Source organism: Schistocerca serialis, chromosome 5, assembly GCF_023864345.2.
Source record: "Schistocerca serialis cubense isolate TAMUIC-IGC-003099 chromosome 5, iqSchSeri2.2, whole genome shotgun sequence".
In the NCBI taxonomy this organism is placed as follows: Eukaryota; Metazoa; Arthropoda; class Insecta; order Orthoptera; family Acrididae; genus Schistocerca; species Schistocerca serialis.
The window spans coordinates 683,144,417-683,216,505 of record NC_064642.1 but is presented as its reverse complement, the minus strand read 5'-3'; positions in this window follow the sequence as shown (position 1 = coordinate 683,216,505).

Here is a 72,089-nt window from a genome sequence, read left to right as displayed (position 1 = left end):
CTACTCCGCCCAGCCACAGAATCTCTTGCCGAGGGCGCAGAGCGCTTCAGCGTTATTAACACAGTCTGTAGCGCTGCCAACATACAAACAGGCTACTTACAACAGTAATATTGTAGTATTTAGCCACAGCAACGTAGTGCAGGACCAATGTGTCCCGACAGAAGCTGTCGTATAACAAATGTGATGTATACTTTCAGTTTGCATGTCTCGGGTGTCAGAAACGGTTTTGGCTTCTTGTTTAAATCATTTCCTTATGTACTTTTGTTCCTACTGCCTATTGCTCCTTGATGAGTGGGGGATGGGATAAGGGGGGGGGGGCGGCATGGGGAAGAAATTTGGTGGAGAAAGTTGTGCCATGAACTGTGGTACTCATGGAAGATTTCCTGTAAGTCGATCTCCGTAACGCTAAGAGTCCATAATCTGAGCACTTCCTAATTCATTAATTTTGTATAGAACTAAACAATCATCAAAAAACGTTCATGAAATATGTCTGGGAGGTGATTTTTAGTATTTAAAATTATTAGCAACGGATAACTACCTGTATGCCCATTTCAATTAAACAATGAATAAAGCCGATAACATTTTAACCTGAGTAAAGGATAAAGCACGAAGCTAACGTTTAGTTTTGAATACGGATCTGGTTGATCCTTTCAAGAGCCAATATAGGTTTCTTAAAAATTTCCACAAGGATTTACTGACACATATAAAGTGATATTAACGAACGTGTAAGAAATAAATTTAGACAGATAAAATAATAAAAACCTGAAACGTCCCCTTTGAACAATTGTACATGACTGTGCTTAAACTGACACACAATATTTTGTTAGCGCAACGCAATCTGACTTTCAAAATTCCCTACAAAAGAATGGCCCTGACTAACATTAAACTATACCTTTCACAAATCACTTACCTCACAAAAATCTTCGCTGCTCAAGCTACTGCAATACAGCGAGCGCCACTACTGCCAGCTAAATAAAAGATTCAAACTATGGAAGGCACTAACTACTGATAGGGATAGTTAGCAAATGAAAGATATTAATAGAGAACAAACAATGTATTTACCTTGATATCATCATATATAAATATAGCAGTTCATGACAAATTTCAAAACTCCGCCATCTCTCTCCCCACATCCACCACTGCTGGCGGCTCACCTCCAACTGAGCAACGCTACGCGCTGTTCACAGCCAGCTGCCTAACACTACAATGGCGAGTATTACAACAATGCAAAGCAGCCACAGACTGCACACAGCACAGCCAGTGATTTTCATACAGAGGTGGCGTTACCAATAAAAAAAACCTAAACAGCCTACTTACAAACCTATTAAAAAAATAAAGCAGTTTCGTAGATATGTTGCACTTCCTTTATTTGCATGACTGTTCTTAGTACCATATTGTATTAATAGGTTTGGATAGGCACATGGTAACATATGAGCTTGGCATACAAAGAAAAATACTCACTCATTTGTTTATTCAATAGATAATAGGTAGCAAGTCGTATTTGTTACCTAAGTTTTATGTTAATTTGGAAGTTACGGAATTGCATAATAATTGGTAACACATATATGTATGAGATCAGCTTGCAAATTGATTTCTGTTCATCTGTCAGTGGGATATGAACTTAGAGACAACATAAAACACGAGAGTGTAGATATGGCAAAATGTGAAACGTTATGTAAGACTGGGAATTACAGAAATGAGTGAAACTTTTTCACAAAATGCTTAAAAACGTCCACACTTATACGTATTACTTCAGGTTTTAACGTAGAATCCTGTTTATTTATCAGTGATTCATGATTCTACAGACAATCTAAGAAACACATAGACGTATTTGTGCTAATGGGGAACAAAGAAGACTGCCTGTTCCATCAAAAAAGATTTTCAAAAATGGTTCAAATGGCTCTGAGCACTATGGGACTCAACTGCTGTGGTCATAAGTCCCCTAGAACATAGAACTACTTACACCAAACTAACCTAAGGATATCACACACATCCATGCCCGAGGCAGGATTCGAACCTGCGACCGTAGCGGTCGTGCGGTTCCTGACTGTAGCGCCTTTAACCGCTCGGCCACTTCGGCCGGCAAAAAAGATTTTCAATGACATTTACACACATTTACTGGACAACCACAAAAGACGCAAAGAACTACTTCTGATTAAGAATACATGATTTATGGTACCGCTCAAGAGAGTATGAGACTGAACAGAGGCACGAATTTACAAGTTCCAAAAATCTCGAAAAATCACAAAATTCTATCCTAAGTTAATCTCAAATATGATCTATACAGGGTGGTCCATTGATCGTGACCGGGCCAAATATCTCACGAAATAAGCGTCAAACGAAAAAACTACAAAGAACGAAACTTGTCTAGCTTGAAGGGGGAAACCAGATGGCTCTATGGTTGGCCCGCTAGGTGGCGCTGCCATAGGTCAAACGGATATCAACTGCTTTTTAAAAAATAGGAACCCCCATTTTTTATTATATATTCGTGTAGTACGTAATGAAATATGAATGGTTTAGTTGGACCACTTTTTTCGCTTTGTGATAGATGGCGCTGTAGTAGTCACAAACATATGGCTCACAATTTTAGACGAACAGTTGGTAACAGGTTGGTTTTTTGAATTAAAATACAGAACGTAGGTACGTTTGAACATTTTATTTCGATTGTTCCAACGTGATACATGTACCTTTGTGAACTTACCATTTCTGAGAAAGCATGCCGCTACAGCGTGATTACCTGTAAATACCACATTAATGCAATAAATGCTCAAAATGATGTCCGTCAACTCAATGCATTTGGCAATACGTGTAACGACATTCCTCTCAACAGCGAGTAGTTCCTCTTCCGTAATATTCGCACATGCGCTGATGCATGTTGTCAGGCGTTGTCGGTGGATCACGAAAGCAAATATCCTTCAACTTTCCCCACAGAAAAAAATCCGGGGACGTCAGATCCGGTGAACGTGCGGGTCATGGTATGTATGGTGCTTCGACTACCAATCCACCTGTCATGAAATATCGTATTCAATACCGCTTCAACCGTACGCGAGCTATGTGCCGGACATCCATCATGGTTCAAATGGCTCTGAGCACTATGGGACTCAACTGCTGTGGTCATTAGTCCCCTAGAACTTAGAACTAGTTAAACCTAACTAACCTAGCCCGAGGCAGGATTCGAACCTGCGACCGTAGCGGTCTTGCGGTTCCAGACTGCAGCGCCTTTAACCGCACGGCCACTTCGGCCGGCGACATCCATCATGTTGGAAGTACATCGCCATTCTGTCATGTAGTGAAACATCTTGTAGTAATATCGGCAGAACATTACGTAGGAAATCAGCATACGTTGCACCATTTAGATTGCCATCGATAAAATGGGCGCCAATTGTCCTTCCTCCCATAATAGTGCACCATACACTAACCCGCGAAGGTCGCTGATGTTCCACTAGTCGCAGTCATCATGGATTTTCCGTTTCCCAATAGTGCATATTATGCCCGTTTACGTTACCGCTGTCGGTGAATGACGCTTCGTCACTAAATAGAACGCGTGCAAAAAATCTGTCATCGTCCCGTAATTTCTCTCGTGCCCAGTGGCAGAACTGTACACGATGTTCAAAGTCGTCGCCATGCAATTCCTGGTGTATAGAAATATGGTACGGGTACAATCGATGTTGATGTAGCATTCTCAATACCGACGTTTTTGAGATTCCCGATTCTTGCGCGACAGCAGCTAAAACACCTACTTGGGCATCATCATTTGTTGCAGGTCGTGGTTGACGTTTCGCATGTGGCTGAACACTTCTTATTTCCTTAAATAACGCAACTATTCGGCGAACGGTCCGGACACTGGGATGATGTCGTCCAGGATACCGAGCAGCATACGTAGCACACACCCGTTGGACATTTTGATCACACTAGACTTACATCCCCCCGCCCCCCCCCCCCCCCCCCCCCCTTGAACCATGGACCTTGCCGTTGGTGGGGAGGCTTGCGTGCCCCAGCGATACAGATGGCCATACCGTAGGTGCAACCACAACGGAGGGGTATCTGTTGAGAGGCCAGACAAACATATGGTTCCTGAAGAGGGGCAGCAGCCTTTTCAGTAGTTGCAGGGGCAACAGTCTGGGTGATTGACTGATCTGGCCTTGTAACATTAACCAAAACGGCCTTGCTGTGCTGGTACTGCGAACGGCTGAAAGCAAGGGGAAACTACAGCCATAATTTTTCCCGAGGACATGCAGCTTTACTGTATGATTAAATGATGATGGCGTCCTCTTGGGTAAAATATTCCGGAGGTAAAATAATCCCCCATCCGGATCTCCGGGCGGGGACTACTCAAGAGGACATCGTTATCAGGAGAAAGAAAACTGGCATTCTACGGATCGGAGCGTGGAATGTCAGATCCCTTAATCGGGCAGGTAGGTTAGAAAATTTAAAAAGGGAAATGGATAGGTTAAAGTTAGATATAGTGGGAATTAGTGAAGTTCGGTGGCAGGAGGAACGAGACTTTTGGTCAGGTGATTACAGCATTATAAATACAAAATCAAAAAAATGGTTCAAATGACTCTGAGCACTATGGGACTCAACTGCTGAGGTCATTAGTCCCCTAGAACTTAGAACTAGTTAAACCTAACTAACCTAAGGACATCACAAACATCCATGCCCGAGGCAGGATTCGAACCTGCGAACGTAGCAGTCTTGCGGTTCCAGACTGCAGCGCCTTTAACCGCATGGCCACTTCGGCCGGCTACAAAATCAAATAGGGGTAATGCAGGAGTAGGTTTAATAATGAATAAAAAAAATAGGAGTGCGGGTTAGCTACTACAAACAGCATAGTGAACGCATTATTGTGGCCAAGATAGACACAAACCCCATGCCTACTACAGTAGTACAAGTTTATATGCCAACTAGCTCTGCAGATGATGAAGAAATTGATGAAATGTATGACGAGATAAAACAAATTATTCAGGTAGTGAAGGGAGACGAAAATTTAATAGTCATAGGTGACTGGAATTCTTCAGTAGGAAAAGGGAGAGAAGGAAACATAGTAGGTGAATATGGATTGGGGGGAAGAAATGAAAGAGGAAGCCGCCTTGTAGAATTTTGCACAGAGCATAACTTAATCATAGCTAACACTTGGTTCAAGAATCATGAAATAAGGTTGTATACCTGGAAGAATCCTGGAGATACTAAAAGGTATCAGATAGATTACATAATGGTAAGACAGAGATTTAGGAACCAGGTTTTAAATTGTAAGACATTTCCAGGGGCAGATGTGGATTCTGACCACAATCTATTGGTTATGAACTGCAGATTGAAACTGAAGAAACTGCAAAAAGGCGGGGATTTAAGGAGAGGGGACCTGGATAAACTGAAAGAACCAGAGGTTGTAGAGAGTTTCAGGGAGAGCATAAGGGAACAATTGACAGGAATGGGGGAAAGAAATACAGTAGAAGAAGAATGGGTAGCTCTGAGGGATGAAGTAGTGAAGGCAGCAGAGGATCAAGTAGGTAAAAAGACGTGTGCTAATAGAAATCCTTGGGTAACAGAAGAAATATTAAATTTAATTGATGAAAGGAGAAAATATAAAAATGCAGTAAATGAAGCAGGCAAAAAGGAATACAAACGTCTCAAAAATGAGATCGACAGGAAGTGCAAAATGACTAAGCAGGGATGGCTAGAGGACAAATGTAAGGATGTAGAGGCTTGTCTCACTAGGGGTAAGATAGATACTGCCTACAGGAAAATTACAGAGACCTTTGGAGAGAAGAGAACCACTTGTATGAATATCAAGAGCTCAGATGGCAACCCAGTTCTAAGCAAAGAAGGGAAGGCAGAAAGGTGGAAGGAGTATATAGAGGGTTTATACAAGGGCGATGTACTTGAAGACAATATTATGGAAATGGAAGAGGTTGTAGATGAAGATGAAATGGGAGATAAGATACTGCGTGAAGAGTTTGACAGAGCACTAAAAGACCTGAGTCGAAACAAGGCCCCGGGAGTAGACAACATTCCATTAGAACTACTGATGGCCTTGGGAGAGCCAGTCATGACAAAACTCTACCATCTGGTGAGCAAGATGTATGAGACAGGCGAAATACCCACAGACTTCAAGAAGAATATAATAATTCTAATCCCAAAGAAAGCAGGTGTTGACAGATGAGAAAATTATCGAACAATCAGTTTAATAAGCGACAGCTGCAAAATACTAACGCGAATTCTATATAGACGAAAGGAAAAACTGGTAGAAGCCGACCTCGGGGAAGATCAGTTTGGATTCCGTAGAAATGTTGGAACACGTGAGGCAATACTAACCTTACGACTTATCTTAGAAGAAAGATTAAGAAAAGGCAAACCTACGTTTCTAGCATTTGTAGACTTAGAGAAAGCTTTTGACAACGTTAACTGGAATACTCTCTTTCAAATTCTGAAGGTGGCAGGGGTAAAATACAGGGAGCGAAAGGCTATTTACAATTTGTACAGAAACCAGATGGCAGTTATAAGAGTCGAGGGGCATGAAAGGGAAGCAGTGGTTGGGAAAGGAGTGAGACAGGGTTGTAGCCTCTCCCCGATGTTATTCAATCTGTATATTGAGCAAGCAGTAAAGGAAACAAAAGAAAAATTCGGAGTAGGTATTAAAATCCATGGAGAAGAAATAAAAACTTTGAGGTTCGCTGATGACATTGTAATTCTGTTAGAGACAGCAAAGGACTTGGAAGAGCAGTTGAACGGAATGGACAGTGTCTTGAAAGGAGGATATAAGATGAACATCAACAAAAGCAAAACGAGGATAATGGAATGTAGTCAAATTAAATCGGGTGATGCTGAGGGAATTAGATTAGGAAATGAGACACTTAAAGTAGTAAAGGAGTTTTGCTATTTAGGGAGTAAAATAACTGATGATGGTCGAAGTAGAGAGGATATAAAATGTAGACTGGCAATGGCAAGGAAATCGTTTCTGAAGAAGAGAAATTTGTTAACATCGAGTATAGATTTAAGTGTCAGGAAGTCGTTTACGAAAGTATTTGTATGGAGTGTAGCCATGTATGGAAGTGAAACATGGACGATAACCAGTTTGGACAAGAAGAGAATAGAAGCTTTCTAAATGTGGTGCTACAGAAGAATGCTGAAGATAAGGTGGGTAGATCACGCAACTAATGAGGAGGTATTGAATAGGATTGGGGAGAAGAGAAGTCTGTGGCACAACTTGACTAGAAGAAGGGATCGGTTGGTAGGACATGTTTTGAGGCATCAAGGGATCACAAATTTAGCATTGGAGAGCAGCGTGGACGGTAAAAATCGTAGAGGGAGACCAAGAGGTCAATACACTAAGCAGATTCAGAAGGATGTAGGTTGCAGTAGGTACTGGGAGATGAAGAAGCTTGCACAGGATAGAGTAGCATGGAGAGCTGCATCAAACCAGTCTCAGGACTGAAGACCACAACAACAACAACAACAGACATACATCAACACGACATCGACCTTTTCTGCAATTGGTAAACGGTCCATTTTAACACGGGTAATGTATCGTGAAACAAATACCGTCCGCACTGGCGGAATGTTACGTGATACCACGTACATATGTGTCTGTGACTATTACAGCGCCATCTACCACAAAGCGAGAAAAGTGGTCCAACTAAAACATTCATATTTCTTTACGTACTACATGAATATGTAATAATAAATGGCGTTTCCTGTTTTAAAAAACGAAGTTGATATCCGTTTGACCTATAGCAGCGCCATCTAACGGGCAAACCATAGCGCCATGTGGTTTCACCCTTCAAGCTAGACGAGTTTCGTTCTTTGTAGTTTTTTCGATTGATGCTTATTTCGTGAGATATTTGGCCAGGTCACTATCAATGGACCACCCTGTATATGCTGACTAAAGTGACGAATGAAAATTTGTACCCTACCTATGCGACCGTGGCTCAGTGGCTTTGGGCAGCTGCTCGGATGTCCTTGCTAACCACTGTGGTATCCTGGCACAACTGCCACCGCACAACTGCGTGGACTGTCTAGCTAGGATCCTAGGGTAGTCCATGCAGGTGTGCAAAACCACTGTGCGAGGGTGGCATAGTGGTTAGCGCATTTGCCTAGTGAGCAGGAGACTTGGATTCGAATCCAAGCCTTGGTACAAATTTTCATTCGCTGCCTCAGTTTTCATACACGAATTCTAAATGTCTGAGACTTGAAAAGGTCTCATAGTTCCACTTGAAAAAATGGTCCTTGAAATTACTTGATGTATTGACCGTGAATCATGAATCGTTAGCAAAGACATGATTTCTCTGTGCTATAACCACATGAGGTAGCAGTTCAGTCTACACACAAAGTGCTTCCCACAGAAATTATAGCGACCTGTGCCCATGTAAAGTTTCGTCCTAAATCACTACTAAATTAGCCATTAACATCCAAAAATTCAACATGTAATTGTTAAACAAAATGGTAACGCACTTATAAAACATTTCAGTACCTTTTGTTGTGCCATTACAGTGTGCCCACCATAGGAACCCGTCTCATCTGCGTCCAATGGAAAAGTAGTGTCCACCTATGGCCAACAGCTAGTGGACTCTGTTAGAGCTGTGAAGGGGCAATTGCCCAGAGAAAGGCCGTACACCCTAACCAACATAACGGTACATCCAGCACCATACAACAGGTCCTGTCCGCGCAATGAACTTTTCTGCCATCCTGCTTACATCCCAAGTTGGCTAGACCATTGTAGCAGACTACCAATTTCCATCACCTGCGACACTCCGCACTCAGATCAAACATAACCATGCACTCTGGGTTTAATTATAGGATTAGGACTAAGGAAAATTCTAGTGCACAAAACACAAAAGTAATAACTAAAAACAAACGACTGTTTTCTTTCCTTATGGCTTGCTACTGTTGCATATAAGCAGCCAGAGCTAACGAATAAGTCGATGACGAGACTTAACTGCGTGAAATAGATCTGACGGATTCATTGATAATAATCAGATGCCTATTTACATTGGCTTGCTGGAGAAACGACTGTAAGCAACTTGCAAATAGTACCGATTTAGGTGGAGTTACCAGATTTTGAAGAAGACCGCTTTCGACAGTTTATGCCAGAACTGTCACTTAGCGTAATTTTATAACGAAATGTGCAGATCCCAATAGTCAGTATAGAAAATTCTTTGAAGTTGCATGAAAACTGCAGACAGTAATCACTACCGCCAATTATTACAGTGCTGAGTACTTCTTCTTTTCGTTTCTCCATTATACAGTTGAAGGACACCTGTTATTTCTGCAGCCTTGGGGCTCTTTTAGCTGGTTCGCTAAAGAGAAGTCAACTTACAAGGACCGGGATGCTGCTGACTGTGTTCCACAAAAAATGCATCATCCAAGGCATTAAAGGGAATCTTTCTGAGGCAGGTAAGATATGAAGGCCAGGTGAAAACACTGCTTCAGACCGTGGGACCAGCCTTTGGAAGCATTTCCACAAATTCGAGTAGAGAGTTCTGTGGTTGCCTCACAGTAATTAGTTACGTTAGAAGAGAGATTTACCACACGTGAATACGTGCAAGGCATTTGGCTGCCATGATTGGAAATTCGTCATGTAGTGGGAGAGATCTTCTGCCTCTATTCTAGGCCACACCATCATTGGTTAATCTCCACGTGACCCACGAGAAGAGCAAATTGTTCAGCTCGTTTATAAAATTAGGGAACATTTTTGGAATGTGACTACTAACAGCCGTCAAGTAAAGTATAAAATGCATGTTTGACCATCAGCTGCTTTTTTATTTAAAATACAAATATCGACCAGTTTCAGTCACAGGCCGTCTTGGGCCACAAACTGTCATCACTCATATGTAGAGCATGCCATGAATTGCAGCATTACACATAGGACTTTTAAAGGCAAACATACGAAGGATCAGCATTTTTTCTTTAAAAGTCCTATGTGTAATGCTGAAATTCATGGCATGCTCTACATGTGAAACGTGGCCATTATTTAAGCAATGACAGAGTGATGTTGTGGCTTAAACGGTTTTAACCGTAATCCATAAAGATGGTCTATGACTGAAAGTGGTCGATACTTGGGATTTACATTGAAAAGCTGCTGATTGTGAATCATGCGTTTTGTACATATAACTCACATGGTCTGCTGCAACTGGTCGGTGATATTCCGACGCTGACAGAACTAACCAAGCTTCGTAGAATAAAGTCAGGAGCGCTTGCTTCAGGGAATTTCAAGAATACACTTGCCGGAGAGAGATCGAGAAAGACACTTGCTCCTGGTTGTTGCAGAGAGCTGCAGACGGAGCTGTCTCCCTCACAAAGAAACGACAGAGGCTGAACTGGACTCTGAATTTATAGCCGCTACTGCAGCCGTCTTCCAAATTCGCACCATTTATGAATGGTAAGCATGTGCCGTCGATGGAGCTTCCGAGGCGAGAGGTTCATGAAGATAGTAATTTCATCAGCCCACTGCACCCATCATGCCATTTGGCAAAAGTATTTCGGTTCATTCTTGCTTCACCAGGGCTCTTTCTTTAAATCACTAACCATTTTAACAGTCACTGACTGTATTTGTGATATAGTTTCACATTACGCTTTCGTGCGCCCATCCAAATGTCAAGCCTACAGTTTGTACTTGCAATCTGTTGTCCTCTTACGAAACGTTTATACGTTTGCTTCGGTGGTGAAAATCATTTTGTTTGATGTGTTATGGCGATAAACTAAATTGTTATAGTGACCGCTAGCTTCATTTAGCAGTTGCATGATCCCTAAATTATTGTAAGTATGTGAGGTGTGGTACCCTGCTGAATTCGACAACCTCCAGAAATTTTCATTTAATAAGACGTTACCCTTTGCGGGACATTGTTTCTCTTAGATCTTGATGATCTCTTGAGGTGCTTCCTTACCTGTTTGTCAGCTGGGATCGAATCTATACCATCTTAGGTGCATATAAACTGCTCAACGAACACCTCACACTTGGTATGCTCTATTTCCCTGAGTGTCCGAGCGGTTCTAGGCGCTACAGTCTGGAACCGCGCGACCGCTACTATCACAGGTTCGAATCCTGCCTCGGGCATGGATGTGTGTGATGTCCTTAAGGTTAGTTTAGGTTTAAGTAGTTCTAAGTTCTAGAGGACTGATGATCTCAGAAGTTAAGTCCCATAGTGCTCAGAGCCATTTGCTCTATTTCCTGAGCAAAGTACACAGTGTTCTGACAAATACTACTGAAAATTTGCATATCTTACCGTTTACAATTTGTTGTTTGTCACAAGGTACTAGCAGTGCCGTAAGAAGCCATTTTATATACAGGGTGTCCCAGCTATCTTGTCCACCCAAAATATCTCTGGAAAAATAACAGCTATTGGAAAACGACTTTCACCGGTATCAATGTAGGGCTGGGGCCCATGAATGTACATATTTGGAAACATTCTAAAACGAAAGCATATGTGTTTTTTAACTCAAACTTATGTTTTTTTTAAATGGAACTCTATATTTTTTCTTCAGCAATCCATAGCATGACAAAGCACATACACAATGGCGTTGATTGCATCGCAATATTCCCATTACATCCCGAGATGCTGAGACGCGAAGTTGACGCTTGAAACACCCTACATGCGCTGCTAGCGCACGTCCTGAGGCACAGGCGTGAATCCCATGCTGCCCGTAATCGCGATGTGATTGACATGCGTAGTCACACTTCCATACTTATCAAGAGGTCCGAAACGAATAATACGGTCTGCTGCCATCCTGCATTAACGTCGTACATTCCAGCAGGTATTTATCCCATAGGCTAGGGGTGATGCGGTTCTGTAACAAATCTGCGTACCGCAACGTTAGTCACAAAGTTAACTTCGCTTATCGTTAATCCGTTACTAAAAAGGTAATGCCGTTCAACGTTAAAACTTTACTTTACTGTAGATCTAGCGCAAGTGACAGTTAATCATTCACTCGTAATAGTAAAATTCATGTTGACGGTTTTAGTGAAACGAGCAAGTGGACTAAAAGTTTTACCGTTGTTTAGGTAAAAATGTTTTGATTTGGGAAGTTCAGGTAGGACATAGAAGATGAATGTAAACATGTTTAACCAATTAGTTTTATTATCACATAATTATCAATGTTATGTTTATCTAATGCGCTAAATGACAAATTGTTGCAAACAAATGTTTCTTAACATCACTGGGTAAAATGGCCCTTTGTAGAAACTTCCACTGTGATACCAGCACTACATACTAAACAAAGCGTTCACATCTCATGCTCAAAGTGATGCCCACTGGCTTGCAGCCATAGGGTCACTCTGCGGATGAAGGATGCCCTACTTCGTGCTACTGTTTCCTCTTTGATGGCTGTACAAGCATCAATAATGCGTTGCTTCATGTCCTCTGGTGTTGTTGGTTCATGTTGGTAAACAGCATCCTTCACTGTTCCCCAAAGAAAATAATCCAGCGGTGTAAGGTCCGGAGATCGGGCAGGCCACCTAACTGGGCCACCTCGCCCAATCCACCTACCAGGGAACTTACGGTTCTGAAGTCGTCGTCCTCGTAAAGCGTTGTGTGCAGGGCATCCGTCATGCTGATACCACATGACCATTCTCCGGTTCAGAGGTACGGTGTCCAAGAGAACAGGAAGATTGTGTCGTATAAATCTGGAGTATTGTCTGCCATTTTGGATGCCATTTATAAAGAAAGGTCCGATAATGGTATCTCCAATAATCCCACACCAAACATTAACTTTCCACGGACGTTGATGCCGGCCGCGGTGGTCGTGCGGTTCTAGGCGCTGCAGTCCGGAACCGCGGGACTGCTACGGTCGCAGGTTCGAATCCTGCCTCGGGCATGGATGTGTGTGATGTCCTTAGGTTAGTTAAGTTTAAGTAGTTCTAAGTTCTAGGGGACTGATGACCTAAGATGTTAAGTCCCATAGTGCTCAGAGCCATTTGAACCATTTGAGCGGACGTTGATGCTCTACCTGACGGAGCCATTTTGGATTGTCTGCGGACCAATAATGCATATTCCTCATATTGACAATTTCTTTGTTGGAGAATGATGCCTCATCGGTAAAGAGAACATCTGCAAAAAAATTTGGATTAGTCAGAAGTTTTTGCTGAGCCCACCGAGAAAATGTTACCCTATTGCGGAAGTCATTTACATGAAGATCCTGGTGTAAATGAACATGGTAAGGATGAAATTTATGACGTTTAAGAATACGCTGTGCACTTGATTTCGACACACCAACTGCACGTTCAATTTGACGTGTGCTGATTTGAGAATTCACAGCTATGGTAACGAGCACAGCAACTTCAGCACGTTCATCTGTGCGTGTTCTAGGACGATGTCGAGGTCTTGGATTTAAGCTTCCCGTTTCACGTAGACGAGATGTGAGACGACCAAACATCCGGCGCGAAGGCGATGGCTTGTCAGGGAATCGTCTTCTGTACAGTCGTTCCGCCTGAACAGCATTTCGTCCACCTATAACAGGGTACAGTACAGGTATGTAGAGTAGGGTAGAAAACAGACATATTAACTTAATAATCATAATGTTCGCTAACAGTACTATCAACAAACAAGCAATCTCATAACGTATTTCCCGTCAACGTACATTCTCCATAGATCAGCAGCATTTCTACCATATCTTCATGTGTGTACATTATACTGTACAGTATAAGTTCCACAACACAACGTTTACTCACAATGTGTACTACCTCCGTGCCGTCACTAGATTACTCTGATGCACGACTACACTGGCAAGCGGTGTACTGCACGCCAAAGCAACAACAAATGGGATGCTCAGAGGGTGGTGGAGTACAGGTGTTTGCATGGGTCGTAAATCATAAACAAGGCGAAGTGGTAACCGTGGCAGTAGTGGGAACTACGTTGGGCACTTGACTAGGTAGAGCCAGGCCCTGCGCGACAGGCACAATGGGTCATATAACGCATTAGATAAACCTTATTTTGGGTGTGCAGGATAAATAAGACAACCTGACGGGTGTACTCCGATCGGTACTGGTTCATATTGTGTACGTAGATACGTAAAACGTGCAAGAGGGAAACCATTATGTGCTTATGAGAATTGATGGCAGCAGACCGTATTATTCGTTTCGGACCTCTTGATAAGTATGGAGGTGTGATTACACATGTCAATCACATCGCGATTACGGGCAGCATGGGATTCACGCCTGTGCCTCAGGACGTGCGCTAGCAGCGCATGTAGGGTGTTTCAAGCGTCAACTTCGCGTCTCAGCATCTCGGGATGTAATGGGAATATTGCGATGCAATCAACGCCATTGTGTATGTGCTTTGTCATGCTATGGATTGCTGAAGAAAAAATATAGGAGTTCCGTTTAAAAAAACATAAGTTTGTGTTAAAAAACGCATATGCTTTCGTTTTAGAATGTTTCCAAATATGTACATTCATGGGCCCCAGCCCTACATTGATACCGGTGAAAGTCGTTTTCCAATAGCTGTTATTGTTCCAGAGATATTTTGGGTGGACAAGATAGCTGAGACACCCTGTATATCTGACTTGGTAAGGAGCGCCCTCAAGTCTGACGATGGGGCCACGGCGGCGTCGCCTGACGCCCTGCGCCGGCAGCTTCCTGAAGACCCGCCAACAACAGGGTCACTGGAGCAGCGCCGAGCCGAGCCAGGGAGCGTGAAATTAACACGAAAGGCACCTCAAGCCTCCCGGGGGCGCCATACGTCAGCGGCAGCTCAGGGCCCGTAAAAACTCATTAGGCGCTACAGCCACGCACACCTCCCGCTGCAGCCACCTGCCTAACTTTCGCCAGGCCCGCCGTGTATCTTCTTCGCTAGGTTACCCTGGAGCACCGCACAGCCCTCCCGAGGGCCGGAGGTTGTCCCATTCCTACCACTCCGACACTGTGCCTCCCTAACACACGTTCTCCTCTCACTCCCTTAGCCCATTACCATTACTGTGACTCCTGTTCGAGAGATCAGCTAGAAACACGGCTCCTACCATTCACGTACCACCATTCAGTTTCCACTAAGGCTCGGCTCTGAGCACTATGGGACTTAACATCTATGGTCATCAGTCCCCTAGAACTTAGAACTACTTAATCCTAACTAACCTAAGGACATCACACGACACCCAGTCATCACGAGGCAGAGAAAATCCCTGACCCCGCCGGGAATCGAACCCGGGAACCCGGGCGTGAGAAGCGAGAACGCTACCGCACGACCACGAGCTGCGGACTTGTTTCCACTAAAATGTGACGCAAAGGATTATCACCATCATCTTCTGAAGTAGGGCTCGGTGGTCTAGTTGTAAAGCACGGGCATGAAAACCGACAGGTCACTGGATAGAACCCAAGTCTGACCACAGAAATTTTCAGTCTGCCTGTGCCGTGCGTTGAAACCTTCCGCAAAGTTTGGAATTTTTCGACGTTTTGCCTCTCTGGTGGAATCGCTTGTTGTGTAGAATCTCTTTGACAGAGGACTTGTGGCGCGAATGAGGTCGGTAGCGCGGCGTGCGAAGGGCAGCGAAGGAGTCTCGAGTTAGCAGCGACACGACGAAAGTGGCGAGCAGGGTCATGTGCTGGCAGCAATGCATGTACGAGGCCTATTCGGAAAATAAGGTCCGATCGATCGCAAAATGGAAACCACTGTGAAAATCAAAAGTGTTGTTTTTTCTACACAGTAGAGAGGGCAAAGTCGTTCATCCGTGGGAACTAGTTCTCTGGTGATCACTCGTTTTTGGAAACCGTTCATTTTTACTCGTTCACCGTTCATTGTGCTTGGTACATGGTTCTTATGAAAAACTGAAAATTAGTAGCCTAGATGACTAAAGATGGAAGGCGCCAAGAGGGGGACTTGCCTCCCCCCTGGAGTACAGAGTTTTTATTCATAACAGAATTCTCACACACTTGTGATCTTCGTGATTCTGAAAAACATCTCTTTTAGCCAACTGTAGCGTTGTGTGGCTGATCGCAGTGACATAATATAAGGTGGCGCACGAAAAACCGGCCCCGAGTACAGACTGCTCGCCAATTACGCACGATTTGTTGATCGCTACGAGCATAATAGATAAACATGTAATAATTAGGCAGTGAAGAAATAACAAATAAGCTAATGCAAACAACTTAGAAACAATAGATGACGATTGGTAAGCGACAGTGAGCAGTCTAGTACTCGGGGCCGATTTTTCGTGCACCACCCTGTGTCACTGAAATAATATTGTAGGAGTTATCATATTCTCTTTACACAATGTGACACCATACACTCGATTACGAAGCATGGGCTTCATTCGGTTATAAGTCGATCTGCCTGCCATGACAATGAACATACTCTTTTACCCTGGATAAAAAAAAAAGGCGGAAAATGGCCACAAGTGTGTGCCGTGCCGTCCTTTGCACGTGTAATAACAAAAAATCTTGCCTTTTTACAAGTATTTCTTCTGCTGTTTATCGATTTAGTGAAGTAAGTTGATACCTCGGTTTGTTAACTGAAGACATGTATGTATTACTACCATGTAATTTTTATGTAGTTTACGTAATTATAAAATACATCTTAATTACCGATCGTGGACGCTGAATAGAATACGAAAAGAACCAGAAGTTCAGACTTAAAAAAAGATTTGAAACAGATCTAGAATGGGGGTGCGAAGCGAACGAAACGAACAACAACAGCTCCATACTGAACTATAAGTAGTCGGCAGTGGCTGCGACGAGTGGCCACGCGAAGAAGGACGAGTCCGGCCGTTCGAGACCGAGACAGAGGGGAACGGGACCGAGACTGGAACGAGACCGGCCGACATGCCGTTCACGAACGAGACCGACTGTTTTCAGTTCCCGGGAACTATAAGTAGAAAGCCGCGACCGAAACAGACGGGAACGGGACCGAGGCTGGAACGAGAACGGCTGAAGTGTCGTTGCGGGAACGAGACCGACCGTTTCCCGTTCCCGGGAACTATGAGTAGAAAGCCGCGACCGAAGTGAACTATGAAAGACCGTTCCTTAGAATTCGTTCCTCGCTCGTTCCGTTCATCTTTGGTGAACCGTTCCTTTGGACTCGTTAGTTCGCGAACAACCCATCTCTACTGCACAGTCGTCGCTCCGATTTAAACATTGGTCGTAGCGTTGTAACAACTTTTCAATATCATCGTCATAGAAGGCAGCCGCCTGTGCTTTCCGCCAATTCTCTGCCCTGTTGCCAGAACGTTGTCTTCATGTGAGCAGAGATGAAACTTAGGGAGAGTCAATTACCGGATCTATTGTGGGTGATCAAACACTTCCCATCGAAAACGCTGCAGAAGCATCTTCATTGCCCCTTCAGAGTGCGGCCGAGAATTGTCATGCAGCGGGAAACGTATGACTTTTGTTATGTGGGCTGCATGGCATCAGGCGATTTCTCACACGAGACCCTCATACTTGGCAGGAGACACTATAGTTCTAAGCATCTTTACGTGCTCACTGTGCTGTCGGAAGTGAAAAGAGCGGCGTGAAGCGATCGACGGGCATACTACACTACTGGCCATTATAATTGCTACACCAAGAGGATGACGAGCTACAGACGCGAAATTTAACCGACAGGAAGAAGCTGCTGTGGTATGCAAATGATTAGCTTTTCAGAGCATTCACACAAGCTTGGCGCCGGTGGCGACACCTGACATGAGGAAAGTTTCCAACCGATGTCTCATACACAAACAGCAGTTCACCGGCGTTGCCTGGTGAAACGTTGTTGTGATGCCTCGTGTAAGGAGAAGAAATGCGTATCATCACGTTTCCGACTTTGATAAAGATCGGATTGTAGCCTATCGCGATTGCGGTTTATCGTATCGCGACATTGCTGTTCGCTTTGATTGAGATCCAATGACTGTTAGCAGAATATGGAATCGGTGGGTTCAGGAGGGTAATACGGAACGCCGTGCTGGATCCCAACGGCCTCATATCACTAGCAGTCGAGATGACAGGCATCTTATACGCATGGCTGTAACGGATCGTGCAGCCACGTCTCGATTCCTGAGTCAACAGATGGGGACGTTTGCAAGACAACAACCATCTGCACGAACAGTTCGACGACGTTTGCAGCAGCATGGACTATCAGCCCGAGGAAACCATGGCTGCGGTTGCCCTTGACTCTGCATCACAGAAAGGAGCGCCTGTGATGGTGTACTCAACGACGAACCTGGGTGCACGAATGGCAAAACGTCATTTTTTCGGATGAATCCAGGTTCCGCTTACAGCACCATGATGGTCGCATTTGTGTTTGGCGACATCGCGGTGAACGCACATTGGAAGCGTGTATTCGTCATCGCCATACTGGGGTGTCATCCGGCGTGATGGTATGGGGTGCCATTGGTTACAGGTCTCGGTCACGTCTTGTTCGCATTGACGGCACTTTAAACAGTGGACGTTACATTTCAGATGTGTTACGACCCGTGGCTCTAACCTTTATTCGATCTTTACGAAACCCTACATTTCAGCAGGATAATGCACTACCGCATGTTGCAGGTCCTCTACGGGCCTTTCTGGATACAGATAATGTTCGACTGCTGCCCTGGCCAGCAAATTCTCCAGATCTCTCACCAACTGAAAACGTCTGGTCAATGGTGGCCGAGCAACTGGCTCGTCACAATACGCCAGTCACTACTCTTGGTGTACTGTGGTATCGTGTTGAAGCTGCATGGGCAGCTGTATTTGTACACGCCATCCAAGCTCTGTTTGACTCGATGCCCAGACGTATCAAGGCCGTTATTACGGCCAGAGCTGGTTGTTCTGGGTACTGATTTCTCAGGATCTATGCACCTAAATTGCGTGAAAATGTAATCACATGTCAGTTCTAGTATATTTGTCCAATGAATACCCGTTTATCATCTGCATTCTTCTTGGTGTAGCAATTTTAATGGCTAGTAGTGTAGAAGCACTATCCAACACATCTGCTCAATGCTTCTTAAGATTTTCATTGTGGTCTCCATTTTGCACCCCATCGGACCTCACTTTCCTAATAGCCCTCGTATCGGCTGGTAAAAAAATTGGCCGCCTCTTGACTGATAGCGTGGCCTAGTTGTAGCTGGGAGGCGGTGTTTGGGAAGCTGCAATTTGGATAGGAGGTTCTCTTTTGCATGCAAGAGCGTTTAGGTTACACAGTATTGGTTTTGCCCGGAGGAGACGGGTGGTTAAAGCATGGGTTGGGAGTCTGTGGAGCTGTTACTATACTGTTGCTGCACCCTGGTTGCATTGACACACGAGTACTGGATAATTCCACGCGGAACTGTGTAACTTTATTATTGAGTACTTGCCCATCTGTGTGTTGTAGTTGTTCGTCTTGCAAAATTGTAATTGAGTCGGGCGCAGTTAGTTCCAATATTCCGTGACTGGTCATTTATTTGTTTTAACTATTCATGTTAGAATGTTTTCACTGAGTTTGTCCTGGTGGGCTGTCATTGTTTGTATGCTTGTGTGGGAGTAGTGATAACTGATTTATGTTTCAGGCCTTATCACGCCAATTTAATGATGTGTGTAAAGTATTGCCAGGAAGTGTGCGCAAGACTGACGTGTGAAATAAAATAAGATTACAAGATTACGGCTCTGCAGACCCACTGAACTAGCAGCAGATGCAGATTTGCTCTTGAGTTAAGTAGTTACCGTATGTAATTTGTTCCTTACTCCGGTACAGTAATAGAGGAAATTTTAAATTGTAGCTCGAGAAACTGGCGTGTACAAAGCTTGTGGTAAAGGGGCTCCGCTGTAATTTGCTGTGTATTTCAAGCGCTTTTGTTAAATTGGATTTATATGAATACTTTTTTAGGTTTCAATTGCTGTCAGTTGTTATAATAAATTTGTTTAAAGGTTACTACATGCATTTTTAAATAACCTGGGGCATTTTAAACTTATTATCACAATTAGTTATCGACCTTCAGTTGAAATTTTTAACTGATGTTATAACTGCTTTGGGCTCAAAGACAATGTTTTCTAATAATTGTTGAGTAAGTGTTGTTGTTAATAAATTTGTTTTCAACGAGTTCTTGTTAGCCCGACACCTTACCACTTGTTAATGGCTCCTACCAGTCCACTGCCTATAATTTAACCTTCACCTCTGAAAGAGGTGGGAAGTCGCCACGATTGACACGTGATTCGGATGTCACGTTAAACTGTAGGTGCTGCTTCCCCGGTTGACTAATTGGGTTAGATTAGAGACACGCAAGTCGCCAAACTGGCGTGCAACTGAAAGTCTTGCACCTGGTCACTGAAAGACACTCAATTATTAGTATACCGTCTTCGAAAGATTATGCCTCATCACACAGATTTTGGTCACGCTTCCACTACTTCGTATGTCTTCAGCAGACGAAATATTTGCTGCAGTAAAGTTGCCCTATGAGTATCAATATTCCTGAAGCAGGAAACTCTTCGGGGTACACGACACACCTGTGTTACTTTGTTCTTTAAACTGTTCACGGAATGTGACGACTACTACAGGTTGCGGGGAAAACATAGATGATAACTTTTTGTGCGAGCAGGCTCTTTACTGCTGATTGCGAGAAAGACAGGACCTATCCTCGAGGTGTTGCGCTGAATGCTCTGGTTAACGAAACCCTTCATTATTTTCATGAATGTTTCGCGAAAGGCCTTCGTTGTCAGTCAAAATTAAAACCACGTTCTGCGCGTATTATGTTCGTAGAATTTCAGTTAGTCGGTTTTTCGAATCTTGACGTATGTAACTACTTTTCGGTACTTTGATCCATTTTCTGTGTGATGTTGACGTTCGTGCTTCCCATATTACTTCTTTGTATTCTCGTATGCCCATTAGCAACGAGTTTTTCAAGTCATTTTTGTAATCAGACTTGTTGCAAGAGTTCGCTATATTGTACTTTCGGTAACATGTGATCACGCTGTAAGTAGGCTGTTTAGGTTTTTATATTGGTAACGCCACGTAGCGCTCTGTATGAAAATCACTGGCTGTGCTGTGTGCAGTTCAAATGGCTCTGGGAACTACGGGACTTAACATCTGAGGTCATCAGTCCCCTAGAACTTAGAACTACTTAAACCTAACTAAGGACATCACACACATCCATGCCCGAGGCAGGATTCGAACCTGCAACCGTAGCGGTCGCTCGGGCTGTGTGCCGTCTGTGGCTGGTTTGCATTGTTGTTGACTATTGTAGTGTTGGGCTGTTGGCTGTTAACAGCACGTAGCGTTGCGCAGTTGGAGGTGAGCCGCCAGCAGTGGTGGACGTGGGGAGAGAAATGGCGGAGTTTTGAGAGTGGATGATCTGGACGATTGGTGCAAGCATGAAATTTTCGGAGCACACCATTCAGCGCACAATGTTGAACATGGGCCTATGCAGCAGACGGTTCCCACATGTTCCCATAGTAACCCTACAACGTCATCAATGATGATTGATCAATGAGAGCTTGTCGCTTGGTTGGATCTTTTTTTGGTATACCAGTTCGGTGACCATGTCCACATATGTCATCGTCCACACGAACAGCCACTTGAAATATGTCCCGCATCACAGATATAGGCCAGTGGGGGCTGTACTATGCTGTATAGAACTTTCAATTGGGCTTCCAAGGAAACTGTGGTACCAGTCGAATATACGATAACAGCTGTGGACTTCGTGAACCGTATTGCAGACCACTTGTATCCCTTCATGCTTAATATTTTGCCCGATGGCGATAACATCTTCCAGCACGAAAACTGTCCATGCTACAAGGCCGGAACCGCGCTACAGTCGATAGGGAAGTCATGTTGAGTATTTGGTCACCAAATTTCCCTGATATGAATCCACTGGAACGCATGTGGCATGCTGTGAGGTGCTAGCTCCATGCCTGCAAACAACCTGCCCATAATTTACAGAAACTGTGTGACCTTTGCGTAGCCATTTCGTGGCACACACTTCTGGAAACCTGGCAAGGACCTGTCGAACCCATGTCAAGCAGAATGACTGCTATGTTGCTTTCCAAATATGGACCAAGAGGCGGTTAAATAGGTGATCATAATGTTTTGGCTCATCAGTGTATGCCATATTCTGCTTCGCTCTTAGGGGATTGCTTATATGGCACAAAGAATAGAGAAAGTGGGGCACCACTTGGTAGATCTCATGCCCCTGATGTTCTTCGATTAAATATGACGTGTAATCAACGCTTTGTTTACAAAGTGCAACGTCTGACGTATAAATATGAACTGCAATGAAACATCTTGGCAGATTAAAACTCGAACTCGAGACTCGAACTCGCGACCATTGCCTTTCACGGTCAAGTGCTAGTTCTGCAAGGTTCGCAGGAGAGCTTCTGTGAAGTTTGGAAGGCAGTATACGAGGTACAGGTGGAATTAAAGCTGTGAGGACGGGTCGAGAGTCGTGCTTGGGTAGCTCTGTCGGCGGCCTGCCTTCGGCAGGGCAGCAGTGCGCACCGCGCTCGGCCGTCCACGCCGAGTGTTTGTTTACTTCCCCGTCACCGCACTTCTCAGTCGAACAAGCTACAGGGTGTTCAGAAGAGGACTCCCTGATTTCAAAATTAAATATCTTGAAAACAAAGATCGATAGAGGAATGCAGTAAACGGTATGTTTATTGTGAAAGCTGTAAGAAGTTTATACAGCAGTTTGAAATAATAGTTACAAAAGCTGCTAACAGATGGCGCTGTAATCGCCATACGTAATGCCTAATATAAATAGTGATCCGAAGCCCAGAGCGATCAGTTCCACTATTGAAACGTGAAAGGAGGTTAGCGTACCGAAGGAAGAGATTAAAACCATGTATTCCATTGAACAACGCGTTTGTCTGGTGCTACAGTACCACAGGTTGTAAGAGAGTCCTACGGCAACAAGGCGAAGTTTTCAAGCACGATTTAATGTTACAAAAGGACCGGATGCGAAAAACATTCGTACGCTCTTCGCAAAATTTCAACAAACAGGCAGTGTAACAGATGATCTATTGGGGCATGATGGCCACAAGCAAACCGCAGTTACGCCTGAAAATATCGCCACAGTTTCTGGAATTATTCAGCGAAATCCAATGTCATCCGTCCGTAGAATTGCATCTGAGACTGGTTTGAAGCGTTCCAGCACGCAGAAAATACTGAGAAAGAGCCTACACATGTTTTCATTCAAAATTCAAACGCACCAGGCCATACCCGTACGAGCTGTCCTACAAAGGGTTGCCTTTGCTAATCAGATGCTCACAATGATTGATAGTGAAGGATTTGATGTTGGCTACATCTGGTTTACAGATGAAGCACACTTCCACCTGAATGGATACGTGAATAAGCAGAACTGGCGATTTTGGGGTTCCGAAAAGCCATACTGGTGTGAAGCGAAACCCCTGTATTCTCCTAAAGTTACTGTGTGGGCTGCAGTATGCAGCAGAGGCATTATTGGCCCTTTTGTCATTCGAGAAATGGTCACTGGTGCACGTTACGTTGCAATTTTGGAACAATTTGTCGCCACACAGCAAGCGTTAGAGGATCGACCAGGTACTGAATGGTTTATACAAGATGGAGCCCGACCACATCGGACCGAACAAGTGTTTCGCTTTCTTGAGGAATACTTTGGGAATCGAGTCATTGCTTTGGAATATCCCAAATTTACTGGTGCAGGCATGGATTGGCCTCCATATTCGCCGGATTTGACTCCCTGTGACTTTTTTTTTGTGGGGCACAGTGGAAGAAATGGTCTACCCCGAAGCATCCTACCACTCTAGACGAGCTTGAATCGGCGATCTCTGTGGCATGTGAATCCATTTCGGTTGAGACACTACGAAATGTGATGGCGAATTTCATTCTTCGTTTGCGCCACCTCTGTAGTGCCAATGGTGAACATTTTGAAAACAGTGTGATGTGATTGTTTGAAAAGATTGTTTTCATACGATTATTTCACTTATGTTTGCTGATATGAGCTGTACAGCGTACAGCGCCATCTGTTAGCAGCTTAGTAACTATTATTTTAAACTGCTGTATAAAATTCTTGCAGCTTTCACGATAAACATACCGTTTACTGCATTCCTCTATCGATCTTTGTTTTCGAGGTATTTAATTTTGAAATCAGGGAGTCCTTTTCTGGACACCCTGTATAATGGCCAACTCTTACAGGAAGAACACTCGTAAATTCACGTTTTGAAACGTAGGACTTGCCGTCGAACGCTTCCTACCCGAAGACGTGAAGATCCCCCGTGACGATCTCATCGAAACAAACCTATCGATCATTAGCAGCGTCGTTCATGTTAGGATGACTTCAGACGCTGCCTGCAACGAGATTATTCAACGTACGCGACATGGACTAAAATTTCGACACTCCGACGGCAACATCGGGCCTATAGATGTCGACCATGCAGGATTTGGCCTTCGAACGATCTGTGTATTCGAACTGCCTTTCGAGGAGAATGAAGATGAAGTCATCACGGCGCTAAGCCCGTACGGAAAAGTCCAGAGCCACGTAGCCGAGACATGGGCGCAGTTTACGACGTATCCGGTGCTTAATGGTGTGAGAGAAATCGAAACAGATCTTCCAGGAGAGAGGAGGTCATTTTGACCAGGTTGCGGATTGGGCATTGTCGAGTTAGCTACCGCTACCTGTTGTCCTGTGACCCCGCCCCGCAGTGCCCCTGTGGTCAACCATTGACGGTGCGCCATGTTTTATTGTCCTGTCCCCGTTTTATTCACGCTCGTGTTGTCCTCTGTATGCCGTCTACCTTACAGGAACTTTTAGCTGATGACACTCGAGCAGCTGCTCGTGTCCTTTGTTTCATTACACTGACAGACTTGTCCAAAAAGATCTAATTCTTTTGTTTCTCTGTGTCCTTGTAAGTACTTTCTGATGTTTCCCACCAGCTTTTTTCTACGCTATTAGTGCACTTAAGTTTGTCACTGGGCGCTAATGACCTTAGTAGTTGAGCGCCCTAAAAAAAAAAAAAAAAAAAAAAAAAGCAGCAGCCTTTCGGTGGCCATTTACGACGGACAACCCCGAACATGTTCCGGTAGTGGCAAAGAAGGCCACGTCTCTAACGAATGCCTGCAAAGCCGCATCATAAGGCACGACGATACGAACACCGACCGAACCACAACAGCCCCTCACATATGCGGTGACACTGCACGTCCAGCCCCCACAAGAAGCAGTTCATGAGAGTCTCTCTGGACCCATACATCCGGTGCCGTCACAGCACCTTTCCACCGGCAGTGCCGCCGCGAACATGACTTACATCCGGACATACCCACGCTAAAAGATCACAAGGATACCAGCGAGAGTTTTATGGAGACTGAAGACTGCATCATAGAACGCGCGGCTTTTGTACCGGAACGACGCGAATCTCTTCCTTCCTCAGACACCGAAACACATTGCCGGAAGCAAAAGTCACCCAAACGACGAAAAAAACACCGCAAGACCTCAGAATCGACCACTGAGGCCCCTCCGCAGGACGAAGCGACAGAGCATAAATCTGACGGAGTACACGGTAAATCCGTTTCCTCTGCCACGGAGACACGTCATCCACAAGACAGTGAGCCGTCCAACAGAGATCGTGAGCAAGCCGCGCGCCCAGAAGCCATGGAACGTAGCACGCCCGTCGTCACCGACGCAATTGAGCCGAGTCGGCCTGTGCTACCACCTCTCACCAGTGTTGAAACTGAAGGACATTTTTCACGGGCGGATGACTTGGATTTACCACCTCCACCCGATGCGGAAATGAGATCTGTTCCTCCGTTAGACCAACACTAAAATGGGGGATGTTTCTACGACGACTCCTGCGACTACTATGGACTTCCAGAAGATACCACGACAATCTTCACCATCTACGAACCTATCGACAGCACGGATCCTTCATCAGGCATACCGAATAGCTACCATCAACACCAACAACATCGGCTCCCACGTGAAACTTCAACTGCTGCGCGACACGCTAAGGCAAAGATTTTAACCTTGGCCAGAGAAGGAGCCATTCTACGAGCACGCGGTCAAGATAAGATTAACGGTAAAGAACCTTCTATGATCACATTGCTTAAAATGTTCGTCGACGCCGACAGGCCTAAATGACAACTTTAGACCTACCTGATGGACGACGGCAGACTTCGCAAGCTACCATTACGGATGCCTTCACATCGGACTACAGACTTCTCTATCAAGGAGTACCTGCCGGTGCAGAGACAATTGCTGAGGTTGCCCAGGAGATACATTGTACAACATGTTCTGGGAACTTTTGTCCGGCGTGGTAAACCCGAAACCTGCAGGAGGAAGACGACTCGATAGTTATCGGCCGATCACGTAACTCAGTCCCGACTTCACGATTTTCACACGCCTTCTAGCTGTGCGACTCAAACATGTATTACGAGAAATTGTTTCCCACGAGCAAACATCCTCAGGCCGCGATCATAGTATACAGACAGCCCTCAGTGAATATCGAGATTTGATAGCTATGGCAACACACTCGCGACTGCCAGGCACTTGAATCTTCATCGACTTCAATTAAACGTTTTAACTGATTATCAATTATACATTCCTCAACGCAGTGATGGGCCGGACGGCGATTCCCCCGACGTTCTCGCAAGTGATTTTGCGGCTCCTTTATGGGGTAACGTAGCGGCTTCTCGTCGAGGGCAGACTTACAGAACCTATACGGATTGAACTGCAGGGTTGCCCACTGTCGACTTTGCTTTATGCCACTGCGATGGAACCACTCATTTGCGGATTACGACGATGCCTGACAGGTATTCCACTGCGGGATCATGAGTTCCGCTGCCGAGCCTATGCGGACAACTTGGCACTCGTCGTACGTTCAGCGGCCGACGTACAAGCTTCGATGCAGTGGATTACCCGTTACGGTGCAGGGGCAGGGAGCGCTATGAACGTCGCAAAATCATGCGCCAGGAAGATCGGCCGCGGCTTTCCCGCAGACAGCGATGTACCCTTTCACTTGGTGGACACCCTTCGCTGTCTCGCATTGGTGTACACGCGAGATATTCGCTGCACGTCGGCGATCAATTTTCGGTCGCTACTGCAACGCATCCGGAAAAGCATACAAAATCACCTACTACGCCCGCTACCAGAGAGTCACATTCGTCAATACCCACCTGGCAGCCCGGATACTCCATATCGCGCAGGTTCTGCCCATCACTGCGACAATGGCAGCCAGACTACAGGCGGATTTCGGGTATGTTATATGTTCTGGACGCATCTCCAAAGTCCAGTATGAAGGTCTTACCTTACCGAAGTGCGATGGTGGCCTCGATATGATTAACGTGAGAGCCAGAACTGCGGAACTTTACACCAATACTATCTTTCGGTTATGGAAAAGCAAAAATGCTAGTTTTACTGGAATGTTGACCACCGAGCTCGCACCTGTTTTGAGACTCCCACCGACGTGTTTGGCACACATCCCACCTCCGATGTCGCACCTCGGCCGTTTCTTTTTGGAATACAGCTACATATGCACCGAGCTCCCCAGGACCAGGAAGACTACCACCCGCGACCTCTACCGCCTTCTCTGAAAGTCCCCACCCCGAAACCCCGTCGAAGCACGTCACCCCTAGGTTGGCCTACAGTTTGGAAAACGATCCACCAACCATACCACACCGCTGACACCCCCGCGACGTGGTACCTTCTGGTCAACGGCAAATATACTACAAGACAGAAACTGCATGGCATCGCGCTGGTGGACTCACCCTTGTACCTCAAGTACAACGTCGAAGATACAGATTTACATCGTTTTGAGTGCAGGCCAGCGGCAGCTGTCTGGATCTTCGTACAGAAGAAAGTGGCTTTTTACCTCCGAGTACCCCACACCACGTTTCTCCTGCCATGATGATACATCCCGGCACGACCCTCTTTCCATCGTCTAAGTGGCACGCCATCACATGGATCAGTGGCATGGCTGTCAACCGCCTCTTCCGGGACGACATCGTCGATCTGGCGACCTTCTGGACACTCCTCCGAGTACAGCACCACACCGTTCGCCGACATCGACACTATCGCGCCACTTCCGTGAACTATTTGCAGAGTATTTTCGCCAACCAGTCTCGGAGCTGGACTCTCAACGAAACGTGCCAGCCAAGACTGGTCGATTTCACGTTCCCCTTCTAATGGTCAATGATAGAATGGACGCTGATCTGGCGGCGCACAAAAGTGGAGCATGTCGCAGAAAGTATTCCTAATTTCTATTACTTCTCTTTCCTCTTCATCATCTAATTTTTTTCCTTACACATGTTCACGTATAGCTCTGTATCTGCAGCCTATTTGTTTTCTTTCTCATGTGCTCCCCTATGAAACAACAGCAACAAAAAATAATAATAAGGTGGTTTGTTGCTGAAGTTGAGACTGTACATTTATTTATGTTTGCAAAAAAAGAAGAAGGATGTTGAGAAAATATACTTATTTATGTTTCATGTTTTCAAGGAATATTGTTTATTTCATGAAGAACGTCGCCTTTTATTTGAAACAAAAAAAGTAAGCAGGCGATACAAAAAAGATCGGCTGGCCGGAGGGTTAACTGCCCTCTGTAATAAAAAAACTGAGTTAATGGCTCAACGATGAACTTGAACAAGCGCCATATGACGTCCGCCCCGAACAAATAGAACGGACAATAAGTAACAAAATGAGATCGACAAAAAAAAAATGCCGATTTTAAGACTTGAGTGTAGATTACTGTTTGTGAATCTGGAGACAGCCAAAGTATTACCGAAGCTGTTATGACTGTCATCAAATTGCCTGTTGGCTACTGTCTCGAGTGCTTCAGCCAACATTTGTTGGATTATTTTTCTGAATTTTCACTAGCACAAGTGGATTACCCACCAGCAATGGAAGATAAAGCTTTGACAATGCCGGCCACTCGTGCCGGAGGAACTTCAAAAAAACCATGAAACAAATGTCGGCCGAAGAACCCGAGACAGAAGCCAACGGGCAATTTATCAACAAGTGGCCACGAAAGCCTTAACAATGTAGTATGTCTGTTATTTTTCTCTCTCTGAGTCCTCAGTCTTCTGACTGGGTTGATGATGATGCTTGGTTTGTGGGGCGCTCAGCTGCGCGTTCATCTGCGCCCATACGAAGTCCCAATTCTTCCACACTTTAATTTTTACACAGTCCAATCTAGCCACTGTCACGAATGATGATGATGATGATAATGATGATGATGAAATGATGAGGACAACAGGAACACCCAGTCCCCAGGCAGCGAAAATCCCCAACCCAGCCGGGAATAGATCCCAGGACCCCGCGATCCAGAGGCAGTTCTGACTCGTTTGATGCGGCCCGAAACCATTTCCTCTCCTGTGTAAATCTTTTCATCTCAGAGTAGCACTTGCAACCTGCGACCTCGTTTATTTGCTAGATGTATTCCAATGTCTGTCTTCCTCTGCAGTTTCTGTCCTATACAACTCCCTCTGGTACCACGGAAGCTAAACATTGTTACACATACACTACTGGCCATTAAAATTGCTGCAACAAGAAGAAATGCAGATAATAAACCGGTATTCAGTGGGCAAATCTATTATACTAGAACTGACATGTGATAACATTTTCACGCAATTTGGATGCATGGATCCTGAGAAATCAGTACCCAGAATAACCACTCTGGCCGTAATAACGGTCTTGATACGTCTGGACATTGACTCAAACAGAGCTTGGATGGCGTGTAGAGGTACAGCTGCCCATGCAGCTTCAACACGATACCGCAGTTCATCAAGACTGGCTTATTGTGACGAGCCAGTTGCTCGGCCACCATTGACCAGACGTTTTCAGTTGGTGAGAGATCTGGAGAATTTGCTGGCCAGGGCAGCAGTCGAACATTTTCTGCATCCAGAACGGCCCGTAGAGGAACTGCGACATGCGGTCGTCCATTATCCTGCTGAAATGTAGGGTTTCGCCCGAATGAAGGGTAGAGCCACGCGTCGTAACACATCTGAAATGTAACGTCCATTGTTCAAAGTGTCGTCAATGCGAACAAGAGGTGACCGAGACGTGTAACCAATGGCACCCCATACCATCACGTCGGGTGATACGCCAGTATGGCGATGACGAATACACGCTTGCAATGTGCGTTCACCGCGATGACGCCAAGCACAAATGCGACCATCATGGTGCTGCAAGCGGAACCTGGATTCATCCGAAAAAATGACGTTTTGCCATTCGTGCACCCAGGTTCGTCGTTGAGTACACCATCACAGGCGCTCCTGTCTGTGATGCAGAGTCAAGGGTAACAGCAGCCATGGTCTCCGAGCTGATAGTCCATGCTGCTGCAAACGTCGTCGAACTGTTCGTGCAGACGGTTGTTGTCTTGCAAACGTCCCTATCTTTTAGCTCAGGGATCGAGACGTGGCTGCACGATCCGTTACAGCCATGCGGATAAGATGCCTGTCATCTCGACAGCTAGTGATACGAAGCCGTTGGGATCCAGCACGGCGTTCCGAATTACCCTCCAGAACCCACCGATTCCATATTCTGCTAACAGTCAGTGGATCTCGACCAACGCGAGCAGCAATGTCGCGATACGATAAACCACAATCGCAATAGGCTGTAATCTGACCTTCATCAAAGTCGGAAACGTGATGGTACGCATTTCTCCTCCTTACACGAGGCATCACAACAATGTTTCACCAGGCAATGCCGGTCAACTGCTGTTTGTGTATGAGAAATCGGTTGGAAAGTTTCCTCATGTCATCACGTTGTAGGCGTCGCTACCGGCGCCAACCTTGTGTGAATGCTCTGAAAAGCTAATCATTTGCATACCACAGCATCTTCTTCCTGTCGGTTAAATTTCGCACGTCATCTTCGTGGTGTAGCAATTTTAATAGCCAGTAGTGTATATAGAATGACTGGCCTTGTCTTTTGCACCGCCATGTAGCAGGCACACACAGAAACATTTTCACTGTGCGCTACGCACTAATTCGGCGCGAGTCCACGCAGGGACGCCTGTCGCCTCTCCTACATTTGTCCCAGATTTGCGTGGCGCGAGTTATTAGGCGGCCCTTTCTTTGATGTAACCGGCGTTGTTTGTGTCGCGAGGGAGCCGCCGCAGGACTTATTCAGCGCGCCGTTATTTGCTACAAAAATGAAGCCCATTGTGTATAAACGCTCGCCAATGGCGGACAGCTACAGCGGCGGCTGTGGTGGGACGCACAAAGGGCCGGCCGCGCCGATTTGCGAGGCCATTTTTGCAGTCGGCTGGAGCTAATAGGCGCGATTGAGGACCGCTCAATGCGCGCCGCTGCTCGTTGCTCGCACCCACCGCGACGAGGGCCATTAGCAAAAATTACTCCCTGTCCACCGTCCGTCCGCGTGCTGTCGCCAGCCCGTCAACCAGCTGTGCACTCGCCCCGGTGGACAAATATTTCGCAGCCGATTTATCTGCGCTCCATTCAGAGTGATTGCCGTCCATTTCCTGTAATGCGTCAGTGTCGCTCTCTGCCAAGAATCTCATAAACAGTTCCAGTCGTTCCGTTATTAACCCGTAACGTCCCAGGTGGGGTTGCTTGTTACTCTATGGCTAATGCATAGGGGGATGAAAGAAGGAAGTGCTAGAATATTCAGGGGAATTAAGAATTACAGAAATACAAGTCGCTGAGGAGTGAAATAGAAAGGAAGAGCAGGGAAGCTAAGATGAAATGGCTGCATGAAAAATGTGAAGAAATCGAAAAAGAAGCGATTGTCGGAAGGGCTCAGCATATAGGAAACTCAAAACAACCTTCGGTGAAATTAAAAGCCAGAGTAGTAACATTAAGAGTGAACGGGAATTACACTGTTCAGTACATTGGAGGCCTCTATGAGGAAGAATTGTCTGATGTGATAGAAGAAGAATCAAGAGTGGATTTTGAAGTGATAGGGGATCCGGTATTAGAATCCGAATTTAAGACAGATTTTGAGGATTTAAGATCAGATAAGGCAGAAGGGATAGATAACATTCCATCACAATTTCTAAAATCATTTGGAGAAGTGACAGCAAAACGACTATTCACGTTGGTGTGTAGAGTGTATGAGTCTAGCGATATACCATCTGACTTCCGGAAAAATATCATCCACACACTTCCACTGCAAGACCAGACGAGTGAGATAATTATCTTACAATCAGCTCCACAGCTCATGCATTCAATTAGCTGACAAAAATAATAAACAGAAGAATGGAAAAGAAAGTAGAGGGTGTGTTCGATGACGATCAGTTGGTCTTTAGCGAAGGTAAAGGCACTATAGAGGCAGTTCTGACGTTGTCGTTCATAATGGAAGCAAGCCCAAAGAAAAATCAAGACACGTCATAGAATTGGTTGACATGGAAAAAGCGTTTGACAATGTAAAGTGATGCAAGATGTTCTCAATTCTGACAAAAATAGGGGTAAGCTATAGGTAGAGACGGTAATATGCAAAATGCACAAGAGCCAAGAGGGGATAATGAGAGCGGCGACCAAGAACAAAGTGTCGGATTAAAAAGGGTGTAAACAGGAATGTAGTCTCTCGCCCCTATTGTTCAGTGTGTACATCGAAGAAGCTATGATGAAAATAAAAGAAAGGTTCAGGAGCAGAATTAAAATACAAGGTGAAAGAATGTCAATGATACGATTCGCTGAAGAAGTTGCTATCCTGAGTGAAAGTGAAGAAGAAATACATGAATGGAATGAGCAATCTAATGACTACAGAAAATGGATTAAGAGCAAATCGAAGAAAGACGAAAGTAATGTGAAGTAGCAACTTAACATCAGGATTGATGGTCAAGAAGCAGATGAGGTTAAGGAATTTTGCTACCTAAGTAGCAAAATAACCAATGATGGACGGAGCAAGGATGACATCAAAAGCAGACCAGCACTGGCAAAAAGGCATTCCTGGCCAAGAGAAGTTTACCAGTCTCAAACATAGGTCTTAATTTGAGGAAAAAATTTCTGAGAATGTATGTTTGGAGCACAGCATTGTTTGGTAGTGAAACGTGGACTGTCCGAAACCGAGAACAGAAGAGGAACGAAGCATTTGAGATGTGGTGCTACAGACGAACGTGAAAAATTAGGTGGACTGATAAGGTAAGGGATGAGAGGGTCTGCGTAGAATCAGAAAGGGAAGAGTATGTGGAAAACACTGCAAGGAGAAGGGAGAGGATGATGGGACAAGTGTTAAGACGTCAGTGAATGACTTCCATGGTACTAGTGGGAGCTACAGTGAGCAAAAACTGTAGAGGAAGACAGAGACTGGGATACATCCAACAAATAATTGAGGACGTAGGCTGCATGTGCTACTCTGAATTGATGAGGTTACGCGAGTTTTGTCATAATTTAACCTGTCAGTCCTTGAACTGACGTAGTGAGCGGCTGCGCTGGAATTCTGCCTACCTGTTACGTGGAGATGCTCTCGTACTTTTATGTGCCCTTGCAGAGCCATGGCAGGGATTCGGATTCTGAAAGTGCAATACAACTATCTATGTTTTATGTAATAACGGGGAAGAACTTTTTGTGCAAATAATTTTTGCACCGAATGCCACTGTGACTACTGGTGACTACCGACTGTGGTGCACAGCCTGTAACTTGAGCATACAATCGGCATAGTTCGTAAAAGATCGTACATCTTCATTCAAGCCAAAGTAATTCAGTTAGTTATTAATATCAACATTTCCTGGCATTATAAAATTACTGAAAGATAGTATTTACGACCCTTGGACTTCTCCTAATATCTGCGTGGCAAAACGCAACTTCTGTGTAAGATGACAAGAACTATGCACCTTACATGAAGTCATTAAAGATCACCTAACTCACGTTGAGCGAAAGTAGGGCTGAACGAAAATGACTGACAAGGCACAATGCATCTGGTAGAGGGTATAGTATGGACATATTGGAATAATTAATGTTGGGTGATGGTTTTAAAGTAATTCACACGATATGAAAACTTTGTGGAAACGCGTCGATTTACTGGTGGCTTGTTTATCCCAGGGAAGTATTCAGAGTTGACCATGGCCGGCTGGGGAGCGGCAAAGGGAAGTGACAATAGGCAGCTTAGGGAAGCTCAAGCTCTGAGAAAGCGGTAACGGGATGCGGCCTTCAGCTACCTTAGGATGAGTGACAGTGAGGGGGTGATTGACCCCATGCTAGTTTACCGGGAAGCGGACGGAGAACTTGTACGCCTGTTGATAAATGTCCGTCGTCCTGTTTCCAGTGAAACATGCGATAAAGCCACGCAAAGCTACAGTGGAGCAGTCAACAGAGGCTAAAACATGCATGTTCGTGACTATAGCAACTTCATGCTGAATTCACGGTCCGCAGACTCTGAAGTAAATCAGGTGAAGAGCGACAGCATGAAATACACTGGCCTCCAATGGGAATGTAGGACGAAGGAATTTGAAGTACTATCCTGGGAGTCAGAATTCCGGAAAAATTAGTGTTTTATGCAGACGCTAACCTTGATGGGTGGCCTGGGAGGAGCTAAATAGCAGAGGTGAGAGGAAGGGAAATTTTGTGGGAATTCGTTTACTTCCCAGAGCAGGCATTGGTCAGCGCTGGGAAGCGACACATAATTAACGCGACTTGCGCTGCAATTGGCGTAAGTGATTTTGCTGGAGGGGAAACCAAGGCGAAGAGCGGACTGGCAGAAGTCTCTGTAGTGGTCTTCCATTCCCTGTTTGCCTAGAGTGCGGACGTGGCGTTCTTTACTCAGCTTGCCTGAGAGAGAGAGAGCTGCTCTGCAGTCTAGGACTTAGCAAATGGAACGATTGAGCTTGGAGATGGAAAGTTTTGGTTCAGCTATGTACTGAGCAAAATAGCTAGGAGTGAATAGACGAGCGCAACCTCGCAGCACCACGGCACCACGGGGCCAGCCGACGTCCTCACAATGACGACACCCTGCCACGCTGAATTCGGTGATATTGCACCCGCTCCGGCTTGAATTAGGCCACTGATTAATTTGTTTGATCACGTCAGCAAAGTTTCCATGAGGGTTTCATGGGCCACGTATTGGGGAATTCTTCTCGCACTTCGCATTACGCCTGGGTCAGTCGATAGGAATTAATTTTGATTTATCATGCTTTACTCCACGTAAACGCTATTTATTACCACTACCTGTTAGGAGAGTCATGTAATGTGATGATTGAAGGTCAGGAGTTAAAATAAATTTGTGCTAATCGACTGCTTCTGTTTTCAATCAAGTAGTTGAAATCCCAAGTAACTTTCTTAATTTATTTTATGTTCAACATTTGCATCTGGTGTTCAATAGCTGAATATATCATCAACGTGCACCCATTTTTAATTAAAAGTGATCAATTCTGCATCAATTAATGTCAACACTGCCACCGCAGTTAAATCAGGAGTCACATGGCACTATTACTTTCTTTGCGTTATCCGATATTGCGGCAGTTTTGCACTCTCTGTTGATCTGTTAGTCAATTAGCTGGGGTGAACACAAGCCAAAACCAGATAAGTGACAGGTGGGGTGTTACAACTGTTAGCAAATATTTATTAATAACAATTACATGATTTGCTCCAGAGTAAATGTACTCTTCCTACGTATGTCTTTGCGGAAGTCACGAGCGATTTCTCTTTTGGCACCTCATCCCACTGGCTGTGAAAGTGCCAGGTGGCCGAATGTCTATGCTAGCCAGTTTGGGAACCTAGCGCCTGCTCCTTACTCCGTACGTACAACAGCGCTGATATATTCACTTCACGTATGTGAAATAACAAAACTGGAAATAAAGTAAAATGCTCTCTTATCTGTAAATAAGGGGTGCCTTACAATTAGTCACTTGGATGTGACGTGAACCTATATTGCTTCTCTTGTGTTAGCGGTCTCTGTGACCGCACCTGGGGCTTTTAGTTATGGATTCAGTAGCCATATTTCATCTGTTATTCATGTTATGGACTGTGACTTTGAAGGTACTTTTCCAGAATGGTTTGAAGACAGTTTAGGAAGTAATATTGGCGTAGATAGTGACAACGAAATTAAAAGTGAACATCATTCAGAATAGGAATAGAACGTAAATGAAGACGATTTTAGTTTGCACGTGTGAAATCCCTGAATGAAACAAGTGAATAAAGAGATGAAGACAGAACTGTAGAGACTGAATCTTTAGCTAAAAGCTAGCTAAAAGCTCTGCTAGAAATATATGTAATTGAAACAAATATGGCTGGTCATCGAAGCCTCTTCCAACGATGGCCAATGGCATTATTTTTCCGCATGTTGTCCGTCACAATTCCTACAAAGATGATATTCAGGTGTGCCGCTTTAGTTTTTTGAAGAAGCTTGCAGATTCATTGGTGACACAACAGATAAAAAGCAAGTCGACAACTATCACACAGCCCGTGAACTTCGTGTATCCATTCACCGTGTTTTTGCTGTAGGTAGGAGAACCAAGAATGGAAGTCGAACGACTCAGAAGAGAAGAGACAGACGTCTTATATAACCAGAAAATTACTAGTGTGATTTTCATTTCTTTGAATGTTTTATGGGAATTTATGTTTTTTATTATTACATGTACATTTACCAATAAAAATACAGAAAAAATTAGAGTGCAGGGTGTCTGAGTTTTCATATCATTAACATTATCATGTAATATCACGTTCATTTTGCACAGCTTTTGTTTACATGTGTTCTTTCGTAAAAATAAACTTTAAAATATATTTGAATATATATTTTGTGCATTATTAATATGACTTTGTATCGCAGAAACTGCTGAGCGCAAAAAATCTCCTGGGAAGCTAAGGGTTGAGGTAAGTACGCACTTATATACAAAATCGAGACATTGTCTATAGACGTTTTAGAGGGACTGCATATAGACGTACCTAGACAATGAATATAGATAGTCTAGATACTTTGTCTCATGTACACACTTTGATGCTTTGTTCCTCGATATCTGTTAAACATGTCTGATTTTATTGGGCTCTCGGCCTGTGCACTGGAAACAATGGATAGTGAAAGAAATCGAGAGAGGAGACGTTGGTGGAAAGGTGTACTGTTTGCGGATGGGTCTTGTTTCGGCTATAATTTAATTTCGACTTTGAATGTAGAAGAAGCATGATTTTGAACATCCTCGATGATAATTAATATTTTTTTACCAACTCTTCGATAGTCAACTGCTTGTTGCTGCGATTTTTACAAAAAAAATTCAAATGACTCTGAGCACTATGGGACTTAACTTCTGAGGTCATCAGTCCCCTAGAACTTAGAACTACTAAACGTAACTAACCTAAGGACATCACCCACATCCATGCCCGAGGCGGGATTCGAACCTGCGACCGTAGCGGTCGAGCGGTCAAGACTGTAGCGCCTAGAACCGCTCGGCCACCCCGGTCGGCGCGATTTTTACAGTGCTATTCAAAAAGAAGGAACTGATTTCAAACATTAATTGCTTCTAAACTACAAAAGATAGAAATACAATTCCAATGTTCTGGAAAGAGAAGAGCTCAAATTTTTCATGCACTCAGTGTGAGTACCATGTCTTACACGACAAATATGAAAATGGTGGCTCATTTCCTGCAGAGCAGAGAAATTCTCTAAGTACATCCGACGTTATCTGAATGACACCATTCCAGGACGATGGTTTGGAAGAGGAGAAACAGAAGATGAACTTCATAAACGGTGGCCTCCCAGGTCTCCAGACCTCACACCTTGTGACTTTTCTGTGGGGTTACAAAAAAGACCGAGTTTTTTTATCCCTCCTATGCCAGAGAATTTTGAAAGTCTGCGTGCGACATTGCATTGTTGCAGCTGTGAATCCGATAACGAGAGACCAGCTGCCTAGTGTGTAGCAGGAAATGAACAACCGTTTTGAACGGGAACGTTGGATTTGTAGTTTGGAAACAATAAATGCTTGAAATATGTTCCTTCTTTTTGAATAGCCCTGTATATTCGCATTTTGGTACTTCTCACAAATATGACGCCACGTGAAAATCTTGTCAGCTGCAACACTTTCTCCGTTGGCCACATCTTTTTAAGCACCGTTTAACAATAAGAAATTCACGGAGCAATGACGATAACTGTAGGCCATATCTACCAACACGTCCACGTTGCGCAACATTATTTAGGAATTGTCTCATGTCTCCCATTTTAAACGCGAGTCAAAAGTTCTGAGATTTTGTTGCAAAAGCGTGTCTAGAGACGATAAATGTCTCTCAATCGGGTAGTTTCCAAGAATGTTTGCCTATCGAAGCCGCTGGCTCCAAACGATAGATATCGAACGTGCGATTCTTAATCGATCACGCGACTGTGGTGGCGGGCGTTATGATCATGTTTATAGTGGCCACTACAGCAATGACAAAAGAAGAGCATTACTAAAATAGTTGTAACTACAAAGGAAACGACTTACCTCACTCGTCGTCAACGTTGTCATCATGAGAACGTCCATTTGATGTGTATTCCCTTTTTGCCGTATCCTGGGCAGGCTCTGCCAAGCATGAAATTAGACTCTTCCATGTGAGGCAACAGGCCTAAGAAACGTCTACAGTACCAGACATCCCAATCACTACCGTCGTAAATCGTTTGGATTTTCCTAGCATCTCACAAATAATTTATCAGAATGCCCGCCACCACAGTAGCGTGATCGCTTTAGAATCGCACGTTCGATATACACTCCTGGAAATGGAAAAAAGAACACATTGACACCGGTGTGTCAGACCCACCATACTTGCTCCGGACACTGCGAGAGGGCTGTACAAGCAATGATCACACGCACGGCACAGCGGACACACCAGGAACCGCGGTGTTGCCCGTCGAATGGCGCTAGCTGCGCAGCATTTGTGCACCGCCGCCGTCAGTGTCAGCCAGTTTGCCGTGGCATACGGAGCTCCATCGCAGTCTTTAACACTGGTAGCATGCCGCGACAGCGTGGACGTGAACCGTTTGTGCAGTTGACGGACTTTGAGCGAGGGCGTATAGTGGGCATGCGGGAGGCCGGGTGGACGTACCGCCGAATTGCTCAACACGTGGGGCGTGAGGTCTCCACAGTACATCGATGTTGTCGCCAGTGGTCGGCGGAAGGTGCACGTGCCCGTCGACCTGGGACCGGACCGCAGCGACGCACGGATGCACGCCAAGACCGTAGGATCCTACGCAGTGCCGTAGGGGACCGCACCGCCACTTCCCAGCAAATTAGGGACACTGTTGCTCCTGGGGTATCGGCGAGGACCATTCGCAACCGTCTCCATGAAGCTGGGCTACGGTCCCGCACACCGTTAGGCCGTCTTCCGCTCACGCCCCAACATCGTGCAGCCCGCCTCCAGTGGTGTCGCGACAGGCGTGAATGGAGGGACGAATGGAGACGTGTCGTCTTCAGCGATGAGAGTCGCTTCTGCCTTGGTGCCAATGATGGTCGTATGCGTGTTTGGCGCCGTGCAGGTGAGCGCCACAATCAGGACTGCATACGACCGAGGCACACAGGGCCAACACCTGGCATCATGGTGTGGGGAGCGATCTCCTACACTGGCCGTACACCACTGGTGATCGTCGAGGGGACACTGAATAGTGCACGGTACATCCAAACCGTCATCGAACCCATCGTTCTACCATTCCTAGACCGGCAAGGGAACTTGCTGTTCCAACAGGACAATGCACGTCCGCATGTATCCCGTGCCACCCAACGTGCTCTAGAAGGTGTACGTCAACTACCCTGGCCAGCAAGATCTCCGGATCTGTCCCCCATTGAGCATGTTTGGGACTGGATGAAGCGTCGTCTCACGCGGTCTGCACGTCCAGCACGAACTCTGGTCCAACTGAGGCGCCAGGTGGAAATGGCATGGCAAGCCGTTCCACAGGACTACATCCAGCATCTCTACGATCGTCTCCATGGGAGAATAGCAGCCTGCATAGCTGCGAAAGGTGGATAACCACTGTACTAGTGCCGACATTGTGCATGCTCTGTTGCCTGTGTCTATGTGCCTGTGGTTCTGTCAGTGTGATCATGTGATGTATCTGACCCCAGGAATGTGTCAATAAAGTTTCCCCTTCCTGGGACAATGAATTCACGGTGTTCTTATTTCAATTTCCGGGAGTGTATATCGTGTGCCGGCCGCGGCTTCGACAGGCAAACATTCTTGCAAATTAAATCGCTCGACTTTGTATGCTAGTGTGCACAAGACCTTAGTAAATCCCTACACTGGTCTACAGTTTCTGATCAAAAGGGCAATGTGGGATTGACAAATGGTTCAAATGGCTCTGAGCACTATGGGACTTAACATCTGAGGTCAACAGTCCCCTAGAACTTAGAAATACTTAAACCTAACTAACCTAAGGACATCACACGCATCCACGCCCGGGGCATTATTCGAACCTGCAACCTTAGTAGTCGCGCGATTCCGGACTGAAGCGCCTAGAACCGCTCGGTCACAGGATGCCGGCTGGGATTGACAACTGTAACCTGATTAAAATTACTTGCCAGCTGACATTTCTCGCGCTGGAAATGATTTCCGCCAACAAGAGAGTTCACATTCACGCCCAAACTGTTCGCCGAACAACCAAAACAAATAGTTCACTTCCAGCAAAACACACACACAAACACACACACACACACACACACACACACACACACACACACACACACACACAAAACTACGGTAACGAAATAAGTTCTTTTCATACACAGTGTATCGCCTCTCTCTCTTCTTTGCAATTAAAGTGCTTTGGTTTTAACGTAAGGTGTGGTCGGGATTCTTAGGAAAGAGGTGAAGGATATTTAGTACACTGTTGGCGTCGCGTATACTTTGCATGCTCGTAAATTGGGCTTACATAGACGCCGCCGACAAGCAGACTTGCTACGCAGGCAGAAAAGTTAGTAAAAATGGGTACAGTGTTTGTTTGCACTGGTTTCATTACATTATCCAAACTCGCGGCTAGGTCAAAGGTAATCAGAAGTAGCATGAAACTATTACTGTTATTACCCGGTAAATTACTTGTGTGAAGAGAGAGGCGAGATAACCACTTAAGTAGCATAAGTATTTGTACTCACGATAATTAATTTCATTTAAATAACACGGCTTCAGTTTGGTTAAACATTTACCCGACACAAATAAATTTAATTGCTAACTCAAAGATATAGTGAAACAAATCTAGACCTTGTTGCCTACTGCAGTTAAATTTAGCTATGCAGTTCCGTAAAAATTCTGATAAAATGAACTTTGCAAACATTAGTACTTGGAAGTTTTTATCAATATTCAAAGTATTTAGATCCGTACCTAAAGACTGGAAAATTGCTCAGGTCACACCAATACCTAAAAAGGGAAGTGGGAGTAATCCGCTGAATTACGGGCCCATATCACTAACGTTGATTTGCTGTACAATTTTGGAACATATACTGTATTCGAACATTATGAGGTACGTCGAAGAAAACGATTTATTGACACATAGTCAAGACGGATTCAGAAGATATCGTTCTTGCGAAATCCAACAAGCTCTTTATACTCATGAAATATTGAGTGCTATTGACAGGGGATGTCAAATTGAGCCCATATTTATAAATTTCCAGAAAGCTTTCGATACTGTTCCTCACAAGCGTCTTCTTACCAAACTGCGTGCCTATGGAATATCGCTTCTGTTGTGCGACTGGATTCGTGATTTCCTGTCACATAGGTCACAGTTCGTAGTAAAAGACGGAAAGTCATCGAGTAAAACAGAAATAATATCCAGCATTCCCCAAGGAAGTGTTATAGGCCCTCTATTGTTCCCGATCCATATTAACAACATAGGAGACAATCTGACTAGCCGTCTTAGATTGTTTGCAGATGATGCTGTCATTTACCGTCTTGTAAAGTCATCCGATGACCAAAACTAACTGCAAAATGATTTAGATAAGATATCTCTATGGTGTGAAAAGTGGCAACTGAGTTTGAATAAAGAAAAGTGGAAGTTATTAACGTAAGTACTAAAAGAAATCCGCTAAATTTCGAATACGCGATAAGCCAAACAAATCTGAATGCTGTAAATTCAACTAAATACTTCGGGACTACAATTACAAGTAACCTAAATTGTAACGATCACATAGGTAATGTTGTGGGTAGAGCAAACCAAAGACTGCGATTCATTGGCAGAACACTTAGAATGTTCCGCCCTATTCTTGAGTATTGCTATGCGGTGTGGGATCCGCATTAGGTGGGATTGACGGATGACTTCGAAAAAGTACAAAGAAGGGCAGCTCGTTTTGTATTATCGCGAAACATGGGAGATAGTGATTGGACAGTGTAGATGTGTACGGAAGCAGGTACAGTTCCGCATTGCAATAAATATTTAATGAAAAAATAAAAATTATTGTTGTAAATGGTTCGTGTCTACAATGATTTAAAAACTATGCTCGTGATAACAGCATGTCTAAGAAGGATCACGTATAACGTCTCGTAGACTGAGCGCACGCTTAGACTGGGGAAGGACAGAGAAGGAAATCTACTGTACCCTTGCAAGGGAACCATCCGATCGTAGCTTAGTGAGATCACGGATACTTAAACTCCGATAGCCTTACGGAGCTTCGAACCGCCGTCCTCTAGAAGTCCTGCGTCTTACCACTGAGCCATTTTCACCGGGAGTGCGATATTAGAGAACATTGCAGTACCAATTTCAATTTCAGGTGTACCAAATATAATTACCAGTTTAAGCTACTTATTTTGTGATTTCTCGCATGTAATATCAAACAGATCTTCGTGCTGGAGTTAAATATGTTGAAATAATTCATGTCGTGTTATGCGGTTACAACATTCGGTGGAAGAACTAATTGCTCGACTTTTTTGTTTCTTTTTGTTTTAGTTTTTTTTATGGTATTCAAGCTGTCCTTTCATTATTCCAGGTGAGAAGACTTTTGCCCTTTCTCCGCAACGATTACCGACTTGGCACCAGTAACTTTGCTAATTAACTTCGGTTAAGTTGGAGCACGTTCTTTAAAAAATACTTGGCGTGCTGTATAGCAGAGAGGAGTTCAGTTCGAATACAACGCCTAGGCTAAAGTAGCAGACACCAGTTGGTGTTGCTTCTTTGCAGTGAATTAAGACCTCGTCGCACTGTAGTACTACGTTAGCGCTTGCTGTTTTCTGTGGCGTGTGAAGTTTGCGGATAAGAAATGTTTAATAGGAACGCCGCAGAATGATGTGGGAAAAACCAAGTAAATCAAACGGTTAGTGTTTCTAGCATCGTCGGCTATTAGTCGAAAGGCACCATGTTCGATAAAAGTAACATGTAATTTTTTAAAATTGTTATTGATCTCCTTGAAATGTAGGCTAAGCTGCTAGCTTTCCACCAATAGGGTCTCAACAAGATACGAAGAACAGGACAGACAGCAAAACGACATCGTGAAACAGTCAAAATACTCACCTTCAATTAGAGTGTGGGGGGGGGGGGGGGGGAGGAGTGGTCCACTCTTCTTCTAGTCAGTGTGATTTAGGTTTCACGTTGTTTCCACAAAACCGAAAGGTCATGGGATAGAATCCTTGAAATTTTTCTGTCTGTCTTAACGCTAGCCTGTACTTATTAACGATGTGAAGATATGCCAAGAAAGACACATGATTCGATTCCAAATTAAACTGTGACTCCCCTCTCACAGGTTAGGATTATTGGGGTAGGTTTAACGCTGTGCAAGCCATGGAAGTTATAAGGTACCCCTTCTGTTCAAGCCACATTTTGTTTCCTTATTTTCCAATTTTACAGTTCCGTGTCGCGTCTACAGATATCATGTAGCGCTCAGTGAGCAAGGGTACTGCAGAATTCATGTAGTCGGGAGTCAGATTTCATAAACTAACGAAAATTTACGAACGACTACGAAATATCACGAGTGTAAGTACGAGGAATAGGCTACGTGCCATAGTCGCCAGTTGCCGATAACATGCCTTCCGATCGATTTCTGTCGAAAGACTATGCTCTCAGGGAATTTTTAGGTTTCAGTTAATCATTATTAACTGTGTCGAAATTATCAGTTTATGGTGATCAGTAAATAAATACGAGGCCTGTTCAGAAAGTAAGCTCCGATTGATTGCCAAATTGAAACCACAGTGAACATCAGAAATGTTTTACTTGTAACAATTAGCTACACCTTTCAGCTACTTCTCTACGTAGTCGCCGTTCTGACTTAGACTTTTGTCATAGCGTTGTACCAACTTATCAATAGCCTCATCATAGAAGGCAGCCGCCAGTGCTTTCCGCCAATTCTCCACGCTGGCCTGCACCTCGTTGTCTGGATCAAAATGTTGTCTTCAAAGACAGCGGTTCATGTGACCAGAGATGAAACTCAGGGGGAGACAATTGCGGACTGTATTGTGGGTAATCTAACATTTCCATTTGAAAACGATGCAGGAGCATCTTCATTGCCCCTGCAGAATGCGGCTGAGAATTGTCGTGAAGACGAAACAGCACGACAGTTATGTAATGTTACCTGCATAGCTTCAGGCGAAATTTCTCACCAGGCCTCGTACTTGGCGGCAGACACTATTTTCTAGACATCTTTACGCACTCACTGCGAGCTCAGAAATGAGAAGAGCGACGTGATGCTAACTGGGGTTATACTAGAGACACTACCCAACACATCTGTGCAAAGCTTTATCGGATTTTCATAGTCGTTTCCATTTCGCGACCGATCGGAGCTTACTTTCTGAACTCCCCTCGTACATTCTAATGGCATCCATTTTGAACGTCATTCCGATTATATAGCTTCCTGTTTCATCACTAAGAATCACAGGAAGTAGAATTGCATTTCACAGGGAACCCTCTGGCGCTGATAGTGCTTCTGCAAGAATGTTGTAGGTCTGCATCCCCAACAACACCGGTTTTTATTGAACACGAACTGAGTACAAATAAATCACTGAATACAAAAGATTTTGCCGGCTGGTGTGGCCGTGCAGTTCTAGGCGTGTCAGTCCGGAACCGCGTGACCGCTACGGTCGCAGGTCCGAATCCTGCTTCGGGCGTGGGTGTGTGTGATGTCCTTAGGTTAGTTAAGTTTAAGTAGTTCTAAGTTCTAGGGGACTGATGACCACAGACGTTAAGTCCCATAGTGCTCAGAGCCATTTGAACAAAAGATTTTGACTCTCCTTGGAGAAAAAAGAAACACGGACTTTTGGCCGTTAATGTACTCTGGAGATTTACTGAATAACTCAAATGTTAATGCTGGACGACTCGGTAAATTTGTCCGCCTGGGAACACACTCCAATACAACCCACTCCATAGGTACACGCATAAGCCTTCGTCCGCTCACTGATTGCACAACATACGGTCGAAGGATAACGGAGACAGCATCTTGCTAGAGGAATAGACATGTTCTTGTGCAAGGTGAACGTCGACGACAAAGGATAAAAAAGTAAAATCAGCGTCCAGAAAACAGGCAAGTACTTCGTAAAAATTTTCACGATAGAGCGTGTAGTACACATTAGCGAGCTGAGATGTGTGTGGCCGAGTCGGTCCGCGATAGTCCTTAAACCGATATTGTGTGCCTACGAGACTTGGCACCAGTGGGTGTATCCTTCAGCGTCACGCCTAGGTCCTCCCCGGATGTATGAGTAAGACTGATACATCAATACGTCCGGCGGAATTACAAGAAATAGGATTATAGTTTTCCTTCAAAGGCTAGGGACGCTCCTTTCTCACTGATTTCCCACAAGGCATTGGTTTTCTGTTTCTAATGAGCAAAAGCGTATCAAGTCTTCTCTTTCTTCTTCTTCTTCTTCTCCTTCTTCTTTCTCTTCCTTTCTCCCTAGGCTAAAGCCTGTTTTCTTCAGTACCCCTCAGTCCACCGTGAGGTTGTCGCTCTTATCGCACTTACCCTTTCTTTGTACAGCCTATATTCGTAGTCCGTACCTCACGTGGCACAGTACTGGTACACTAAGCAGCGAAATTACACCTCCAGTACATCGCTGGCCTACCCTCGGCGGGTTTGCTTTTCAAGATTTTCCTTTCCTTAGGCTGGCTGCTTTCACGACAGCTCACAAGCCCAACCTCTCCCACCGGCGTTCTTTATGGAGATCTGGCAACTTCTAGCCTTTGGTGCTCCAGTGTCATTAATCTTGCAAGGCAGCAGGATGTCCTGATTTTCTTCTTCAGTGTTTTCTTCCCTTATCCTTTGGTGATCGAACATTATATTCTACAACGAGTTGAGGAGGGAAAACGAAAGACTCCCTCAGGCCTCGGAACCTACAATACTGGCCATTAAAATTGCTACACCAAGAAGAAATGACGATGATGAACGGGTATTCATTGGACAAATATATTATACTAGAACTGACATGCGATTACATTTTCACGGAATTTGGGTGCATAGATCCTGCGAAATCAGTACCCAGAACAACCACCTCCGGCCGTAATAACGGCCTTCATACGCCTGGGCATTCAGTCAAACAGAGCTTGGATGGCGTGTACAGTTACAGCTGCCCATGCATCTTCAACACGATACCACAGTTCATCAGGAGTAGTGACTGACGTATTGTGACGAGCCAGTTGCTCGGCCACCATTGACCAGATGTTTTCAATTGGTGAGAATTCTGGACAATGTGCTGGCCAGGGCAGCAGTCGAACATTTTCTGCATCCAGAAAGGCCCGTACAGGACCTGCAACATGCGGTCGTGCATTATCCTGCTGCAATGTAGGGTTTCGCAGGGATCGAAAGAAGGGTAGAGCCACGGGTCGTAACACATCTGAAATGCAACGTCCACTGTTCAAAGTGCCGTCAGTGCGAATAAGAGGTGACCGAGACGTGTAACCAATGGCACTCCATACCATCAAGCCGGGTGATACGCCAGTATGGCGATGACGAATACACGCTTCCAATGTACGTTCACCGCGATGTCGCCAAACACGGATGCGACCATCATGATGCTGTAAACAGAATCTGGATTCATCCGAAAAAATGACGTTTTGCCATTCGTGCACCCAGGTTCGTCGTTGAGTACACCATCGCAGGTGCTCCTGTCTGTGATGCAGCGTCAAGGGTAACCGCAGCCATGGTCTCCGAGCCGATAGCCCATGCTGGTGCAAAACGTCGCCGAACTGTTCGTGCAGATGGTTGTTGTCTTGCAAACGTCTCCATCTGTTGACTCAGGGATCGTGACGTGGCTGCACGATCCGTTACAGCCATGCGGATAAGATGCCTGTCATCTCGATTGCTAGTGATATGAGGCCGTTGGGATCCAGCACGGCGTTCCGTATTACCCCCTGAACACACGGATTCCATATTCTGCTAACAGTCATTGGATCTCAACCAACGCTAGCAGCAATGTCGCGATACGATAAACCGCAATCGCGACAGGCTACAATCGGACATTTATCAAAGTCGGAAACGTGATGGTACGCAGTTCTGCTCCTTACACGAGGCATCACAACAACGTTTCACCAGGCAATGCCGGTCAATTGATGTTGGTGTATGAGAAATCGGTTGGAAAGTTTCCTCTTGTCAGCACGTTGTAGGTGTCGCCACCGGCGCCAGTCTTGTGTGAATGCTCTGAAAAGCTAATCATTTGCATATCACAGCATCTTCTTCCTGTCGGTTAAACTTCGAGTTTGTAGCACGTCATCTTCGTGGTGTTTTAATGGCCAGTAGTGTAATACCGTTGGGACGGAAAAACAAGACTTGGCCAAAAGAGGCCGACAGGAAAGTAAATAGAAGGATTTTGATGCAAGTAAGTGAAAGTATCGTCAAACGCAGCTCAGGGCTCCGTGGTCGCGAATATTGATAGCAATAAAGATTTTTATTAGTATATTCATTGAAGTAAGTATTCGCAATATGGAATAATAAATGTCACAAAGCTATTAGCAGCTCCGGACCACATCGTGACATGAGGTATAAGACAGGGAAAGCAGAATTATGTTCATTTGTCACAAAATGAGCTGAGCTAGAGTTTCGGGGAACACAGAGTTAGAACTTTACCACAAATTTGTCCAATATTACGGGGTTTGTGTTTTCACGCAAACTTTTCCCGTTTAGCGATATTTATTTCTCTAATTTTCTTAAATTTCATATAATTATAGTCTTAACCCATTGAAAGAAAATAAGAATGAGAAAAGCTGAACTGCACTAAGCAAGATAATTAAACATAAGTTTTACACACTTGAAACGTCCCCTTTTTGAACAATTGCAAAAGACTGTGCTTAAACTGACACACAATATTTTGTTAGCGCAACGCAATCTGACTTTCAAAATTCCCTACAAAAGAATGGCCCTGACTAACATTAAACTATACCTTTCACAAATCACTTACCTCACAAAAATCTTCGCTGCTCAAGCTACTGCAATACAGCGAGCGCCACTACTGCCAGCTAAATAAAAGATTCAAACTACTGAAGGCACTAACTTGTGTGTCAGAGAAAATATGGTACCGATGTGTAAAGTTGTATAAGCAAATACCATATTAGCTAGGGTTCCTTGTGGTTGCCACACACATGGTACACAAAGTAAGCGTGTACCCCCCTGAGGATTAATGTAATTATACCCTCAGGTGTTACAGATTACAGCAATGGAATGAAATGTATCACGGAAAACTTTCTTTGTAATTAAAAATCTTTAAAAATAAGTGTTTTAAGTATAAGATTAATCACTCAAATGCGTGTCCTGTAGCGCTAAATGCGCGTCTTGCTGTAAGATAATTCTGTGGAACTGTCGTAGTTATCGTCCTCTGTAAGCAAAGTTCTGCTAAAGTCAATGTACTTACCTCATGATAAACAAAAGTAAAATGCTTTGTGTATAGATATCGTAGTTCAAATTGTTCAAATGGCTCTGAGCACTATGGGACTCAACTGCTGAGGTCATTAGTCCCCTAGAACTTAGAACTAGTTAAACCTAACTAACCTAAGGACATCACACACATCCATGCCCGAGGCAGGATTCGAACCTGCGACCGTAGCGGTCTCACGGTTCCAGACTGCAGCGCTAGAACCGCGCGGCCACTTCGGCCGGCTGATATCGTAGTTATTACGCTTATTGTTGTGATGAAGAAAGTACTGTACTGTAACGTATTGTTGTGCTACGGAAAACCCTGTCTCATTGTAGCTATACTACAAAAGTTACTACTAAAACCTGTTTTACTTTCCAGAAGAATTCAGAAAAACTGTGCAGATATAAAACAGAAACACTGCAAAAGCAACATTGTAAATTGTCACTCATTAGTGGCGTCGTGATAAAATCGTGTAGCTGTCACATAAACTAACCACTGTGTCGTCTGGTATCTCACAGAAAGTACTTTAAACCCAGAATGTATTTTCAAGTAAACCAAAATGTTGCATTAAAATCTCATTAGCAGTACCAGTATGTGTCCTAAGTATGTAAGCCTGATAGTCGTTACGTAATCGTGCAACTAACAAGCAAGAATGTACAAATACAACACTGTGTCGACTGTTCACTATAACAATGCATTCGTAATTTCTGTTTAAAAATTTGCCTAGGTTCTAGACTGGATATTTAACTTCAAACAATGTTGAATGTTAACAGTTTCTTAAGTCTGACACAGCATACTAGTAATGTAAAGTGAAAAGTTATATGGCAAAGACAAAGTTAAAAAGCAGATTATCTTTCAATAAACGGTTTTACATGTGAAATGTGGTGTAAACCTTTACTCTTCCTAGTACGCAGAGTTTCAACTTCAACGCAATTATCATGTGGTATACATCGGTAAGGAATGCTAAAATTTTTCTCAAGGCTAGCGTCTTATGTTATTTTTCTCGGAGCCAGCGGGCGCACGCGGCTGCCTGCTGTGCGAGTCATTGTCTGTCTCTATGTTGGCGCGCGCCGTTATTGGGATTTGGAGACCTACCTTCTACAAATTCACCGTGACGAGAGGGCCCAGCTCTGTTTGAATCCCGCCAGTTCTGATGCAATTCAGGTCTGTCGTTACGATCACATCGTCTGTCGTCATGTCGGTAGTTCCTGTAGTTTCTTTCTTGTCGGTTAAGTGGTGGAGAATTTCTCCCTGAATCGTAACTGCGCGCTGGACCGTTGCGTCTAAAGTTATTCTGTCTCCCGTAATAATAATTATTTTGGTTCCCATATTGTCTGTTTCTCTGATTGTCTCTGTGATAGTCATTACCACGGAGAGGTGATCTTTCCCTGTAATTATTACTACTCTGCCAACGGTTGTCATACGGGTGGTGTCTGTTTTGGTCACGATATGTGTTGTGAGAATAGCCTTGTCGTGTCCAGTTATTATTTCTTTCATCGTGGAATTGTGACAGATGTGACCTGTAATTGTTGTGCTCCTGTTTCCGCGTTCCCCGATTGTCAGTGTCAATTTCCAATTCTTGTAACAGACCCTGAAAAGCTTCAATGTCATCTTTGCAACGTCCTGCTAAAATAATATGTCGTAAATGTTCAGGCAATTTGAGTAAGCAAATGCGGATGAGTTCTGAGGGGCTGTATGGGTTTGACAGGTACTGATTCTTGTGCAACATGTCTTCAAAATATTTCACAAGACTGGAGAATTCAGATTGTTCGAAATGTTTCATCATTATGATGCCATGTTTTACACGGTCTTGTGTAGCTTGAGACCAATATGCTGAGAGGAAGGCATGGTAAAATTCTCCTTCACTGTGACAATCGTGAATGACCGATCGCATTCTTACAGCTGGTTCATTCTCCAAGTAGCCACACATAAATTCTAACCTGTGCTCCAATGACCAGTTGGGAGGAAAACAATGAGAGAATTGATGGAGCCACGCTTGTGGATGAATGTCGTTGGCAGAATTCTTAAACGTTTTGAATTTACGTGTAGTAATGAACAGCTTATAGTCAAAATCATCATGTCGGCGAGTCGCATGTCGGTCATTGTTACGTCGCTTCGGCGGTTCCAACTCAAAATTCGGTGCACATTGCCAATTTCTTTCATAACTTCCGAAATGCCCTATGTTATTATTTTGTGGCTGTTCCGTATTTCTATGTCCCTCTTCCCTTATTGGGGCGCGAGTGTCCTCTGAAATACGTAATTCTTGTATTACCTGTGTTAGCTGATCTTGTACTTCCCGGATTTCTCTTTGGTGTTGCGTATCAATTTGATTCAGATTTTGTTTCAGTTTCCTAATTTGTTCGGTCTCTTCTGTGTTGTTAAAGACTACCGGTTTTGTGTCATTCAGATTATCATCTACCTTCGTAGATAAATTATTTAGCTGATCCGAAAGTTCAACTACTTTCTCTGATAATGAACACATTTCCTCAGTGTGTTTTTCTGAACCAAGCTTCAGAGTGTCCATTTGTGTTGAAATCGAATCTACTGTGTCCTTTAAGTTTTCTTGAGTTTTTGCAAGTTGCGTAACCGAATCGGTAGATGCAACTGAGTCAATTTTAGGCGACAAGGTCTCATGATTTTCATGAACAATGGTTTGCAGTTCTTTTATGGCTGCTTCGTGATTCTGTAATGCATTTTCATGCCGCGAAAAAATAGGTTGAAAACGCTCACAAATTTGTGTTTTTACGTCATTACACACTTTCTTACATTTCGATTCAATGTTATGTAACTCAGCAGTTAAATCTTCACGTGTTTGTTCGAGAGTTTGTTCCAATGAGTCTAACTTTTGAAGCTTTTGCTATGTTTGTCTCTGATTTTGTTCCATTGTGTGTAACTGTTGCTGTGTTTGTCTCTGGTGTTGTTCCATTGTGTCTAACTTTTCAAGCTTTTGTCCCATTTGTTGCATTAATTGTAATAATAATGCACTGGTGTCTGAAACATGTTCCTCAGTGCTTTTCGGCAGTGAAGTTGCACCGGCAACATTCACATTTTGACAAGCGGAAAATGTGTCTTGACTCATTTGAGAAAACGGTGAGAACCCAAAACCTGAGTCTGCAGTATTTGCAATATTGTGTTCTGTCATTCCCGATTCCTGAGGCGAGCTGTTGCCGACCAATCGATCGATAACGCTTCCCTGTTCACTACCTGTTTCACTGTCTACACCATTGTTTGCTGCCCGCTCCATTTCCCTATGCGCAATTACCAAATTACTACTTTGAACATTAGTTAATTCATTACTCTGCGGCGCTAACACACTGCTTTCATTTTCACTGTCATTTCTCAGTTTACTTTGGAGCCTAGTATTACGTTTTTCACACGCCATTATTGTCACTGTATTTCACACGACAACACAGAAAAACACAATTTGAAGATCAAAAATAAGAGAACACATTAACATAGCACTGAAAATAATATCTAGTTAATTGCAGCTGCGAAATACTTGGTGCAAATCTACATGCATGCCACAACTGTTTTACTGTACAACAATGAAAGACTGCAGCTACAAAGGAGATTCTCTCTACAATTACGCGCTAGCAATAAACAAAATCTACACTAATTACACAAACTACAAGAAAAAATCAGAAGATTCCAGTGAGGTATCCTCGGCTAAGGGTCGACATATGAAACGTCCCCTTTTTGAACAATTACAAAAGACTGTGCTTAAACTGACACACAATATTTTGTTAGCGCAACGCAATCTGACTTTCAAAATTCCCTACAAAAGAATGGCCCTGACTAACATTAAACTATACCTTTCACAAATCACTTACCTCACAAAAATCTTCGCTGCTCAAGCTACTGCAATACAGCGAGCGCCACTACTGCCAGCTAAATAAAAGATTCAAACTACTGAAGGCACTAACTACTGATAGGGATAGTTAGCAAATGAAAGATATTAATAGAGAACAAACAATATATTTACCTTGATATCATCATGTATAAATATAGCAGTTCATGACAAATTACAAATGTCCGCCATCTCTCTCCCCACATCCACCACTGCTGGCGGCTCACCTCCAACTGCGCAACGCTACGCGCTGTTCACAGCCAGCTGCCTAATACTACAATGGCGAGTATTACAACAATGCAAAGCAGCCACAGACTGCACACAGCACAGCCAGTGATTTTCATATTGAGCGCTACGTAACGTTGCCAATAAGAAAACATAAACAGCCTACTTACATAGAGAAAACATAAACAGCCTACTTACACACTTACTTACGCATACGTTCAGTGAAACCGTATGAGAAAAACCAGCCACAACATATAAACTGACACAATATCCTCTAAGCTAGGTAAGTAGTTAAAGTGTTAGAAAAAGTTCAGTGGTATGAGACATACCATGACATATTTAATAGAACATTCTAAGCAACTGTGCGTTATATTTAGAACCAAAGAAGTAATCAGAAATAGAACTTTGTCGTTTTTACTAAATAATTCAAAAATGTCCTTCATTCATTAATGAGAGTTGTTTTTTACAGTTTCTGTCGTCACACTCTTTTATGCAAGTATGTGTATTGTCACAAATTTACCCCTATAATTCACAGATACAACTTTTTCGCTTTCCCATTACTGAAGAAATTTTTTGTAAAATTTAACCTTTATACAAAATAGTCTGCACGTAACTCATTTATATCAGCTTAACTTCAGTTGGTCAGCAGTAGCAGAAACTTTCCAAAAAATCTACAAACAGGTTTTCCACCTGCAAACAGAAAGGGTTTGTGATCAGCTCAAGTACAATGCACGTAAGTTTAGCTTCCATCAATAATCTCAGCACCATGCAAGAACACACTGCAGCATAACAATACGTTGTTTGTTGAGCCGAGTTATTGTATTTAATGATAAAAGGCTAGAGTGCAGTGTGGCCACAATGTAATACCCCAGTCACAATGTTGCCGTTGTACTTTGTTGTATGCCTGCTACCTTAAGTAGGTTTCGAATACTGTAGGCTTCCTCAAATGGCTAACGCTGATTTAATGTTACTAGCCACAGGTTTATGTATTAACACCTTCAACCTTAAGCTTTGCAAATACCGACAATCAATAATACTGTGAACGGAACAGAAGTTCATATTTTCGTTAATGTGCAAAAATTAGTCTGCAGCAGTTACTTCTAACTCTAACCACTGAGCAAATACGCTATCTACTGTTAACTGTTGTCAGGCACTTCCTGTCGTGCTCAGTAATGTCAAAGAGCAAACCCTGGCGTTGCAAACCTGAATCGTTAGTATCACAGATATATGACTGACATATCTTTCCGACACCGTCATACTATTTGGCCTCCAAGCCTGCTCTATAATAACAAGCTTACAAATCTAATTACATGATATTTACTGTAATTCTTACAATGCACACGTAACGAAACTTACTTTTATGCACATTATGTTTTAGGAATTTATTATAAGGCCTGATCCGTGATATAGATTTGCCAATTCACTGTCATTTACTTTAAACATCTGTTTTCCGTATGGAGACCGGTGGCTCTGACTATGAGCATAACTGGCGAAGAGCTCAGACACTAGAAAACTTAATACTTGCGAATCAAGCGTTTCAGCATGTAGTTTCTGGACTTAATAACATCATATAACATTTTTCTACGGCAATAGATTTGTCAAAGAGCCCACAGAAGTGTACTGTGAGAAAATTATGTGCAGAACGAAGACTGCTGACATTGTGATCACAGTGTAGTGTATTTGCAGAGTGTGGAGTGGACCAGGAACAGAGTGGAAAATTCCACTCAATGGACCTTTCTGAGAGTGCTACTGTAGTCACAGAAAGAGGATGGGCAACCAATACGAGTTTACGTCCCTATTTCAGGACAATAAAAGCAATACAGTGGCGGCAGTCGTAGACTCTCGACAACATTTATGACTCAATAGACCATTGTTAGCAGATGCCAGAGAAACTAAAATTTACTCAAGCTTAAGCACGCATGCTTTTAGACGAATGTTGTGATACCAGTCAACGTTTCCTTTTACGTGAGGAAAGAGTGCACAAAGCAACAGCAATGGAAGTTGCTAACAAATAATTTGGCAGGCAAAATGAAGATCTGAAATACTAAAATGTAAACTTTCACGGCCGGAAATATCATGTCCATTATAACTATCCGGGCTGTTATGCCGTGGTCGGTTGATGAATTCCGTGGTGATTCCCAACGTTTCGTCTTCGACTGCGGGAGACATCTTCAAGGGGGTCCGTAGCTTGATGGAAGGTCCAAAACACACACTGGCTCGCTACTGACTGCCGCTAAATTCCGTGTCCGCGCGCCCCCGCGCCGCGGCGTGACGTCACGTGTTTTGAAAACGTCAGTGCAATTGGCCGCTGTCCTTCGCCGTCGATCGCCGTTGCCATCACCCAGTAGTGGGCGAGTGGTACACATCTTCTTTAACACCGGCATCCATATACCGTTTAATTTGACGCCCTCCTCCGTTCGGTTGAAATTATTTGGGTGTTTAGCGATTTCGATTGCCTCCCTGTAGAGCCTTTCGTAATATCCGCTCGTGGCCGCTAGTACTTGCGTCTCCTCGAAACGAATATTGTGGTTCCCTGGCTGGAAAGCATGCTCCGCAACAGCTGATCGTTCCGTTTCTCCTCTTCTACAATTTCCCTTGTGCTCTTCCAAACGTTTAGAAACAGTTCTTTTGGTGGTACCCACATAAACATCACCACAGCTGCATGGGATCCTATACACTCCAGATTTTTCCAATGGTTTGCGAGCGTCCTTGGCAGGCCTAAGGTATTCCTGGATCTTCCTGGTGGGCTTGTAAATTACGGTAATATTCCGCTTCGTCAAGATCCTCCCTATTCTTTCCGTTACATTTTTAACAAACGGCAGGAAAACCTTAGATTTTGCAGTAGCCTGTACGTCAGTATGATTTCTGCGTGGCTGCCTCAACGCACGTTTTATTTCGGCGGACAAATATCCGTTCTTCGTTAGTGCATTGTGGAGATGTTCCATCTCAGCGTCGAGCAACTCAGGTTCACAAATATTTCTAGCTCTGTCCGCTAACGTCTTGATAACACCCCGCTTCTGTTGTGGGTGTAGAGGGCGATATCTGCTGTGAGGTCATACAGGAGTGACTGTGTATGTAGGCAATGATCATCAGTGAGACATGGTCCGTAAACACCCTGCCCTACCAGACCAAGCGGCTGCGAGCACACTTGGCTGTCAATGCACATTACTCAGTGGCAGGCACTCCAACATATGTTCACCTGTCAATCAGCTGTTTGTCATATAGTAGAACATAACAGCTAGTAATATGGCATTGGGATAATTATTATCACAATGGACATGTTATTGTTTTCTTTTTAATCTTACTAAGCGATGGAAAGATCTTCAATCATAGGAGCACCAGTACTTCATGTCATTAATGTCGTAACATTAGCACTTATGTGCTAAGTAAATATTACTGTAGACAATGGAGAAGAGAACAGAAATAGATCACGAAGTCCGTCGTTTCATTACAACTCATCTAGAGTTCAACTATTATATAATCTTCAGCGCATACAGCAACAGTGGCATTAATCCTGAGTGTCACGTAATAAACAATACTGGTTACTGTAAAGTATACAGGAGGCTAACATGAATAGTTCATGTTAGACTCCTGTATGCTCTACAATAAGTAGTACTGCTTATTACGTCACTAATGTCATCTGTTGCAATATGCTCTGAGGACGACCATGTAATAGTTGAAATCTAGAGCTGCTGTGACAAAACGATAGATTTCGCGATCGGTTGCAGTTCTTTCCTCCATTGTCTATATTCAGCGATCGCTGTGCACAAGGGAATCATATGGATTCAAATCTGATTAAAATATGTGTTATTATTATTGTCTGTTCTGAAATACATGTATTTCTGTCGTTGATTGTGATTAAGAAGAATATTTCTATTAAAATGAAATCTAAAAGAAACTCTTGCATGCATAGCGGATATACATGATTGTAATGGCTAGGAAATAAAAGGTGAAAGAGTCATCTTAAGTCTGGGAGGTGTTAGCACGCCAAAGGGAGTCCGTAGCTAGTCGTCGAAGTGTGAACATCCTAGAGTCGAAAGTGAGGCAAAATTATCTCAAATTGTTATAAAAGGGCGTCGGATTGAAGTACTACCTGTATTTTGCAACGTGGCAAAATGTGGAATTCTCTAAGATGTCTGACAATGAAAAGAAAAATGTTATACAATTCGTCTGAGGAGCTACGACTGCATAATACTTTACAGAGTCATCGCTGCAGCAGATCTTCAATCTGACATCTCCAGGCAATGTATGGATTATTTCGAATTTTATCAGTGTATAGATGAGTCATTTCATTGCAGTGCGTGAATGTATGTGTGAAATTCAATATTTATTTGTACAGAGAACATCTTTGACTTAAGCCACATAACCATTTTTAGGGTACGTTTCCCGATCCTGAAAGTTTCCACGTCAACTAAAAATCAGCAAGCTCCAGAAAGTAATTGGTTTAAATTTGCTTAAAGTTACTTCTGCGTGAATCAGTGTTACAAAATTTATCATGTATACTCTGCGTATGAAAGGTGTGACTGAAAGTGTTGTTGAATGCTCTTACAGATCTAGGGTACTCATATGCTAGGGTTTGTTTTGATCACTGACATTAATTTTCATTAAAGAAATATTTTGTTTATTGAAATGGTAGTGTTGTAGTGTGGAAAAAATTATTACTTTGTTCGTGTTTAACAATAGGGAACTTCATAAAGGTTGTGTGTGTTTCATGTCGCTAACATGTTATCTCTTAGTTCCAGTAATCAGCGTTTGCATTTTAATTCTGAGTGCTGAACGTATTCACAACTACTTTGAAGTTATTTCTCCGGTTTGGTGTGGCTATCGTTTTTGTTTACCTGGTTGTACACTATAGAAATTGCTTAATGAATCTAGATTCGAGTCCAATTTACAGTTCTATTCTCGCTTTACAATACAATACTGTCTTTGGAAATGAAGTCAAAAATCCGATTGCATTAACCTTTTAGACACACCATCATGGTTTTACCTGGTGACGTATTGTTCCTAGAGCTTAGTGAACGTAGGTTCGAAACCTGTTGGAAGCTCTAGTGTCTCTTTTTAATAGAATGTTGAGTTTGAAAGGAAAAGTTAGCACTTCTATTACTTTAACCCTTTAGACATACGATCACGTTCGATTAATCCCGTAAAAGGGATAACACTTATTACTTTGCGTTTAGTAGAGGCAGTGTTACAGGGTAACTGCAATCAGTCCTACCTTTGGTCAAAACAGAATATCTCGTGCTGCTAAAATCAAGTGAAATGTCCTTTATATTCCTAGTAGTAGTGCACCCAATCTTTGTATTTGATGTGCATTGCAAATGCCACACTGTCTATGAAATTTTTCTGATAACTACATATAATTAATCTTAAGCATCTGCACAATGTGATGATATGAATAATACTTTAAAAAATAACTGTCCAACGTGGTACCTAACAGATTGCTCGACTTTACTTTTTTTTTAATTTTTTTATACTTTAATGCTGTTGGAGTTACGAAACCTGTTGCATTGAAATGCCGCACAATAATGAAAAAATTGCGTAAGAGCAAGTAGGACTGAGACACAATGGATGAAGAAGATGGGCATTAGAATAGTGAATTACTTAACATTAGTGGAAGAAGAGAGAGTAGGAGAAAATTCTGTATTCTTGTGAAGAAGGTTAAATAGTGGGTGATCCAAGCAAAGAACAAAGCTTTCTTCAACAAAAAGACTTTACTGGAATTAAATTCTGGGGTGCAGCTGAATAAGAAGTTCCCCAAATTGTATGTTTGTTTTACAGCACTAGACAGATGTCAAATGAAGAGAAGGTAAATCTGTAGATTCAGAAGCATTTGGGGCCGTGATATATTGAAAAAAATGTTAAAGTGAAATGAGCTTGTAAATATTAGAAAGAACATTTGCAGCAAGGAATAATCGAGTAAAGAAGTCTATAAAAGTCTTTACCTAGGGAAGGGTCATCTACTAAGACATATAGAAGTTATAAATGAAGTACTGGAGGAGCAATAATTTCTTAGAAAAACTGTAGCGTCAAACAAGGAACAGACTGAAAACAGCAGATAATAGGTGTATAGAGTAGTTGCTAAGAGATGAACAGATTAGTTCAAGATAAGAGAAAACAGTGAACGACTAAAAATTAAAATATATGAGAGTTCCTCTGGAATGTCTGTAAGTAATGGACATTCTCAGCAAAATAAGTTAAGAGTATTTAAATCTGCCTGAGCACGTTTTTTTATCTAATTGACTTAGTTCTACCAAATAACTTTTAATCCATGCTACAGTTTAGTGTTTAGATGGATCTCGAAATGCAGCAATGAATTTCATGATGCGTGTGTAGTAAGCTCATAGATTATACCACGAAAATCATAAATGGGAAGTTCATGGAGTCCGCAACATGGCAGTTTCTGTTGGTGTACGGGCCATATAAGCTTTATAGGTAATCGCACAAAGCTCTTTAAGTCCTTATCAACAACGGTTTCATTTTAACAGCAGACAAACATGCAGATTACACAGATTCACGGCAAATATCGGCAAGAGCTCTTTGCCGTACACATACAGTCACCGGTCTGCAAATACGGATGAATCTTTCAGTGTGTGATGCGTTGAGTGGAGCTGTTTCCGACTTGTTTCCGCAACAGGACAAATGTTGTTAGCAGTAAGTGCAGAAGACCAGCGTTTATTGGTTGTAGGAAAGCTAATACGAAACTCTGGTCATTGTTTTGAAACATGATGTGAGTTCCCTTCTGGGATAAAGGATGTCAAATAATTATGTGCGAAAAGAGTTTAGTTTAGCGTTTGATTCCCATTCTACGCAGCCAATACATATTTCATCAGTAAAACATTTGACAGGTAATACAAATTTGTGGAAGTACATACAAACAACATGGTAGCTAGTAACAGACATAAAATTATAATTCTTTTAGAATAGTGTGGAAAAGGATAAAGAACAGTACAAACACACTAGCTTAATATCAGGTGATAGTGCGACATCAGCTTATGGTTTTATGATGGCTCAATGACGATAAAGGCTACGAAATACATAAATTTTTACTATCACCTGAAAGACAGTCCATGTGTGGGAACAGACATTCAGTTATACAGGATATCTTTTCGAGCAGCAGGGGAAACAAACGCTTGGTACATATAATGCTGAAAGGAATCTAAAAATTATATACCATTTTACACTCAAACGAATATTTATGAAGCTGTAGCTATTTTTCTGTAGCTTACAATGATTGGTGAGGAAGCACATAAAATAACTAATTTATACGGACGAAGATCAGATTACAAAGATTTTATAGAGATACTTAGCCTGAACGCAGAATACTGATCGCGAAAAGCACATAAAAATTGCGGTTGTGAACGAAGCGACAGACGGTAGTAGTATAGGAACGCTGCACATTCTCTGGAGTTTTTAGGCAGCATTTCTTGGCGAATGCTGTGACGCAAATGTGGCATACTTTTCTTCGTCTGTATTCGCCATGTATTGTAAACATAGACAAGAAAGTCTCCCGTGACTGCTTGTTCCAGCATCAGTGAACAGCTGTGATCAGAACACAGGCGGTTTCTAGAAGTCGTATCTGTTAACAACAACTTCGACGTAAATTATTAACTAAACTGTTGGCCCAACAGAACAACTGAAGAAGTATCATTTTGTATATCCAGGTCAGAAGCTCGTAAAAACTTCATTATACATCTGTACCTGAAAATATGTAATAGAAATTATTTTTATTTATTTACTGCGGAACTAGTACTAGGCACACGCCCATCATCAGCAGCATCTGCACGAAGAAAAAAGAACACATTCAAAATAAGGCTCTCTTCAGTGTGTAGAATTTGGTATTACTGAACGTGACCGTTACTTTTTCGACTAATTTAACTTGCCTAATAATGGGTTTATCAAAAAGATTCATCCGATTTGGCACGTCCATATTTCTGAACCTAATAAACATACACAATGAATTTTGTTTTTTGATAAACTGGAAACTCAAAAAGCTTTTTTCATACCTTTTCATATGTGTTCAATGTTCCCTCCTCCCCCCCCCCCCTCCCCCCCCGCCCTCCCTTGAGATCCCTGGAGATGCGCGGCATTTGTCAATGCGGTATTCAAATTGTTCCCCCATTGTGAATTGTCTATGTCGAGTCTTTTTATACATGTTTGCCTCATATGATTCAGTTACGTTTCATTTGATCCACTGCATAATTGCGATTTTGCTTATTAACTCTGCCAGAGAGACTGAGCAGTGGAGCTGGAATGCAAGCAAATGGTGCCTTGCACTAGTATTTCAATGTATTGCATTCTAATTTTATGTTCTACGTGAAATCATGAGCCATATTTATCATGCCCCTCCGTTATGTTACCTTATGTGTGGTTGAATGTGAGTGAATGGGTGTTTTACGTATCTTTTCGGGCTTATTTTTTGGTGAAAGCTAGTTGGTTGTCGTCTGCTGGGAGCAGAAGATGAGTGCCTGTCGTTAGGCAGGGCTCACAGGCTCACCAACTTAGAATTGCTTACCTGAGCAAAGAGGTTCATCCGAGGTTCAGCCCTTTGTCCCGAGATTTGTGTGTTTGTCAGGTTGGTGGCGGAAACAATCCCTCTGGTAGCTTCCGTCTCAGCCAGGGGTTGCTAGGAGCTTTGTGCAGAGCAGGCACACTTCTCCAGGCTGATGGTGAGTACGGTTCGCAGCTCCTAAGTAAGGCTTCTAGTACTAATGACAAAACAGGAGGTAGTGTTAATCGCGATTTTTCTATGTTAAATTCGTTGGAATATTTAAGTCGTTCAGCCTAACTGAAACCTTACGAATTTATGCTCGGACTGTGGTACAATTGAATAATAGGTCATGATCGTGTTTCAAAATAGTTGTGGAGGAAATTGGCTTTGTTCCTTTGGGACATCGTCGTGTGGAGCATCCACTATTGAACATGATTAGGAACAGCTAGTGAACTTATATCTCGTGCCAATATGAGACTAATTGTGTGTTCTGCGTGAGTGGTTTTATTTTTTTCTATTTTTGTGGTTTCTTGGTGATAGTATATGCTTGTGTTCGTATTGTACTACGGGTTTGGTAAACCATGTACGTTTCCGCTTCCTACTGCATACCGATAGGTTTTTCCAGTGCTAATTTTATCTGTTTTGTGCGGGATAAATTCTTTGAAACATCGGATTTTCGTGAATTAAGGCAAACTTTTGTAATGGTTTAATTCTTAACGGACCACGTGTACCTTGAATCATCGGAAGGTTTCTGCCATGGTGATTTAGTTTTCCGTTGTAGTGACAAATTTATTTTATAGTCGTTCACTAAGAAAAGAAACGCTTCTTGTATTTGTGCTTTCCACTCAAATTCAGCTTTGAAACCATAAATGTGTGACCCAGTTCACCACGTGGTGAACTGCGTTCTTTGCACGTGGGCGCTCGGCTTCTCATCTCATGTACTTTCGCTGACCATATCTTCCAACGGAAATAAACCTCTTTGCAAATCAGTGCATGTTTGTAAAGGTGATCGGTTATTCCCGTGATCTTTCTCTGTCGTGTGAATCTAGATTAAAGGATTGAGAGGATGTTTCCAGTTTCCCCTTCCTCACCTTTCCCATTAATCACAACAGTTAAATTGTACAATATAATTTCACTTATCGAAAACAGATAAATGTAGTTCATGTTCAGGCACTAGCTAAGGGTACCCATAGGATGTGCACGCTATTTCAAAATCTTTATTAACGAATAAATATGCCGTAAAGGATAATACTGTGTGTCCTGCTACTTCATTTGTTCCCATTGAATTCCAAATTTGAATTAATTCCAGTTCAGTCATTCTTGTATGTTAGGAAGGGCTTGGGCTAGTGGCGACCCTGTAAATTTTGTTGTAAAAAATTGTCTTTTGATGGTAGCTTAACCGCAGATATTTGCCAAGTGTGGATGCAATTCGGTACTTAATACGGTTCGTTTCAGCCCACTACCATCGATAATGTTACGACGTGTAGCTTACACCTACAAATAGAAATAGCTCCCACTGTAGACCAGCGAACTAGCGGTTTACATAAGTAACTTACAATTGCAGCGAGCATATCTTGAGTTACAGCTTCCACAGTTCCTGTTATGAGAGGTCTCTGTTCACTCATTGTTGTTGGTGAGGGAGGCACATAATCAGAGTGTTTTATTAACCCCCACGAGAAATAATCACATACAGTCCGATCCGGTGACCCCGGAGGCCAGTAATCTAAGGCTGAATCATTTAGCCCAGTGCGGCATATTCATCGTTCAGCACTTCCAGACGGGAGTGTGGCGGTACCCCATCCTGTTGGTAAATGAAGTCGTTCGAATCAGTCTTCATCTAAGGGAAAAGAAAGTTCTCAACCATATCGAGATACCTGCTTTCTGTAACAGTGTTCGCGGCGAAGAAAAATGGACCATGAACCTTTTCCCGTGAAACTGGACAAAACACATTAAATTTTGGAGAGTCCCTCTCACCTTGTACAACTTCATGTGGTGGCTCCGTACCGCATATTCTACATTATGACGATTTACCTTTCCATTTAAATGGAAGCTTGCCTCGTCGCTTAATACTAAGCTTGGAAGAAAACTGCCATCCTCCATTTTGCCAAGAACGAAATTACAAAACTCCACACATTGTTGTTTGTCACCTACACGAAGAGGCTTCAGTAGCTGAATTTTATGTGGTGTAATGCGTAAACGTCGAAGCAACACACGCCAGACGGACATTAGGGGCATGTTGAACTGTCGAGCTGCACGGCTAACAGATTTCTGCGGATACCTTGTGAAACTGTGGCGGATACGTTCGACGTCTGTGTCAGACACTCGGGGACGGCCGGCGATTGCCTTTACACAAACAGCCTGTTTCTCGGAATTGATCATGCCATCGTCTAATGCTCCGTGCTGTAGGGGGATCCACACCATACCTAGTACGAAAGTCACGCTGAACGGTTATTACTGACCCGCACTGCGCAAAACTTAGAACACAAAATGCTTTGTTGCCACGATACCATTATTACTAGAACTGAAATGGGTGCATACTGCTGCTACCTAGCGGGGACTATGTAAAATTCGAGCGTTTGCTCTTTCCAACAGTACGTTGTTCACGCTCATATCCCAAATAACTAATAGTTATGATATTTTTGCCAACGGCCTTGCCGCAGTGGTAGCACCGGTTCCTGTCAGATCACCGAAGTTAAGCGCTATCGGGCTGGGCTCGTACTTGGATGGGTGACCATCCGGTCTGCCAAGCACTGTTTGCAAGCGGGGTGATTGAACTGACATACGACCGGGAGAGCGGTGTGCTGACCACATGCCTCTCCATTTCGGCATCCAGTGACGCCCTTGGGGTGAGGATGACTCGGTGGTCGGTCGGTACCATTGGGCCATCCAAGGCCTGTTTGGACGGAGTTTAGTTTAGTTATGATATTTTTAAAATCGGATGATTCTTTTTTATTCACCCTGTATTACGCCTGGACGTGTGCTCTGATGTGGATGGGAAGGGTGTCATATGTCCGTTTTAGACCTCTTCCGAGGAAAACTGGCCCACAACTGTTGTAGTTGGTCTTTGATACACAGGATACGAGCACTAGGAAAGGATTGTCGCCCAAATTCATCCCACATGAGTTCTATCAGAGACAGTACCAGGGATCTTGCTGCCCACAGGAATACTTCAGCATTATGCCTGCAGTTCACAGACACACATTTCATGTGTGAATGAGCATTGTCCTGTTGGTAAATGGCACCACAATACTGTCACACGAAGACTCAGATGTCCCGTGACGTATCGTTAGGTTACCAGAAATCGCTCTGTGACTATCAGCCATGACTTCAAGTCATACCCCATTGCTCCCTAAACAATGAGCTCAAGGGGAAACACCTCTATGCTTTTTCAAAACAATGGAAGAACGAAAACATTGCCCAGGTCTTCACCATAATCGCCGACGCTAGTCATCCGGGGTAGTGCAGAACCGTGATTCATCGCTAAACACAATGGTATGCCATGCATGAGCAATCCATGCTTTTCGCTCCAATCGGAGCTCTTTGTCAGCGACAGCCTACGCTTGGACGGTAATTCCCTATTCGGCTGCTGCTAGTATCTGACCAACAGTGCAGGGTGACATAGAATGTTGTAGGGAATCTAGTACTTGTTCTCAGAAAGCATTCGTAGATGCGAAGGGACTACAATATGCTTGTTCCACAGAATGGCTATCCTCCTTTGTGGTGGTCAGACACGGTGGACAACCTCGATAACGACCATGCACATTCTCACATTCCATGCAGTCCAACATTGGGCCATTGTCATATACGACTACCTCACAAATCTGGATATTATATGATTCGAAAAGTCGGTCAAATGGAGAACCACAAGGAGGCTCGTTTTTAACTCTGTCTGATGCTGATAACACTGTCCCATACGAGTCTGTGGCAGCATATGTGAAGCTGTTTTGGTTGTCAGGCACATATTCTCTAACGTTCCAGCAGATATTCGCATTTTCGTTTTTGCGCCGTGTAGCTGGAGTCATCCCAAATAAATACTGTTCATCACGTCTTTCATGAGACGACCAGTGTCGACTGAAAGCATTCTGTTTATTTCCTGTTAAAAACAAAATCATTTTTAAACTGGAATTTTACATGCCCATACGATAGAGTGGTCCAAAATTAGTCTAATGAGGTGTCTGTTTTGTCGGTATATATTAACAGGGATATTAAAGCACAAATAATAACCGGCAGTCCAACAGCGACTGAGCAGCGCTGCTACTTTGTGATAAACCCAGGGCGGCACATTCAGAGTAGTGTCCAGGACTTTGCAACATTCTTTTTATAAAAGCTTCCACTAGAGTCGAAAGCTGTTAACACCAAAGAACAATGTTTTCGAACTGAGATCGAAGACTTTTGTCCAAAACTTTTGTTTCTGTTAGGAATGCCTTAAATTGACTTCATTGTACAGTTTGGGAGGGGGAGGGGGGGCGACGGTAATATTAGTGCATCTACAAAACTGTAATGCACTTAAAGGAAATAGTTTGTGATTACTACATTAAGAAATTCATTCGTGAACAAAAGAAGTGTCAGACTTATATTAACCGTTCCAAGAATAATTAAACAGAAGCATTTGTCCCAAAAAGAAAAAAACACTGTACAATAAACAGCCTAAGGAAAGGAGAATGGTAACTAAAATCGATATATTTAAAAAAGGTCTGTGACGGTTGTCCTACTTCGTCTATTAACTTTTATTTTATTCTTCCAGCATGATGTAAGTTTGGGAGATATTTTGTAAACGATCACTGCCGACCGGGAAAGCTCGCCACGAGTGCAGGAAATGTATTTGTATTAGTGTTTTTGGAAAATATGTTGCAGAAAAGTTGTTATCGTATCGCCACGCAGCATCTCGAGGAGCAGGAAGAAGGAAAAGTATCCAGCCAAGGCTGTGTGATTGGCAACAGCTGACCTACAATATTTCAGCAACCATGGAGTGTTTGGGACAATGCACCAATATAAATCTCTCGAAATGATGACTGTAAAGTTTTAGTTCCTTGTCTGTATTATGTACTGAAAGGCGTATGCACCAGGCCAAGGCTTTAAATGAATGAACCTTCTATTTGCTTTAATTGAAAATTCTGAAAGTCAACCAGTCTCAACAAGCGCAGTGACTGAATAATTGTAGCCAATATAATATTTTGAGTTATATCACTTGTTACTTGTGACTTGTAGACTGTTTGAATTAGTTTTATTTGGAAGCGGTTGCTTATTTGAGTTTAACTTTCCACGGTTTTCTCACTCCTGAGTGAGATTAAATATGTAATTTTTTCAGTGCAATAAATATTCTTAGGGATATGAAACTTCCTGGCAGATTAAAACTGTGTGCCCGACCGAGACTCGAACTCGGGACCTTTGCCTTTCGCGGGCAAGTGCTCTACCATCTTTTTTTTTTAAAATGGACCGGTGGGGGCTCGGGGGGCAAAGTGGGCAGGGGTCGAAACCCGAGGCCTGGCCACAGTGTCCCCCTCACCACCACCGAGCCTGTGGTGCTTAGGGAAGTGGGAGAAACAGGAATCAACAGTAGTGGAAGGCGTTGTTATTTATTTATTTGCATGTGTTTTTGTAATATTCACTAATAGCATGAAATTATGGGAACACATATGCGAAAGAGAAAAGAAATATAAATTCTGGGTAAAGAAAAAGAAAGGAAAAAGGTAAAAGCAAAAAGAAATAAAATCCGCGCAATCTGCGACGCGCTCTCCCATCCGCGGAGGTCAGAAGTAGAATAGATCGTAGGCGGTTGAAAATCAGACACCGCCGGGGGAGGAGGGGTGGGTGCCCTCTGTGCCAGGCACCCCCCAACTCAGTGGAGGTCTAACAAAGACCGCTCGAAGATAATTAGCAAATAATGTTTGGTAACGTGGTGTGTTTTCGAGAGCTGCATGGGCTGTTCGTAAATAGGTCCAGAAGTCGAGCCGGGATTTAGGTCCCTCATTAAAGAGATAAGCGACCGCCTATCCTTTGACCCACGTAATAGCATGACATTTGGCGGTGGGAAAATGTCGGTCCTCCGGGTATAGAAACATTCGAGGCTCGACTGTGTCTGGTGGCACCCGGAGATAGCAGGCAATGATTTGCTGCACGAAGCGCCATACATCTTGCGATGAGGCGCATGTCAGACGGTGTTCATCAGTATCCAGTTGCTGGCAAAGGAGACAAAGAGGGGATTCTGACAAGCCAATGTTGTGCAGGCGTTGCTTCGTGGCAAATTTCCTGTTGACTATGTGGTACCACAGTGCCCGGACGTTCGTAGGGAGGAAGGGCTGGTGGACGGTAGTCCACACTATGGGCCACTGGATGGAGGGGTGTTTGGTCTCCATCACATTCCGGGGAACACAGCGCACCAACAGGCTGTAAAAATCCTTAGTCCTAGGTGGGCGTGTATCTGGGAGACTGGTATGTATGTAACTGTAGTCGACGAAAAAGGTCGAAATATGGGACATATGAGGCACGATATGGCCGACAGACACTGGTGGTGAGGTGGAAGCAGGTAGGAGGACCTCAAGCAAGCTGCGTGTTAGAGATGTACCCTGGCCCATCCACTGTTTTCTCATGGTACTCATGTACAAGGCTGCAGCTCGCATACGGACATTGACGAGCCCGACGCCACCATACCGTGAGGGCAGGGTAAGTGTCTCATAACGAACTTTAAACATTGAACCCGCCGTGAGATAATAGCCAAAAGCCGCCTGAAGGTTGCGCCCAATTGCAGTTGGCAGAGGGAGAACTTGCGCGATGTGAACCAATTTTGATGCCACATAAAGATTAATAAACGCAACCCGTTGAAGTGTGTCCTGGCGGCGCAAGAGGTTCTGGCGGACGTCGTTGCGGATGACGTGTAACAGGCGACGGAAATTCGTTGCCGCCATGCGTGTGACCGTGGGGGTAAAGGTAACGCCCAGGTACCGGAAAGTCCGCACAAGCGGCAGTGGTGCCACTTCACCCTCCTGGAGGCCGCGTCCAATGTGCATTGCAGAAGATTTGGCGACATTCATGGCACTGCCAGCGGCAGCCCCATAACGGGTAATCAATTCGAGGACATCCCGAATCTCAGAGCCGGAGCGAATGAGGAGGAGGAGGTCATCAGCATACGCCCGACAGCGAAAAGTGTGTTGGCGTAGGGTGAGGCCAGAGAGCTTGGTCGTCAAGCCCCCAATAAGGGGCTCAAGCGCAATAGCATACAGGAGGGTAGAGAGGGGGCACCCCTGCCGTATCGAACGGCAGATACGTACCGTCCCTGCTATACGTCCATTGACTTGGACACGTGAACTGGCACTGTCGTAAAGACGCCGGATGACGTCGAGAAACGGAGGGGGGATGCCCATTCGGGCTGCCACCGAAAACAGGAAACGATGACGCACTTTATCGAAGGCGCTGTCGAAGTCTATAGCTACGACCGCTGCCCGGAGCCTGCAGGCCGCCGCTATCGCAATTAAGTCGCGGCATTCCCCTGTGGCAGTCTGTATGTTAATCTGTCCGCCAGGCGTCGTTTGCTCTGGCGAGAGGATATGAGGGAGTGTAGTTCGGAGCCGCATTGCCAGTAAGCGCGCGAAAATCTTGTAATCGGCATTGAGGAGGGTGAGCGGTCTGTAACTCGTGACCATCGAACCACGGGCTGGTTTGTGGACTGGTATAATGATGCCCTCAGCAAAGGCGGGTGGGATTGCTCGGTCAGATGCCATCAGTTCTTGATACATAGTCGTCCACCGTGGGGCCATGAGGTCCCGAAAGGTACGGTAAAATTCAATCGGTAAGCCGTCAATGCCGGGCGATCTGTTGACTGCACCCTTGGCGATTGCGTTGTTGACTTCGTCTAGCGTGACCGCCACTGTCAAAGCATCCGCCTCTGTGTGGGGGAGGGTGCACGTGACGTAATTCAAAATGGAGTCGTCTGCTGCAGTTTCAGCGTCGTCATCACTATAAGTACGACGGTAGTGCTCGACGAATGCGTGGACGATGTCATTCTGAGTGGTCACCTGCGTGCCATGAGGCGTGGTCAGAGTGCTGATGATCTGCCGACGACGCCTTCGTTTGTCGGACACTATATCATGCATGGATGGAATTTCTAATTCCGCGTGATCGTGGCGCCGCGTCCGTATCACGACCCCTTGCAATTTCCGGCGTGCCAGCGCAATTATCTTCGCCTTAGTTCTTTACCGTTCCAACTGGTTGTCCAGGGTTGGCGGTTGAGCATCCAGATCTCGGAGAATCGCGTAATAGAAGTCAACAGTGGTGCGATGCCAGTCGGCCATGTCCTTCCCGTATCTCATCAGTGTCCTCCGGATCGCCGGCTTGGCGCAGTCCAACCACATGTCAATGTCGAGTGGTAGCGGGGAAGGCGTCGTTCGCAGGCTGTCCACGTTTCAATGACTTGTTGGCGACACGCCAGGTCATGCAAGTGTGAGGTATTGAGTTTCCATGGCGCACGGCTGCGCCATACTGATTGCGGCGGAAGGAGGACCGTACAGATGTAAGAGCAATGGTCGGAAAAGGCCAGCGGCCAGCGTTCGGCGCCTCGTATCGCAGATCTAAGAGTTTGTGAGACATATATCCTGTCTAGTCGGCTTGCTGAATGACTTGTAAGAAAGGTATGGCCAGAAAGGTCGCCGTGTTGTACTTCCCAGGTATCGTGAAGCAGGAGGTCTCGCACCACTATACGTAGCTCCTGGCATGTAGTATAGTGGGGAATCTGATCTTTAGGATGCAGAACGCAGTTAAAGTCACCTCCTAGTAGGCAATGGTCATAACGCCCTAAGAACAGGGGAGCGATTTCCTCGGAATAAAACTGGGCTCTTTCATGCCGTCGGTCGGTGCCTGAGGGAGCGTAGACATTAATGATGCGTGTCCCCATGGCAGTAAGTGCCATGCCCCGAGCTGATGGAAGGAAGGCGACATCGGTCACAGAAATCCCGTGGCGGACGTAGATGGCCACCCCGCGGCCCATAGGATCACTCGCGGAGGCGTGGGCGGTATAGCCATTAATATCCGGGAGACTAGCCAAGTGAACTTGCTGCAGAAGGGCGAAATCAATATCCGAAGCCCAGAACATCTCCTGCATAAGGCGGATTTTCACCCTGGAACGGATGTTGTTGGTGTTGATGGTTGCTATCCGGTAGGCCTGGTGTCGGATTGCTGGAGGCTGGTCCACTCCGCCGTCCGCGCAAGGGTGTGGGCGTCGCAGCGGAACGTTATCCCCCTGGGCCGCAGGGGAGTCTGGGGAGAGTATGATTAGTGGTGCGGCCGTGACGGCGCAGGGTCCCGTAACGGCTCCTGCTCCGTGACCTCCTCCTCGTGCCACGCCGTGGAAGCGGAAACTGGTGTATCGTCCATTTTGTCTCCAGAAGATGTTGTAATTGTGCGTGGTGTAGTGTCGCCTGTGAGACGTTCATGATTTACACTCCTGGAAATTGAAATAAGAACACCGTGAATTCATTGTCCCAGGAAGGGGAAACTTTATTGACACATTCCTGGGGTCAGATACATCACATGATCACACTGACAGAACCACAGGCACATAGACACAGGCAACAGAGCATGCACAATGCCGGCACTAGTACAGTGTATATCCACCTTTCGCAGCAATGCAGGCTACTATTCTCCCATGGAGACGATCGTAGAGATGCTGGATGTAGTCCTGTGTAACGGCTTGCCATGCCATTTCCACCTGGCGCCTCAGTTGGACCAGCGTTCGTGCTGGACGTGCAGACCGCGTGAGACGACGCTTCATCCAGTCCCAAACATGCTCAATGGGGGACAGATCCGGAGATCTTGCTGGTCAGGGTAGTTGACTTACACCTTCTAGAGCACGTTGGGTGACACAGGATACATGCGGACGTGCATTGTCCTGTTGGAACAGCAAGTTCCCTTGCCGGTCTAGGAATGGTAGAACGATGGGTTCGATGACGGTTTGGATGTACCGTGCACTATTCAGTGTCCCCTCGACGATCACCAGTGGTGTACGGCCAGTGTAGGAGATCGCTCCCCACACCATGATGTCGGGTGTTGGCCCTGTGTGCCTCGGTCGTATGCAGTCCTGATTGTGGCGCTCACCTGCATGGCACCAAACACGCATACGACCATCATTGGCACCAAGGCAGAAGCGACTCTCATCGCTGAAGACGACACGTCTCCATTCGTCCCTCCATTCACGCCTGTCGCGACACCACTGGAGGCGGGCTGCACGATGTTGGGGCGTGAGCGGAAGATGGCCTAACGGTGTGCGGGACCGTAGCCCAGCTTCATGGAGACGGTTGCGAATGGTCCTCGCCGATACCCCAGGAGCAACAATGTCCCTAATTTGCTGGGAAGTGGCGGTGCGGTCCCCTACGGCACTGCGTAGGATCCTACGGTCTTTGCGTGCATCCATGCGTCGCTGCGGTCCGGTCCCAGGTCGACGGGCACGTGCACCTTCCGCCGACCACTGGCGACAACATCGATGTACTGTGGAGACCTCACGCCCCACGTGTTGAGCAATGCGGCGGTACGTCCACCTGGCCTCCCGCATACCCACTATACGCCCTCGCTCAAAGTCCGTCAACTGCACATACGGTTCACGTCCACGCTGTCGCGGCATGCTACCAGTGTTAAAGACTGCGATGGAGCTCCGTATGCCATGGCAAACTGGCTGACACTGACGGCGGCGGTGCACAAATGCTGCGCAGCTAGCGCCATTCGACGGCTAACACCGCGGTTCCTGGTGTGTCCGCTGTGCTGTGCGTGTGATCATTGCTTGTACAGCCGTCTCGCAGTGTCCGGACCAAGTATGGTGGGTCTGACACACCGGTGTCAATGTGTTCTTTTTTCCATTTCCAGGAGTGTAGTTCAGCGTCAGCACGGGGCGCAGGCACACCGATAGATGTATCCGCGCTCATTACGTCGTCATCAGCAGTAGCGGGTGCTGAGGCCTCGTGCAGGTTGACGGGTACGTCCTCCTCGACTTGTAACGTCTCCTTTTGGCCGGAAACGGTGCGACGTCTTCGCTTGCGACGTTTCGGGGAACGTTGTTTCCTTGTGCGACCCTCCGTGT